Below are 59,086 nucleotides of genomic sequence, written 5' to 3'. Positions count from 1 at the left end.
TTAATGTAGAGATTTGTGTATGTGTGTTTAGGTTTATATAGATGCATTTTGGGGACAGTTTAGAAGTTGGCTAAATTTGACATATTGTGTCTGAGGACATCCAAGGATATGCTCAAACTGCAATAAAAATAAAAAAAAAGCAAAAAGTAATAGAATATAAATACATTATAATATTATATAATATATAAAAATAACCAATAAATGTTTTTTTTTTTATGTTTTATTTTATATTAATTACATTAAATAAATTTAATATCATGGATTTTTTTATATAAATTAATATAATAATTTTGTATATTACAAATATTTAAAACAATAGAATACCAAACTGTCACCAGAGTACTATAAACAAATACAAGCATATGAAAAAAAAATATATATATACTGTGTGTGTGTATATATATATATATATATATATATATATATATATATATGTGTGTGTGTGTGTGTGTGTGTGTGTGTGTGTGTGTGTGTGTGTGTGTGTGTGATGTAAAATGCCTTCCTTGTAACTGACGACTCAGCACAGAGCCTGCATGACATTTTCCCGTTGTTGAATGCTGAATGTTTACAAATCTATCTATCCCTCTGTGTCCAAAACCCTGTGAGCTCCTCTCTACTGACTAATACTATAATCACTTTTAATCAAACTGACAATGAAAGTATCCACACGTGTTCAAAAGGTTTTTTTTTTTTTTTAAACAACATCTGTAGCCCAGTGTCTTTATACTGTAATTTCAGACACCAGCAAATGATCTTGATTTATTTTAGCAAACTGTTGATTTTAAAACTGTTGATTTTAAACTTTACCACACTTTAACATCATTAGCTGTTCAGAAATATGCAGTATGATTATTATTAGATATTCCTATAGATATTTTATTACATTAATGTTTAGAAGAGGGTTCCACAACAAGTGTAAATAGATGAGATAGTTACATTTGGGCGACAGTTTATTTTTTTTTCGGTAAACATATTTCAATTTGATATGTTACTACTTTATTACAACTGATGCTGCCCGTATGCTTACTTTGCATGGTTTTCTAGTGTTAATTTGTCAATAATAAATAAATAAAGAAAGAAAGAAAGAAACACTGTATTTTATTTATCTTTATGTTATAAGCGTTGCCTAAGTCTGAGGACATGAGTGATTCTGGTGTCTCATCCTTAGCATACAGTTAAGGTTTCTTATGTTCATATTAGAAATTGAATGCTTAAAAATAAGTATTGAATCTTAAATTCTGAATCCAACAATGTAGGATGGATATTAATGGTGCACATGTCATGCAGGAACAACTTACTCTTAAGAGTCCATAAAAACTGCAAAAAAAACAAACAAACAAAAAAAAAACTAAATACTTAGTACACTCTCGGCTCCTGTTTTGAATGATTCATCCATGTAAGTCATTCCAAAGACAATACATGTTTGTCTTTATCAAAATTTAATAACTTCCTCTGCCTTTGAAACTGCTTTACATCACCTAGAGTATCCATGTGGGCTATTGTTTGATATTAACAATAGCAAAACAGTAGTTGATACAGTTTTAGGCTGCTGATGTAAATAATGCAAGCTTTCCATACTCTATTTTTTCAATTTCCACAAATGCATACTGGCTCATATGACGTATGCATTGCTTATTGATGGCTTATTTGGCTTAGAGTTGAAGATTTACTCCATTCAGTATGTAGAGACCTGACGGGTGTGGTGTTTTATGCCAGCGACTTGTGAGCGCAGGTCACGCAAGGCTGTAACAGAAACGCGAATGTGTCGGTGTAAGTGGAAACTAGGTTTCTGCACTGGAATATGATTATGTTACTCATAGCTGAGAACACTTCAGCTATGAGTTTTAATATTGGCTATTCCAAACAGCCTACAGACTTTACTTTCTTTCTCTTTTTTTCTCCACGTGCACAAATAAAACGTGATGGAGAAAACAGTCATGTGATCGCTCTACCTCTTCCTTCTTTTAGGAACTAACGCTTCCATTTTTAACACACAGGATCAAGCTGTTCCTTTCGTCCCGCCCGCAGGAGATTTCCTTTGACACCACACACGCACACAGACTTGATCTCCCACCGTAATATGCCTCTCTTAGATTTCTTCGGGATGTTCACCTCATGGTTTTCCTTAATAGTCTTCTGGAGGTTAATCTCACCACCCACCTGTGGTCTCTGACAGGAACTTGCACTGTGATTCTGTGGCCCGTCTTGAGAATCTTACACTTAATTACAGTCTGGAAACTTCTTACCGACTTACTGTCAGGAGAGACAATTAAAGCAGCTGGAAGTGAATGAGGTTTGGACCAGCAGAGCTACAGGAACCTGGGGAGGTCAAACTGTGAATCCAATCCTGGAAGCAAATTAATGTTAGGCCGCACTATCAATCAGCCATTCATTAGAGTTTATATCATCGACAAGGTTCCTGGAGCACAACAATGGCCGTTTTTATACAAGCATGATTATATCCTGAGGCACAACAGGGCTGATGCTTTTACAAAGGTCTTTTTTGATTTGTCCTCCCACATCCAGTCTGCGAGCAATCCTTAGCTACAGGTTGTTATGTTACATTAAATACAAGGGTGGTTCCAGAACAATTGGATCACCCACACCACTGGTCAGCGAAGAAAACTTTGAAATGGAGTGAAGTTACATTTGGGTGGGAATCATTTCAAAAGAATGTTATGAGTATTTAACCAGATTTTTGCTCTACGTTTTCATTATTATATTATTATAAATGTATGAATGAATGATTGATTGATTTGAGTTGAGTTAAACTGAATTGAATGAATGAATGAGTTGTATTTTAATTTGTTTATTATCAATTTTCTAATGTGTTCATTAAATTATTAAAAATATCAATTATTAATTAGTAATATATTAATTAAAATTAAACTATTAATTAAATGTTTTATTTAATACTTTATTTCTGTATTCATACATTTATTTATATATATATTAAGTTCTTTATTTTTTATTTTTGTATGTACTTATATATCACATCATTTTGGAAAAGGAAATATTCATTCATTCATTCTACATTTGCCATTTATTTTGTAAGGTGTACATACTTTTTATATATCATTTACACTTATTTGTTCAGCTCCTTATTTTTTTATTTATTTTTATTTTTTGCAGTTTACCTCCATGCTTCTCTAGTTTAGAATGATGTGAGGCTTCATTTGTGTGTAACACAAATATGTGGGATGTATTGCATTCTTAATAATTAAGATTAGATGTTTGTTCAAGTATCATATGACCAATGACAATAGTGAAATTTGCTTTACCCACGAACACTAATAAGCCTGAAAAGTAGCTTGATGCTGAAAACCATTTAAGAGATTTCCCAAGTCTAACAATGGACTTGTCCCAGTATTCTGTTTTATTTTTAACTTCATGCGGTCTGTAGGATTTCAAAAATAAACCATCTGTGGTTCTGGCCAAGAAAGCACACATTCAGCCGCCTATGTAATATATGACTCAAGGGTGCTTGACCAAAAATTCAAATTCAAAAATAAACTTACAGCCTGTCTCAAATCCTACCACTTTGCCATCTGGCTGCTTAGGATGATGGAAATCTCTGAGGAGAAACAAGGCGGCAAAGAGTATGGAAAAAGGACTGTCTGAGGAGAAATCACCATGCTCACTCAGTGGGCCTGAAGGACTGTTGTTGATTTCACTTGCTTCTTACCTCAATGCCACCAAAGTTTCCTCAAAAGCTCTTCTTGATAAAAGTGGGCCTGAAGGACTGTTGTTGATTTCACTTGCTTCTTACCTCAATGCCACCAAAGTTTCCTCTCAGATCATTAGGCCTAACACTCGAGTGAAAGAAATAGCATGTGACTGGTTTAAATAGCATGTGACGTTTAACATGTGGGTGGTCAGTTGTAATTTCGATCGCCGTAGTTGTGCCTCCAAATGGAATTATTAAATGGAGTTCATTTGATTCCAATTATTTTTAACTTGACATTTCAATAATAATTAGAGAAAGCACACAATGAACCGGGAGCTGTATGTAGACTCCGGGGAGAAAATATGCCACAGTGGGCATTAAATGTCACGCTTCATCCGGATTAGACTGCGAAATTCCATTAAAATAGTCACTGGCACTAATGATGACAGGTGCCCTAAGTGACATATTTCAAAGCGTTGAACAGTCACAAGGCCTCATTTATGCCATCTGACGTCACTGACGTTTCCAATTCTGTCTCGCACCCCTCTTGAGACAGGTCCTATTTGGCCCGCAGAGCATGAGCTTCATTTCCAGCTCTCATTCTACACTGGTGAATAATGGAGTGAACGGTGCTCATCAACATGCTAATGATCAAGTGCCGATCCCCCTTTTCTTCCACATGTATGAAATCCCATTAAACCGATCAATCAATGCCTGGCACCAGGGCTACTGCAGTGACTCACAACTGGTGGAATAGCTGTTAGGGTCCACATGATGGAGGCGAACATTGTGACTACTGTGTCTTCAAAAGGTTGGCTTCGTGCTGGATGAACCATCTGAACCGTGTCATTTCATCAACAAAGGTCCGGATCTCACTATTACCCTATTTAATTTTTTTTTTCCCCGTCTTGCCACCTTTCATAATAATGGTCTTCCGCAATGTGTGCTTAAATTATTGACTGTTACAAAACTAGATGAATGACTCCAAAACATAATGCATTATGCTGACAGCTATTGGAAGCATTATCTTATATGCAGTTGTATGTATTTTAGTTTTGTTATTTGAACCCTTTCAAGGCTTTGTGTAACTCACTCTGTAACCGTTTTGGAATCCATGCAGGCAGTTTAAAAAAAATAATTACAGACTATTTTATTCAAGAATATCTGTAATTATTACAATGACAAAAATACATTCACCATGGATCTCGTCACAATAACCAAATCAGGGCTGCTAAACCTGGCCAACTTCTGCCTTTTTTGGTCTACTAATCCAAGATTATCTAAAAATGCTGGGAGACTTGTCGATTATGAAGTGCTAACTCCACTGCCCAGGTCAGATGACAAGTCCTCTGTACTTATTTTTTCTCTTTTTAATGTTCAATCACTTAGTAACAAGTCGTCGCTTATTCATGAAATTAATGTAGACCGAAATATTGATTTTAGATGTCTCACTGAGTCTTGGCAAAAGCCTAATGACTTTCTCTATCTAAATCAAACAACACCATCTGGATATACCTACACATGCAAACCGTGTTGCTTTGGTAAAGGGGATGGCCTTGCACTTATTTATTCATGACAATTATATATTATATATGTTAATTATGTACACTATATTGATTGATACAGTGATATATTGATTCAATAATGAGGTAACAAGATGGGCGGGGTCAGACAATCAACAGGAGAAAGCACATGGCACCAAACAAACATGACATAACCCATGTGCTTACACAAACACACAGTGTCCTCTGGTGGCCATCCTGGGCACACCAGCTGAAGACTGTGACAGAACCCCCTCTCTAAGGAGCAGATTCTAGACGCTCCACAGTCCGAGGCACAAAACAAGTGTCCAGGAGGGTTTTAGAGAAGAGGCGGAACGGGGGAGGGATGGTTGGCCAGGCCCATGGAGTGAGAGAGGACCTGGAGACTGTGGCAGAGCAATTGACCAGGGCGGAGCAGGCAGAGCAGGAGGCCAGGCCGGGGCCGGCAGATCGGGAGGCCAAGGCAGGGCTGGCAAAGCTGCAGACCACCATGTCGGAGCAGAAACCCACCACAGTAGAGCAGATGGAGAAGAGAACCACCACTGTGAATCAGCCGGAACTGAAATAGAGAGCACAGAGAGGTAAACAACAGTCTTCCTGGACTCTAAAAGCTCCCAGTCTGGAGCGGTTTCTTGAGTGGACACTGAAAGCTCCTGGACCGGTGCGGGCTCTAGAGAGGACTCTGAGGGCTCCTAAACTGGAGCGGGCTCATGAGTGCACTCTGAATACTCCCAGACTGGAGTGAGTTCATGAGTGGGCTCTGAAGGCTCCTTGACTGGAGCGGGCTCTGGAGTGGACTCTGAGGGCTCCTGAACCAGATCGGGTTCATGAGTGGACTCTGGAGGGCCCCGGACTGGACCGAGTTCATGATTGGACTCTGAAGATTCCCAGACTGAAACAAGCTCTGGAGCAGGCTCTGAGGGCTCCCAGACTGGAGCGGGCTCTGGAGTGGACTCTGAGGGCTCCCGGACTGGAGCAGATTCTGGAGTGAACTCTGAATGCTCCTGGACTGGAGCAGGCTCTGGGGTGGACTCTGAATGCTCACATGCACACAGAACAGTCAAAGGAAAAGACAGCCTTTTTGACTATGGCAGCAGCAGTGAAATTGGGCGGCTGTGTGGTGACCTCTGAGACCACCAGAGTCAGGTCTTCCAGGACCTCCGGACTTGATACCACAGGAGTGCGGCCCTCCAGGACCACAAGACTCGGGACCACTGGAGTCGGGACCACCAGAGTCGGGTCTTCTAGGACCACTGGAGTTGGGTCCTCTAGGACCACCAGACTCAGGACCACCAGAGTCGGGTCTTACAGGACCACTGGACTTGGGACCACCAGCCGTGGTAATGGAGTAGGAGCTATCCTCCTCCTCCTCCTCTTCTGAGAACGAAGCAAACCAGCAGGAATGGGCACAGGCTGGGAGGTGGGAAGAACTGGGAGAGGAACCCACTCCTCCTGCAGCAGTTGCCTCTATATTTGCTGGCAACAGTAGTCTACCACCTCCCAATTAGTCTAGGCTTCTGAATCCTCCAGCTCCTCAAAAACAACAGGGTAATACAGTCCAGTGAGAAAGGCATGTATGTATTTGAGCATATACCCCAAAAGGGCAATAGTTCTGGTGGCATAGTAGCAGTCCTCTGGCCAAGGGTAGGTCCTTGTAGATGGACTACTGCTCAATGGGAGCCAGAAACAAAAATATGCTCATCTTCTGATGAATCCTCTAATGGCTGTTTCGTTCAGTCACAGTCCATGTGGAGAGATGAGGCAAGGACTCCAAGATGTAGTGAATTGGCTCTTTATTACATTCTTGCATATAGAACTCATACAGGGTCAACACCCGCCTACTTCCACTCACTATTACGAATCTACATTCCCTCCAGAAGTCTGAGATCCACTAGTGAGCGATGTCTTGTGGTACCATCACAGAGAGGCTCAAAATCACTTTCCAGAACATTCTCGTTCACCATTCCTGGCTGGTGGAATAATCTTCCTACCCCTATCCGGAATGCTAAATCCCTGACAATTTTCATGCGACAGCTGAAAACTCATCTCTTTCAAAGCTACTTGACTTCATCATAAAAAATAAATAAAACAAACAAACAAACAAACAAACAAACAAACAAAAAAGTCTTTCTCTTTATTTATTCCTTCTCTTTCTAGCTTGTACTTATTTGAACAATGTCTAAAACTTGGTATTACAAGCAATTCTTGTGTCTGTTTGTCTCTTTAATAAGAATTGCATTATGTGTCCCCCAATTGTAAGTCGCTTTTAAAAAAAGCATCTGCAAAATGACTAAATGTAATGTAAATGTATTAATAACAAAAATAAACAAAATTAACAAAAGCTACCCCGAGGGGAAAACAGGCAGGAAGGCCAGAACAAGGTGCACACAGACACATCCAACCACATATGAGAAATAACGAAATAAGTGGGGCAGGAAACGAGGGAGACACAGGTGGAATAACTGAAAAAACGAGGTAACAAGATGGCCGGGGTCAGACAATCGACAGGAGAAAGCACATGGCACCAAACAAACACGACACAAACCATGTTCTTACACAAACACACAGTGTGCTCTGGTGGCCATCCTGGGCACACCAGCTGAAGACTGTGACAATTAATAGCTGTTAAGACATTTAATAGCTGAGGTGTGTAGCAACTGAGGTAATTACAGTAAGGTGATAAAAAACACAGTCTTAAGGGCCCATTTCCACCAAGAACAATAATTATATTAGCCTCCACACTAATGAACAATAATGTTCTGTTTATAAGTGCACAATAGAGTTTCGTCGCCTGCCACTTTAAATGCTCAACTTATTTAAATTCAGGTGGATTCTGATTGGCAGTCAGTATTTTTATAGTTCATCAGCTTGAATATAGTGTAACAGTGCCCATTCTCTTTTTCAGCGGTGCTAGCTCCAGAAGTAATTTTTCCATTAATTTTTCTCATGGGGATTTAAAACAAATCTTTGTTAAAGTGTTGTAAGCCATGAATCATCCAGCTATGAGGAGAATTATAACATTACAAATGTTGATTTGAAGAAAAAAAGTTTTTGAAAATCAGCCAAAAAGATGAAGGTACAAGACTGTGCACTCAATGGCTTTAATGAGGAAAAGAACTAAAATCCCATAAATCATTACAAATTACATAATCAAATGAAATACGACCCATTTTAAATGGTTGATTGCATTTATAGCAACAATATATTTCAAGTTCATTGGAAAACATGCTTATACTGAATATGTATTTAAATATTAAACTGTTTTGAGTACATGGGGAGATTGTCTCGTTTATGTCTTTTGAGTCGCTTTATGGGAGTGGACGGAGCTCAGCACTCATTTGGCTTGATTTGCGACTCTCTGATTGGTGGAATTTTCTGCACAGCATCATAGGTAATATAGTTTTTCAAAAGGGATTCCATTGATTAACAAAATTGAAGCTCACAGTAGGGCTGTCTTTAATGGTTTATAAGATAAAAATCATTTGGACTATGTGCAAAATAAATGACTTTACTTCCAGAACCTGACTGTTAAGTGATTCCAACAATATTGTTCCTCAGCATCGCTATCATTATAGTTTTAGAATTAGAATATTAGTTATCATTATAAGTTATGGCCTGGACATTTCAGACATTACTCTTCCAAAGCATCAGAATCGAAGAATGGATTCTTTTTTGGCTCCTTACCCTACTTTTTTATGGTTTACCTGGCAACCCGCTATTGTCCACTTAAGAAACATATTCAAAGTTCTTCTTTCTCAGGTTCCTCTCTCTTTCGTCAGTGAAAGCTTGAGATGTCCAGTTTCTTAGACAGATATTCCAGCTCCCGCTCTCTAATGGGCAGTCTCAGGCCCTCAATCTTTCACAATCCATAAATACTTCTCTAGCACAATAAATCAACATGGATTTGACGTCTCTGTTTAAACAGTTACCCAGAGACTCCGGAGTCAAGTTCACGTGAGGCAGAGGCCACCTTAACCCATCCACACCACCTGCTCAACAACACATGGATCCACTAGGAGATGATGATCTGATTTAAATCAATCCTACATGTCTTCTCATATCCTAAAAGACCAACAAACATGTCATCGAGAAAACAAGACTCTTCCATCATTCCTTTTGTACCAAGATCTGTCCGGTTTGCACTATCAGTCTGTTCGCACAGTAGTTCATTTATATTTCCCAGCTCTGTGTTTTGAATTCAACTCAGTCAAACCCAAACAAAGCTTGGCATTGCCACTCAGGGTTATGTTTATCATATCCCACGAAACTGCCAGGCTGCCATTATGCAATAAGAAACACCAGGCCATTTACATGTCAGCTTAGCACGGCAAGAGCATGCCACATGCTAATTCTTAGCCGAAAATTGGCACTGCTATTGTTTTAGAACTTTGACAAGAACTATTTGTGGTGGGGTTTCAAAACAATCAGTCCATTCTTAGATTTGTAGAAGAATGAGCGTTCTGTCATTCTCCTGATGAAAGAACAGAGGGTTAGGGTTATGTTTTGCTAATATTTGAAGGGAGTACTCCAAACATACCACATCAGATAGCCGTTAAAAACGATCTAATCAGTGGCACTTCAGGTATTATTCTTCAAGGTTTGTTTTTGCCCCAATGACCTTTATTTCCTTTCCCCCATCTTTCTCACTTGTCTCACTTTCTGTTCTCTCTACAATTGATGTTGGTGCATTGCGAAATTACATTGCTGTATATAATTTTTACTGTAATTTTTATTTTAATTTTTTTTTTTAAGTCCAAGTTGTGAATTTTATGGCATAATCTTATGGATGGTTATTTATTTGAGAGAAATGGCAACTAAGATATACAATATAATCATAATTCTGAAAAATAAAGTCACAATTGTGAGATTTAATTATTATTATTATTATTATTTTTTTTTTCAGATATAAAGTCACAAGTCACAGTTAAAAGATTGTATTCACAGTTGTGAGATACAGTCCCAAATATGAGGAATTAGGTCATAAAGTAAGGTGATAAAACTGTATTTGTGATATATAAAGTTAAAATATTGAGAAATAAAGCTGTAATTGTGAGATATAACGTCAAAGTAATGAGAAATAAAGTTGCAGTTACTGGATAAAAAAAAACAACTGACAAGATATGGGGCCCTATCATACACCCGGCGCAAGGTTTTTGCTAGTTTCAGCCCAACGCAGTTCTCATTTTCCCGTTCTGTGCTGCATTGTTTCAATAGCAAATGCATTTGTGCCCATTTGTGTGCCCATGGGCATACTGGTTTAAAAAAAGAAGTGTGTTCAGGCGCATTGTTGGCGCATTACTATTTTGAGGAACTGAAAATAGACTGTGCCATAGACCAACTCAAACCTGGTCTAAAGTCTGGCGCAATATTTTTTCTTTGTTGTTTAAAGAGCACGTTAGTAATATGCGCCTATAGGTGGAGCACAACGCGTGTACACTTAGCTTATTACACACACAGAGATGCACAGCAGAACACAAACATTTTTAAATATGAAAAATTACATTCCCCCATGTAAATAGCAAACCCACCATGGCGCGAATGTTCGTTAGATCGTTAAAATAGAGCCCATGAAGTCACAGCTGTGATTTAGTCACAATTATGAGACATGATGATACAATGAACATTAATGAGAAATAAAGTTGTATTTGTAAGATTAGGGGTGTGACGAGACCTTGTGGCACGAGATCTCGCGAGATACATCGGATCTTGCGAGATCTCGTGCCACGAGGTCTCGTCACACCCCTAATATCTGACTGGTCTAGCGAGAAGGTGACAATATCCTCATGCAGACCTTTCAGATATATTTGCATTGCACTGGCCCTTTCACCAGTGTTATGTAATGTAAGGTATGTTAAGATATTATGTTCACATTATGCAACTGGCCGCATGATAAGCGGGAAAATTACGCAGTGAAGTCTTTATCCTGTCATAAAAGAATTTACAGTTTAACGCGGAATGTCACGGAATTTCTCAAATTTTGAATTAATTAACCAAAAGTAGGTCATTACACTTAAATCAAATCATGATATGGACTAGTATCTGTAAATATAAAGCCGCAAAAGTCGATTTAAATATGAATCCTGAATGTTCTGCCTGTCTCTGAATTGCGCAGATGCGCGGTTCACACACACACACTCACACACACGGAAGCATGCGTGATGCTTGCGGTGATTTCAGCAACGGCCGTCTCACTAAATGAGGACGTAAACACATGAACAACATCTCCAGAACTGCTCTGAGAGTCACTTCATGAGCATTTTACCGTTTGATTTCAGTAAAACTAGCGTCATTTCACATACACAGAACTGTAAAGGTATTTACGGCAACCCGTCAAAATAAAAATCCGGTTTGAAATAACGACAATAGAACGTACACAGCCTACTCCTCCTCCTCCTCCTCCTCCTCCTACTACCACTACTACTACTAAAATGAAAGAAACATTATTTTAAAGTAATAATCAAATCAAAACAATTATTCCATGATTTAATTTTAATAGTAAATCCCCTTTGTTTGCCAAAAAAATAAAGTTTGCTTAATTTTCAATAATTAAATGATAAAGTGAAAGTCGTGACATTTGCCAAGTAAGGTAACCCATACTCAGAATTGGTGCTCTGCATTTAACCCATCCAAGTGCACACACACACACACAGCAGTGAGAAGTGAACACACCGTGAACACACACCTGAAGCAGTGGCCAGCTATATCCAGCACCCGGGGAGCAACTGGGGGTTCAGTGCCTTGCTTAAGGGCACTTCAGCCATGGGTATTGAGGGTGGAAGAGAGCGCTGTTCATTCACTCCCTCCCACCCACCTACAACTCCTGCCAGCACCGAGACTCAAACCTGCAACCTTCAGGTTACAAGTCCAACTCTCTAACCATTAGACCACAGCTTTATTTGATAACCAGAAAAATATAAATACACAACACAGAATTTCTGAGGGAAAAAAAATAATAAGGCTACTTTAAGGAAAAAATAAATATGCATTCAAATAGTTAGACATGCTAAAACAGAATTTGTTAACAAAAAAAAAAAATATATATATAAATGATATGGTGAGAAAAAAATAAAACATTTCATAGGGCTCTAAACATGTATTTTTTTTTAAACTTTTAAATTGATGTGAAAATGTATATACTATTAAAAACGTGTTGAGAAAAATTAAATTGAATTTTTTTTTGTTTTTATTAAAGTGGAAATCAGTTTACTAAATAATAAACATGACTGACTCCTACTTTAAAGGGATATTATTTGTGTTGTTTATTATTTATTTTTATGTATACTTTATAATTTTGTTCAATTACTTGCCTGTCAGTTGAGTTTGTGGCAAAACCTTTTGCAGTGTTAACATGTTCTTTATACCTGCATAAAATTTTTGAAATTTTAATTTTATAAAGTACAATTTGATTTCAAAATGCACCTAATTTTTTTTTCTTTTTTTGCATTTTGTGTTTTTCAGTTGAATAAAATACAAAATTTTCCTTATATATTTCATCACTGAGGATTTCTTTAAAAAAGTAAAAAAAAATCTCGTCTCATCTCGTTCTCATGATCCCAGTCTTGTGTCTCGTCTCATCTCGTGCGATAAGTGTCTCTTCACAACCCTAGTAGAGATATAATGTAAAAATTGAGAAAATGAGAAACAAGTTGCAGTTACAGAAGATGTAAAGTTGCAGCTGTGATTTATAGTCACAATTATGAGAAATGAAGATATAAAATCATAATTATTATAAAGTCACAGTAGTGAGAAATTTCAAAAACTAAATATAAAGATGGTCAGAATTACAAGAAATAAAGTCACAGTTACTAGATATAGTCACAACTGAGAAGATACAAAGTCACAACCTTAATTTATAGACAAAATTATGAGAAATAAAGAAATATAGTCACATTGTGAGATTTCAAGTAAATTATTTGAGAAATAAAGTCATGCAAGATATAAAATCATAACTGTGTGAAATGAAGTCACGGTTATCAGATGTAGTCACAATTGAGAATGAAGTCACAATTATGTATTAAAGGTGCCATAGAATGCATTGATACAATATTTTAAATTGTTATCTGATGACCTCAGAGTGTGTATATGAAGTTTTATCTCAAAATACCTCACAGGTAAATTTTTTTATCGCTTGTTGAAATTGCCACTTTCAGGGTATGAACCAAAATGCGCTGTTAATGTGTATGTCCCCTTTAAATGAAAATGAGCTGGTGCTCCCACCTCCCTTCTCAGAAGAGTGCGGAGCTTGAAGAGCTCATGCTCGCGGGCAGACCACCGGTGTTACGGTTTAACTGGTGGTGACCGTGTTACTGATCCTCACACTGCTTCCAAACGCAGTTTTTAACCACCACATTCCTATTCACGATCATTCTGGAACACGTGAAGGCAGCATTAGTGAAAACAGGCAGAGACAGTGGTAGCTTTAGCAACATTAGCCTTACAGAGAGCCAAGAAGCTCTTTTGGAAAACAAAATATGATGTGTGAGGCTTACTTTGTCTGGAGTCTGGACGTTTATGCACAAAGCGTTGGTATCGATCCCTCTTTCAGAAGCAATCTTTGTACAACTCCGGCGCTGAACTGACCCTCGTTTGTGAGGCAGTCCAGCATAACATGTTAGCACAAACATATAGGACTTTTCTGTTTTTTTTTTTTGTTGGGGGGGGGGGGGCATTTCCTTTGAAAATGAAATGTAACTACTGTGTCTTCAGCGGTCTATGGAGACTCATATGTTCGCTAGTGCATCCCAACACACAACACTTTTAATGGCTCTTTGGAGCTGGCTCTTAATGGCTCTCTGGATCTGCTCATGTGGAGAGACTGTTTATGATTTTTTTGGGATTATAAAACAATGAGTGAGTGGATTTTTACCATTATAGGCTGGTTGTTTTCACACACTACGGCCACACAACTGTGTTCAGTCACCTTATAAACATGATTTTTGCATTCTATGGCACCTTTAATGGTCACAATGGCACACTTGTGACTTATTATGTAAAAATAGCCACAATTATGAGAAATAAAGTTTTATTTGTGAGATATAAAGTTATATTTCAAGAAATACACTTCAAGAGATACACTAATGTGTATCTGTGATTTATGGTCACAGTTATGAACATTAAACATATAAAGCCACAATTATAACAAAAAAAACTTAAAAAATAAGACAAACATATAAATAAAAATCAACACATTTAGCAGATGCTTTTATCCAAAGCAACTTACAAATGAGGACAATGGAAGCAATCAAAATCAACAAGAGGGCAATGATATGTAACTGCTAGAACAAGTCTCAGTTAGCTTAACTCAGTACAAGTAGCAAGGTTTATTATTATTATTATTATTATATAATAATATAATATAAAAAGAAAACAGATAGAATAGAAAAAGAATAGAGCAAGCTAGTGTTAGAGGCCTTTTTTTTGCTTTTGTCAATTGTATAATAAATACAAAGTAGAGATTTAAAGTTAAATTTTTGAGAAATAGTCACAGTTGTAAGATCTAAAGTCAAAATTCTGAAAAATAGTCATACTACCAGATGTTGTCACAACTGTCAGATATAAAGTCACAACTGTGATTTATAGTCACAATTATTAGAATTTAAGATATAATGCCACAATTATGAGAAATAAAGATGTATTGGTGATACTGTATATGTATATAAAGGTGAAATTTTGAGAAATACATTTGAAATTGTGAGATATAGTGAAAATTATGAGAAATAAAGTTGCTGTTAATAGATATAGTCACAACTGAGAATATAAAAACATGCAGATATGATTTATATTCACAATTATGAGAAATATAAGTGATTTTTCACAGTGTGAGAACATGATGTGTGGCGTGACGTAGCAACAGTAACTAAGGGAGCAGAAGTCTTTACGAAGGGTCAGTTGTGAGATTTAAAGTACATTTTTGAAAAATAATGTCACAGTTGTGAGATATGGTCAAAATGATGAGAAAAAAACAGTTACCAGATGTAGTCACAATTTAGCAGATTTAATGAAAAATTAGATGAAAAGTCACAATTATGAGAAATAAAGTTGTTTTTTGTGAGATATAAAGTTGAAATTTATGAGAAATACTGTACATTAACAATTGTGAGATATAAAGTCATATTCTGAGAGGTAAAGTTGCAATTATCTTTTCTTTTTTTTTTTTTTACTCTGGGGCAGAAACAGGTTTTTCTTCTGGTTTAGTGCAGGTCTAGATGATACACTTGATAAAGTGAAGGACTTTGGCTTCAACTAGAATGTACTGACATCACAACACAACTTGGTTTCAGTAAAAAATGAATTATTTTGCGTTCCACTGAACAATAATCAAGATGAAAAATATACTTTCTAAGACACTTTGCAGCCAAATAAAAGATGAGAATTCTTCTCCCAGACATTCCTTTCTTTTCTGTTGGCTTCAGGCATCGCTACAGTTCACATCGTTTATGGCAGGGATTATGATATGCACCCCAGACACTGAAGTGATGCCCTATCTGATATATCCCTATGGGTAATGAAAGGGTTCACTTTAAATTGTGTAACTTATAAGGGTCCTAATCTTGTTTTGATTGTTTTTTTTTTTTTTTCACTATAAATGGAAATGTAAAATCTGTTGACAGGTTTTGGCCTGCAGGATGCCATTGTTCCCATGCCTGTGAAGTTAGTGCAGACATGCTTGACAACTCATCACAGATTGCTAAAATCAAGCGATATTTTCCCAAAGCACATTTAGTAATAACACATGTCTAATTTTTCACATCTGATCAAGATGGAAAATAATAAATAAATACCCCTGACCAAATGACTGAATCAAAAACAAATTCCAAGACACATAGTAGAAGCCACAGCCACATACCCCACAATAAATATGAACCACAGTGAAGTCAGATATCAGACATTAATCATGGAGGGAAAATTATTTGACATATTTATTGCATTGACTGGTTCATGGTTGTTTTTGTAAGAAGTTTAGCTAAAATAAGTATACATGATGTATGCAAACTGGAAGTATCTTTATTTATTTTTTTCCCATATTGCAAGTGTGGATTTCCCTTAAGTGTGGATTTCCCTTACAAACTCCAGAGTTCCCGGTAACACTTTAGTATGGGGACCAATTCTCACTATTAAGTAGTTGCTTATTAGCGTACCTATTATTAACAGATAGAAGATGGCAGTTGACAGTTTCAACAGTTTATTGCAATAAGGAGTTCACAGATGAAAAGTGGTAATAAAGGCAAATGAACAATGTTTAGTGATGAGACTGAATGTAAATGTCAATACCGTCCTTGCAGGTTGATGGAAGATTGTGGACGCTGGGTAGAGGATGAAGATGGGAGCAATGGAAGCGCACAACTCATGTTGATCAGGTATGTATCCAGGTATGGGATTGCACACAGGATCGATGAGTTGAGGAGAGGATAACTCTGGGGATCTGGAGACTATGTTGGTGCACAGGCTTGGAGAAAGCACAGGAGATCAGGTAAGCAGTCTGTAGCTCAGTTTGAGACCAGTGTGCTTATATGTGGTGACTTAACTGCTGATTAATCCAGAAGAAGTGCAGGTGATTAGAACTCTGGTGAAGGTGCACATTGTGACTGAGTAGTGTGTGAGGTAGCCTGGCACGTCTGTGACACCAGTACATGCATCAGTACACTTTAACTATTTCAAAAAAAGTAGAAGTAATTATAAAATTATATATAGAGATTTACTTAAGTCCTGCTTAAGTAGATCAAAAACCCCTCCAATTTTCAGCTAAATGCATTAAATATACATTTTCATTTCATTGCAAACATGCATTTTAGTCTTTGAAAACATACATTCAGTTTGCACAGTATATTCTTTTAAAGTATATTATTTTTGTAATAAGTATGGTTTTTAAGAGTATGCTGAGCTATGTCATGCTCTTGTGCCTTAAGTCTGTTCTTATATTCTGTGTGATATTTAAATGATATAAAAATGCTTCTGTTTAGTTGTCCTTGGATCCCAATACCAGAGATGCATGCACAAATTCAGGAATTCAGATTTAAAGATTTTCATAAGACACTTTCTGATGTATAAATGTCTTTCTCAGCCTTGAGAACGACACATCATGTTAGGGGAGGAATCCAGCGCTTTGTGCCACCAAAAACGATCTGCTTTCCCAGTGATTCAAAATCATTGGCTTAGGAAAAACGTTTTAGACATTATCAGATGAGACATGGATTAGTAGATATTTTCCCAGTGTTTTGGCAAGAATTTAACAACTATACTGACCTCTCTCTTATTTCTCATGATGCTTGTCTATAGAGAAGTATTACTGGGCCAGGGTCAGGTGCTGACGTGCTTCTGTTGTTGAGTCTTTTTCCCATAACGGGGCCAGTGCCAGCTACCTGATAACAGTGCACCGAGGGTGTGTGCCTGTGGAATGTGTGAAAATGACCCAGCTGTCCTGTGTTTGTAAGACAGAAATGGATGGAAGGAAAAATGAAAGCACATGCTGTATTACAGGGAGAGCTTAAACATTATTTATTATTCTGAATTATAAGCTTTTTTATGGAATCTAGCTTTCAGCATTGAACTATTTCATTATGAGCCGATTAAAGGCCACATTCTGAAGGCAAGCTACAAAAACAGCTATATTTGTATAATTTTTTTGAGAAAAATGCAAGTAGTGAAAATTCTAAAATCTTATACTCACTGTTAAGTTATTTCACACCTCTATGACTTTCTCTCTTTAGTGGAACACAAAAGATATATACTTATTAATAGTTTATATTAGCTTTTCGTTTCTATATTTTCCATCATTTTACTGTCGGTTTTCAGCAATTTTGTTATGTGACAGGCAGACAGACAGACAGACAGACAGACAGACAGAAAGATAGATAGATAGATAGATAGATAGATAGATAGATAGATAGATAGATAGATAGATAGATAGATAGATAGATAGATGATAGGGATTTGTGTGTCCTGTAGAGAATATCTTCAACTGTAGCATGTGACATTTTGCTGCATTGCACATATGTTGAGGATCATTTTCTAAATTAACAAAAGATGGGATATGAGATGAGGAACAGTCTGCAGTTGTGCAGCCACGTGTCTTGACTGAACTGACTTTATATGCAAACCGACCGTGCCTCGTTATATGTACAGTGGAGCTGAGGGAAAGGTTCTCAACAGATACACACTCTAAAAATATACAGTGACATTTTACTTTATTTGATGTTTAGTTCTCTATCTCTTGAAACAGGCATACAGAACTGAAGAAAAAAAAAATTAGGAAGTGTGCTAATAGAAGGTCGTATTGTGAGCGCAGGCTCAACTTGGCTCACAACTTATATATTTATATATATGTATGGAAAAATATTATTTGCTGCGGGCTCCCATTCACTACTCTAGAATGTGAAAAGGGTCCATGATGCCATACTAATATTGTAATATTGTCCATCCTTCGTAGCAGACTTTCTTCCTAAGGAAGAAGACACAGGCTTGCTTTTGTGATTTAGAGCAGAAAACTTTTTAAAATCCCACAAATCAAACTTTTTTGATTTGTGGGTAAAATTATGATGGAATTTATAATTATGATGGCTAAATTTAACTTGCTTAAATAAATAGATAAATACATTTTGATGTTTGACCAATATGTGTAATACATAAGGGAATGTAAAATCCATTCAATTATTTATTAATATGCCATAATAATGCAATGGTTGAGTGATCTTCATGTGGACAGTTTTTCCAGCAAAGAATGATGAATTTGATTAAAGGCAGGAGATTTGGTTAAAAAAAATATATATATGCTGGTTGGAAGTCACATCCTTCACATCCTGACAGAAGTTAAATGGTCTTAATGTATTTATATGTATTTTTATCGTCAGTGGAAGGCATAGGACCATAAAATGTTCGTCCAATCACATCCCTCGGTCTGAGGGCTACAATAGGATGTTCCACCTTCCTGTCAAAGTATGTATTTGCAAACCTCTGTTTGCGCAGACATGATTCGTCGTCAGCACGTTCCATTACACTATTGTGTTATTATTGTAATATTATGGGCTTTGTGCTGAAATGTTTTCTCACCGGTGAATGAGACGTGGTTATCTGACAGCGTTGCATTCAACCCTCCACCAACAGCGTCTCACATCGTGTCGCTGGTTAGCCTCTGGTCTGCCTGTGCATGTTAATGCATTTTGGAAAGTGATTATGCAGAGAGGATGAAATCTTATGCTTTCAAAGCTAGCCTCTCCGAAATCGTCTAACCTACATTTAACTGATTGCTGTAACAATTTGATAATTATCATATTATGTAATTAATTTTATTACACTTCTCTAGCAAAGTCACCATTGCTAATTTGCATGGTTGAATTATGCTAATCTCTGCTGCTCCCAAATTGTCATATTTAGTACAGTAGCACAGCACTTGGGTTCATTCATTGTTTTATCACACTGCATTCACAGGTTTCCAGTCCAGAGCGTGCAGGTGGTGCAGAGTGGAAGTGGAGCACAAAGTGTGAAATAGAAAAACTGAAGTGGAGCTGGAAAACCTAGAGTTGTTACATTCTTTTGGAATTGTTCTCAGAAACCTTTTTGCCACATTCTGTTGAAATGCTAAGTGAAGGTCTGATATTTTATGCTTTCCAAGTAAAATGCTGAGATAAAGTTAACAGATTCCGCACACCAACAAAACATACAATTGCAGGGTGTATCACACAAAATCAAAGTTTTCTGTGAAAGCATCACTTCCGAGCAATGAATATAAAGTGTTCTTTTTTTGAAGGCTGAGGCCGGTTTCCAAACTGATAAGGCAATATTGTCTAAAGACAGAGCTGAACAGAAGCCGATACTTTGTTGATAATGATGTCAAAGGAAGTTTTATATCTTTCACATTACAAAACTTACAAAATATAACAACAATTAAAACACCTTACACCACATATAACACATGACAACAAAAACAACAAAAACCAGCCTTAATATACTTTTGAACAATATCAGCAATAGCAAAAAAAAAAAAAAAAAAAAAAAACACATTGTATGGGTCAAAATTAAAAAATTTTCTTTTATGCCAAAAATCATTAGGATATTAAGTAAAGATCATGTTCCATGAAGATATTTTGTAAATTTCCTACTGTAAATATATATAAACTTAATTTTTGATTAGTGTTATACATTGTTAAGAATTCATTTGGACAAGTTCAAAGGCGATTTTCTCTGTATTTAGATTTTTTTGCACCCTCAGATTCGAGATTTTCAAATAGTTGTATCTCTGCCAAATATTGTCCTATCCTAACAAACCATACATCAACGAAAAAGCTTATTTATTCAGCTTTCAGATGATGTACAGTATAAATCTCAATTTTGAAAAATTGACACTTAAGACTGGTTTTGTGGTCCAGGGTCACATATGATGTATTAATATTATAAGTGTGAAATGTTACATTAAATCTGACCAGTGTTATTTAGCTGACAACGTTAGACCAGTATCTATTTCCATGTTGGTCTAGGCTAGATTATATATATTCGCCTTTTTCAATCTGTCTTATGATAAACTGCTCTAAATTAGTTCCTCTTCAGGAATTTGAGCTGCGTCGAACACTATGGGGAACGCCTTCAGCGCGAGCGACTCTAAATATCGTGTGCAGTCTGTCCAAGGGCGTGACGTCATGGGCGGGGGGGAAGCTATAAAAGCACGTGCTGCGCAGCGGGCATCAGCTTTCTTGTTTTCAGCAAGTGCTCTGTGTGTGCATGTGTAATCAGTCTGTCTTGTGAGTCTTATTTGGTGTTGTTTGTCTTTATAAGCTCCAATATGTCAAAGAGCAAAGCTAAGACGAAATATGTGGAAAGCGATAGCAGATCACGTTTCAGATCGCACAGTCTGTGCGTGGTCTGCTTGTGGGCGAAGCACGCCGAGGGAGTCGACTGTCTCTTTGAGGAGGGAGCCTTCTCCATCGTTCCCCGCAGGTCTGGCTCCGCTTCGGCTGAGGCAAAGCGGCAGGTGCACTCGTGGGGTTCGCAGGTAGATTTGTCAGAGGGAATGGAGATGGGTGAGTCCATATCTCCTTCCTCATCTGCCAGATCTGGCACCCAATCCTTTGGATCGGAAGCCCGCTCCACGGTTTCTTCACCCCGGGTAGAGGGATCGACACTTCGCCTGTCTGACATGAAAGACAGGGACAGGGTCTGCCTCATGGACGCCCCACTTCAGCCTTTTGGCCTGTTCGGCGATACCGTCAAGTCGGTCGTCAACAGATACCAGGAGGCACGTAAGCAAACGGCTGCGTTCCAGAAGTTCCTCCCTTGTCGCTCTCGTGGGGCATCTGGGCGGGAGATGCCCCGTCCGCATACCAGCTCCTTGTACCGTGAGCCTCAAAAACAGAGCATCGCCTCTCGAGCTCCCCCGCGCCGGGACCAAGAGCCTCAGTGAGGTGCTGGGCCAGGGACTTCTAAGCCCAAAACAGATCTTAGGGCAGTCATCGAAGCTGAGAAGTCCTCGGCCAAGAAGTCCTGACATGAGGGGTTCAGGACTTCAGAGGGCGGCCCCTACTTGGGTAGAGCGGGATACGCCACATCATAGAAACTACTGCCAACTGTATCTCAATGGGTCCTGCACACGGTAGAAAAAGGCTATCGAACTCTGGTTGGACCCAAGCGGGCTCTGGTTATGGAACAAGAATTAAATACTCTATTAAGGAAGGAGGCCATTGAGGTGGTCCCGCCTCAAGAGAGGGAATCTGGGTTTTACAGACGGTATTTCATAGTTCCAAAGAAGGACGGGGGGTTGCGTCCGATCATAGTTCTGTGTCAGTTAAACTGTTCAGTCATGCGACTGAACTTCAAGATGCTCACCATCAAGCATGTAGTATCTCAAATCAGGTCAGAGGACTGGTTTGTCATGATAGATCTCAAAGATGCATACTTCCATGTCTCCATCCTTCCCCAACACTTCCCCAGGAAGTTTCTGAGGTTTGCTTTCAAGGGGGAAGCATACCAATATTGAGTACTTCCGTTTATGTTTACGTGGTGGCCATTGTGGCCTACCATGTCCCCCTCGGTGGCCAGTCATTGGGTAGACACCCCCTAGTGACACGTTTCCTCTGCAGTGCGCTGAGGCTGAGACCTCCATTACGGTCCCATGTTCCCCCCTGGGACTTGGATGTGGTGTTAGAGGCTCTCTGTAAAGCTCCATTCGAGCTATTCCTTCTTTCCACCTCACTTCCAGAAACCCGATCAGAAGAAGCTTAATTGTATGTGTCAAGTTTGAGCGCTGGACACATACATCCACAGAGCTGCCCTGTGGAGAAAGACGGACCAACTGCTTGTATGCTATGGTCGCCCCAAGAGGGGTCTTCCTGCTACTAAGCAGACCCTTTAGTCGTTGGATAGTTGAGGCTATCAACCTGACCTATGAGTCCTCTGACCTCCCCTCGCTATCAGGTTGATAGCCTCAACTATCCAACGACTAAAGGGTCTGCTTGGTAGCAGGAAGACCCCTCTTGGGGGGACCATCCAAGGCCTTCTTAGCAGGTGTATCCATGCAGGACATCGACAACGCTGCAGGGTGGTCCACGCCCTCCACCTTTGTGAGGTTCTATGATCTTGATATGCAAGCCACTCCGGGTTCTTCTGTTCTCTCGCCTTAGCTGTGCTCTTTCAATACACACTAGGCAGGGATTTGGAAGTGTGGCAGCGTGGGCACCTCTTTCCCCATAAAGTTTGATGCAGCTCAAGTTCCTGAAGAGGAACGTCTCAAGGTTACGCATGTACAGATTGCACACAATATTCAGAGTTGCTCATGCTAAAGGCATTCAGGGGATTGAGAAGAGGCATTTGGTCCAGCACAAGGTGAGAGCAGCCGTGGAGGAGGAGAGGACAAGCAGAGCAGTGGGAATGAGACAGCAAGGTGCCTGGATGAGATGGGAGCAAGTTGTGGGGAGGAAGATCACGTGGAACGACCTCTGGCGGGCAGATCCACACCGTATTAAGTTCCTAGTCCCAGGCAGTCTACGACATCCTTCCCAGTCCATCCAATATGCACTGCTGGGGCTTGGCCGATACACCCGCATGCCCACTCTGCCAGAGAAAAAGGGACCCTTGAGCATATTCTGAGTTGCTGCCCAAAAGCTCTGGGGGAAGGCCGATACCGATGGAATCACGACCAGGTGCTCAAGATGATTGCAGAGAGCATATGCAGTGCCATCATGAGCTTTCGAAGGTCCAAACCCCAGAAGCAGACCACCTACTTCATCAGAGCTGGGGAGAAACCGAAAACCAACATCTAGAGCAACATCAGGGTTTCTCAACAGTGTACAGAACTGGCAGCTGTCACCGGATGTGGGAAGTCAACTCAAGTTGCTGTTGCTGAAACCACCCTCAGGCCTGACATTGTCTTGGTGTCAGAGACAATGAAGAGTCTCGTCTTGCTGGAGCTTACAATTCCATGGGAAGAGCGCATGGAGGAGGCCCTTGAGTGGAAGAAGGAGAAGTACAACAGTTTAGTCAGCGACTGCCACAGGAAAGGCTGGAAGGCTAGGTGCTTGCCAGTGGAAGTTGGATGCAGAGGCTTTGCAGGACAGTCTCTCTGCAGAGCTTATACTGCACTCGGCATTACTGGAGAGAGGAGGAGAAGGGCCATCTATAATAGCACAGAGGCGGCAGAAAAAGCCTCTAGATGGCTCTGGTTAAAGAGGGCAGATCCGTGGTCGAGCGCTGCTAGGGCACAAGCTGAGGCCTGATAAACCCCAGCTGGGTTGCCTGTGCAAGGGTGTCTGATGTTCGAAAGACCCGAAACACCCGATGACAACTGGTAATATCACTGATGATGTGCTCTAGCTTTGCATCAGAAGATGTATCTTTACAATAATTGGTGACAGTTATTTTATATTATAATAAAAAGACATATATTATAGACTTTCAAAACCTTAAAAACATCTCACTAACCCTCTTGTACAGATAGATAAAATAATATTTAATATATTATAAATATTGAATAAAATGATGTGTATATCAACTGCATAGGCAAGTATGCCATGCATTGTTTGTGATGGCTTTCAGCCCCAGTCTGTTTCTGAACCCTAGTCCATCAGTGTAGACACATTGCATCATCACAGCGATGCTGTCAGAAGTGAGCTGAACTGGAATCAGTGGAATGTGTTCTTCACATCTGTCTCTTCTTCTGCAGGAGTAACGTAAGAAGACATGAAAAGCTCTGCGGTGCTGTTGAATTTGACTCTGGTCCAGTTCAGACTGTGGGGAGGCAGATATCAGAGATGCTTTGGATTGAAGATCTGTTAAGTGCTTTGACAAATGTATTGCCGGCTGTTTATTTTTTGGCTGAGAAAATATCTTGGATGTCAAGTGAGGGGACCACTAGTGATCCTGTTGTTTTGATAATGAATGCTTTTCTTATGATTTCCACTTAAATCAGAGGACTGGAAAGGTGAGTTTTAGCTTATGTGAATTACACATCAATTTCAGGCTTATTTTGTACACTGTGTCAAGCACAATTGGTAAATATTTTAAATTTTGCTGTTTTATTTGTTGTTGTTGTTATTTATTTATTTATTTACCAATTTAAATAAAATAACCCAGAATTCAGTGCGCTCAGACTTTTGGCTTCCTCCGAATTTACATTCATGAGCTCTTCCTCTTCAAAATGAAGTCATATGTAACATAAATGATCTTTCAAGCTCTCATATCAGTGATATGCTTTCACTTAGATAAAAACACTGGTATTTGAGCCAGACATTAACTTCACTTTAACATTTTGGCCTTGGCTTGTTTTCTTCTCTGAAATAAAAGAACAGTATGTTCTCAGTCATGTTTGATCAAGGTCATGGCCAGTCCTGACTTATGATATTTTGTTCCATATCAAAATGTCCTTCATATCTTCTGTTAACCTTTGACTTTTCTTTGAAGTTACAGGACAGTGATGATCAATAGTATTTCACTGTGTTCTCATTTTACCAGAATTTGAATAAGAACAGATTTATCATGAATTGTAAATTGATATTTACAGTTTTGTATGCTGATTAGTCAATAAAGTTATGATGAGTAAAAAATAGTCATTTTTTGAATTGTAATTATAGCATACAGTAAGTATGGAAGCTCTTTTCTGCCACAGAATAAAAAAAAAAAAAAAATAATAATAAAAAAGATTGTGACTTTTTATCTCACAATTCAGACTTTGTTTCTTACATTTCTCAGAAAAAAAGTCAGAAGTGCGAGATATAAACAGAATTGTGTGATATAAACTCACAATTCTGAGAAAATATTGTGAGCTATAAACTCAGAAAACTGACTTTAATTGCTGAGTAAAGTTGCAATTCTGACTTTTTCCCCCTCTAAATTACAAGAAAAAAGGTCAGAATTGTAAGATAAAGTCACAGTCACTTTTTATACAGTATATATATATATATATATATATGTGTGTGTGTGTGTGTGTGTGTGTGTGTGAAGGTAGGACTTTATTTTTCTTTCCTGAAAAATACATTTACATACTGGGTAACAAATGTAATAACTGGGTAATAACTAGGTACTAACCCTGAACCTACCTCTAAACCTAACCTTAAGTAGTTGCCTTATATTACCCAGTACTTTCTTAGACAAGTACACTGTAAGTACATGTAAGTGCACTGTAAACTGAAACTAAAAGGTATCTTTAAATATTATTTTAAAAAAAATTTCCTGTCTCTTGTGCACACACATGCATTATATATGTGTGCATTGAAGTATTTCATTGTTTTGTCCTTTAAAAGGGTGGCAATGTTTACAGATGTTTGTCAATGGCTCATTCTCCCATTAAAGTCAATTAGCACCCTTGTCCATGTGTGTAGGAATCAGTGTTTCTGTTTGCAGAGCTCAGATGATATCCTAATCTAGTCTTGGGTTTGACAACACCATGCGCAACTAGTTTCTCCCTCCCTCTCAAGCCCTGCGTATACTACACTTATCTCTTTGATATAACACAAAGTCAAATGCTTATTTAAAGATCTGTTAGATATTTTGTTTTGTCTTCAGCTAATCAAAATGCACCAGTCATTTATGTACAACACAACTCAACAAGCATGTTTGTGTGGATCATCCTCTCTTTAGAAATGCCAGTTGCATGTGTACTGACAAATGCAAGTCCTCACGATTCCTGCATTTCTTTATTCTATATGCTTATTTTACACAGTTTAATGTATTGCTGAACAAAAAACAAACAAACAAACAAACAAACAAACAACAACAACAAAAAAAAACACACCATTGAGTACATTTACCTTTATAGATAATAGTATAGCTTGTGGAGCAGGAAGTAAGACTATGGTTCCCAACATGCATTGCACGTGACTTACTGCTGATTGTATTGAACCTAGTCTCCCTATTTCTTTAATTAACTTTACTTTTATCTTTAAATGTGTTAATAAGGTGTGTTGTGGTAAAAAAAAAAAAAAAAAAAAAAAAAAAAAATCTATTTTTTTCTCTGCTAGAAATAAACACACAACAAAAAGGTAATTACAACATTTTTTATCTCACAATTCTGACTTTTCTTCTCGGAATTGTGATTTTATAGCTCACAATTGTGCATTAATGTCATAATTCAGAGAAAAAGTCAAGAATTGTGATCAGATGTATCCTTTAACTTGAAATTTTTAGTTTACTCAGCAATACTGAATTTATATCTCGCAACTTTATCTCTTGGCAAAAACAAACTTCCATACATATTTTTGCCACAAGAATGAATAAATATGAAAAAAAAAAAAAAATAATAATAATAACTTTAAAAATGCATTCAAAATTGCATTTACTGTAAATTGTAAACTGAAACTAAAATTTACTTTCAATTTCACTTGTGCATGTTGAAAACCCAACACCTTTTGTGCTCCTGGTCAAAAATGACTGGCCTTTTATAAATTGCTTGTAAACTACTTGTTATGCTGTATTATCAGCAAATCTTGGAATTTATATTTTTGTCAAGCTTAAAAACTTTGTAATGCAATATTATCAATTAATATAACTTGTTTTCTTTCAATAAGGACAGGGTTTGTATTTCTTTTTGAAACTGATTGATCGCAGGCCTCATTCATATGATGATAAACATCACCACCAAAAAAAAAAAATACTCACAACATTATTTTTTTTTTTTTTTTCATCATTCTTTTTTTTTTTGTGTGGTCTGTGTGGTCGCACGGGTATGCATGTATCCATGCATGCACAAGACTGTGCTTTAAGGTTTGCAAGCACACATGTACAAATGTGAACATGAACATGATGAGCATACTCCTGAATAATACATTTTTCTGTTATTGTTGATCTCTTCTGTTCATTTTCAATGGATTGTCATTTTTGACCAATCTAAGCCCAGATCGGTCAGTTTCAAAAGTAAATATAAAACATTTCTAAATTTAAAGAAAACAAATTCACAAAAAGATTGAATCCAATGTTTGGTAATTATGTAGCATAACAAGAGATTTATGAGCTACTTAAAAAAACAAACAAATAAAAAAAGAAACAACAACATACACATAACAAAGAAAGAAAGAAAGAAAGAAAGAAAGAAAGAAACAAATAAAGAAAGAAAGAAAGAAAGAAAGAAATTGTGAAGTGGAAAACCTGTGTGAGCAAAGTCAGTACGTTTAAGCCCAATGTGATTAACTAACATTTTCGGGAAAAAGAAAATCCTCTCTGGGTCAAAATGACCAGAACACAACATAAAGGTTAAAACAACAACAGAAACAAAATGTTTGTCTAGAACACTGTGAAATAAATCACATTCACATATAAATCTAAACGTGTTCAGTCGAATGATGTTTCACATCCATAAATCATTTGCTTTAAACTTGAAATTCTGTCATCATCCATATACCCACGTGGCATTTAAAACTACTGTGACTTTTTTCGTGGAACAAAATGTCAAAGCTGCTACATAGTAATCACTGTCAAGTTCAGCTTTTGCACTTGCTTATTTTTTAGGAATTGAACCCAGGTTCCCTTTCATGCTATTTATAAGCCGTACCTTGAACCTTAAAAGTACAAAAGTATCTAACCATTATTATTTTTTTTTTCTGTCATCTCTTGCCTTGGGCACCAAGTGTGCCAGGACTGCTACTGATGCCCTAATGCTTACCTTAGCAAGCAGCACTTTTTTAAAAATGTGCATTTTAAATGAATGACCATCCTTTGTTTTGCTGGCCACAGACTCTAAGCTCCTGCATGCCATCGGTGAAGCTCTTTGATCGCTTGCTACTGAATTATTATCACAGCCAGCCGTTTGCTCCTCTCTGTCATTAGCCTGAGACAGCTCTGCTTTAACCAGGAACTACTTTATGTCATCTAAACTAGTGCCTTTTTCATTTTAGTAGAGTGAAATGCATTTGAAGTGTCTGGAGTTTGCGAGGCTGTTGATGTTTTCTTGCACGTGTGTGTGCACGCGACTTGGGGGGACACTGTGGTTATGCGTCATACACCAGTAATGGTTCATGATGGCTGGTCCACCTCCTCCAAAACCGCCATGATTTAACTCAAACCTCAGCATGCAACATGCTTTTTATAGACGCCATCTGGTTCTCTGTCCCAATAATCATAATTTACCATGCATACGGTCATCCTTTTTCCTCTAGTCTTCTCTTAGGTAGTTTTGGGATGTCTCTGAGGATGTTTCTGTTGGGATTATTTTCTAAATGGACAAGGTATAGGCCCTTTTTTATTGCTGTGTACATATTTGGTCCTGTAAATTGTTCCCTGATTGCCAAGGCCTGTTGTAGGGCTTGTGCTTTATCAGTACTGTTTTACTTTGCACATTTCTAATATCTTTTTTTCTTCAGTAATTCATGTGTCTTGCAATTAAATGTGTTTATATGTATGTGTGTTTTGTGGAAGAAATCACAACCAACAATTTTCTCATGTTGTAGTGTACAACATTTTAACTTTAATGGTGAAGCAAAGGACAAAATACTGTATAATAAATTAGATTAAAAAAACAATTGCCACAAGCACATTTTTGATTTGTACAACAAAACAATGCAACATATTGGTATCTTGATTTCCATATATACAGAATAAAAATATATTTTTTTTATTCTTAGTCCACTTATTTCAGTGTCAATTATTTTTAATAACAATGAACAAACAAAAAACAAACAAAAACATCTTTCTTTTTATAGATTTTTTTTCTGAATTTGTATTTTTCTTTTCCATTTTAATAGTGTTTTTATGACATTTTGAATGCATTTCCATCAGGAAAGTACTGAAAATAGTAAACGTTTCTTAGTCCAAAATGTGACAAAAGTTCTTTAAGTTCAATTTTCTTTTCTTTTCTTTTCTTTTCTTTTCTTTTCTTTTCTTTTCTTTTCTTTTCTTTTCTTTTCTTTTCTTTTCTTTTCTTTTCTTTTCTTTTCTTTTCTTTTCCCAAAATGCTTCATTTTTTATTTTATTTTTTAACATTGCACAGTGGTAAAACATTTCATGTTGGGAAGCAGAAATATTAACATTTGCAAAACAAAAGCATTTTTTGTTTGTTTGTTTGTTTGTTTTTTAGTTTTTTGTTTGTTTGTTTGGATCACTGTAGATCCTTTTTTATATTTGGTGAGAAAAGTTGCAAATATCTAAATAGTTATTCATCTCCCAATTAAGTCATTAAATATCAATGATGCACATTCACTTTTGTAACAATTCATAATTAAAAACAAACTTTAAAAGGTTGGTTTAAGTGCTGTTTTAACCATTAAGTTGGCCAGTCGTGCATGGACTGTGCAGCAGTGCAAAAGCACACACAGGAGTGAGCCGCTCTGGGACATTGAGAAAAGGTTTTAAAGGTCTTTCGGTTTGCTAACCTGGACATATTTGTTGGGAGAACAAAGACATATTGGTATCTTCTGAACAACTGTTCAGAGACAGCCTAATATGGTAGGCAAAGCTAACCTAAATTCTTTGGTGTTGAGTAAAAAACCAAAAGACTATTTTGTAAAATGCATGTGAATACATGGTCCTCTGATGTAGTATTAGTCATCTCTGCCTTCCCATCAAACATCCCTGTTTATTTTTAACAATCTCATTTGTTAGACTCATGCTATGTAGGTACTTCTGTTCTGAAGTGCTGCTAGTCTTTCTCTATAAACATATTTATATATGTGGCTATGCTGATCGAAATGTTGATATAGTGCAAAACTGTAAACGTTTTAACGTCTCATTTTTAAGATAAAAAATGTACAGAAATAAAAAAAAATAATAACATTATTAACAATAGTCAGAATAATTAGAATAATAATATAGAGAAATGTTTGGTTCCAGCAGCCCGTCAAACTTCTTTCAAGTATCTCTCAACAACACACACGAACAGACATGCACACAAACGTATACGGATACTCCCGTAGGCACACTGTATATACACACGCTTTTTGTACATGGACACGCACAACAAACATATAACATACATAAAACATACGTACAAGGTATAAAAAGTCAACAAACGTTAACTTTTTCTTAGTTTGTAGAAGTAAATAATTAAGAAACAAAACAACACCTTGATGAAAAAAAAATATATCATAATACTTGACAAGTTGCATAGTTTAGAGATCTTCTTTTTCAGGCACCTCATCATCTCTCTTCCTGCAGTGCATGTCTGCACTGCAAAGTAGGCCGCATAAATACTCTCTGACCTTGCTCCCTTTGCTTTGTAACAAAAATATATTATATTTCTTTTCTCTTTTGAAAGTGCCACAGAGATTACTCTGAGTTACAGATACCCATTGGATTCTAAGATGACCACGCACAAGTGGTCGAGAGAAAGAGAGGCCTGTCTACGTGAGAGTTTGTCTTGAGGCAGTGAGATAAAGATAGAGGAGCTCTCCTCTCCTTTCTCTGCATCTCTTCTTTTTCATTCATTTTGGGACTGCAGTTCTTGCCCCTACCATCCAACCTTGTCTCTCCCTTCCTACCCTTCCTCTTCCCATAGTGGCCTTACGAGCAGCCGCATTCTTCTACAATCATGTTCTGGATGTCCTTTTTGACGATTTTCTGCTCCTCATTGTAGTAGAGCATAGACATGGCTCGCAGACGAGTCGGCACGCAACAAGACTTGATGTTGGTGAAGGGACTGTACCCTCGCATGCGGTAGTGGTTGATGACTGTGGAGTGGAAGGACAGTGAGTTGCCGGTGATGCTGGCCACGTGGCTGGGACAGTCGCCCTCGCAGTAGTTGGCATGATACCCAGAGGGAGCGATGATCCAGTCATTCCAGCCAATGTCCTTGAAGTTTACGTAAAATTGGCGTTTGCAGCAGACTCGTACCTTGCCGTCGCATTCCAGGCCTCTTTTGCGACGTCTCCTTTGGGACAGATCGTCCATCTGTCGCACCACAGCCATGAGGAACGGCCGGTGGGATTGCTCACGTTCGCCGCCGCCAGGAGTCACAAGCACCGGTGTGGCCCGGGCATCGGCACACAGCGGGCAGGAGACGCGCAGACGCAGTGTGCTGCCCCCATGCTGCAACAATTCCTGCACACTTGCTGAAATGGGAAATGTATGCCAGCCACTGCGCCGCGTGTCCACGGATTTCTCTGCCAGAACCTTCTCCTCTGTACTTTGCTGCAGGAGCAGCCGGATGGTGACATTAGAACGGGTGCGGTTGCCCTTTGGCAGTCGAAGAAAGAGCCAGACGTTGGCTTGCTCCACGTGGGACATCTCACCGCCTTCCTTGGAGATGAGAAAGTTCACTAAGCCTGGAGCTTCACCTGTGGAATAGGAAGAGAAAGAAACATCAGAGATTAGTTAATTGAGCTGATCTTTTTTATCGTACTTGTATTTCACTTTAGCCTGACGCTCTGGTTGACTTTGGACAAAGTGTGCCAGCCACATCAGAGCTGATACTGGGAGTGGTGTCATCGGTGGAACACTTTAGCTTTGTGCCAATGGTGACCTTTTTCAAGGTTTCCGCAAAACAATCTTCTGTTTCGTGTGACTATTAATAAATGGCATAGATGTATGCAGTCATGCATCCTTTTCCTGCACGTCAAATAAGTGAATCAGCTGTCCCTACATGCACACTCACACGCAAACAATGCCTCCCACTTGGTTCTTCCTGCACCACCTTGGTATTGAAATAATTGAGGGTTTTAACAAGACTTTAAACCAACTTCATCACCTCTCCTGGTAGTTAACTGAGCAATTAAGAGTCTTATGGCCTGGAACAAAGTTTTGCTGAAGATAGGGTAACACAAAATGGCCATGACAGCATGCAGCTGGAAGCAGTGATGTGGCATGCGGCTTGCTGTCTCACTGGACTGTAAAAGACCGTTCCCTTTGGCTTTGATTCCCACTGTGTTATAGACAGAGACAAGGCCTCTGGAAAATCTCAGTTCACGGATCATTTGGGTAGTTCTAAACAAATCCTCTCCATTTACTGACTCAACTCGTTTTTAAGCTACTAAACCTTTGTTGGGACATCATTTCTGGCTGGTCTCGGTGACTGTTGCTTACTTATACTGCAGCTGAGTTCTTGTAACACCGACCACCTTGTCGAAGGTTTGACATACACAAAGAATCCTGTATGTAATGGCTAATAGTAAGCAGCCTCTTGCAACAAGTATTAAACAATATATATATATATATATATATAAATATATATATATATATATATATAAAAATATAGAAATATTTATATTGCACAAATGCTAATCTATCACGTGCCACAATATATTTACAGGGCTATGACATAATTACAATGGCATCAAGCTGCAAGTATATATGTGTGTGAGAGAGTATTTAAGGATCCCTAGTCCAAACCCATCTGTCCAAACACAGGCGAGCTTCACAAATGCAGTCTAAAATAATGGGCTTTTTTTCCAGTAGTGGCTAACACATTGTTTCCCTTTTAATCTGCACCCAGTGAAAGAATCAAGTATCGTTAGCATTTGCTAAGCTGGGTAAATCCTTCAACTGCCCCTCCAGAGCAGAGGGCCAGGCCCAAAGAAAAAAGATCACCACTGGAGCTTTGCAACTCTGCATGCATCTGAATATATTTGCCGGAGAGCAAAGAGAAATTTTGAAATTTGAAGAGAAAGACTAAAGGGCCACGCGGTAATCCCTCAACAATAAACACCAATTTAACCGCAAGAGCAGAGTTTGCACAGCTGTCCTGCACACAAAGATGGAGAATAACATTTACACATTCCTCCCCTCCCCCTTTCCATGTCTTCAAAAGGGGCGGGTGGCTGAAGTATAGAATCACCTGGGAACTTAAGTGTGTCTGTGGGGTGGACGGGGGGATGTCCACTCCTCTTTAAACATGGCTTTAGTTAATGTGTTCTATAATCCCCTTTTCTATCTGGTTTACCTTAGGGGGAATCAGCTTCTTTCATCTCCTTGTTGGCCTCCTGTCATATTGTATGGCTTGCAATGTCCCAGTACTTGAAGCTCAAAGAATGCTTTTGCAGTAAAGAAGTCCACTACCTGAAAGGTTGCTGAAACACGCCTCTCTGGATGGAGTTTGTTTGTACTCTTACCGGTTAACTGGTTATAGAATGCACTATTTATCTTTGGCTAATTTGTTGACAATGCTGATTAAAGGCAACCGTTTTTCCACACAGATCACACATGCTAGTTCAAAGAGCATAGCGTGAACAGGTGCTTAATGGATCAAGTGGAGCGAAGCATTCATTCATACACCCAAAAAACACAAGAAAGCTTGATGTATATTCTCTAGGTCTTGCTGACAACTTGGCAATGGTTAGTACTCACCAGAAGGGAAGAATGCTAGGTGCTGACATGAGAACACTTTCTGGATCTCTTCAGGAATTAAAGAGTCTTGACCAATTTTCTTTTTTGACCCAACAAGATATTAAATTAGAAATAAAAGTCTGAGGGTGGAAATATGACTCTTTTAATGGTGTGTGGGAGTGAATGATTTGAGTTCCTCGCCTGTTATGCAACATATTTCAAACACAGTCCCGTCAGCAGCGAGGATGAATTTCACAGACTTAACTCTTGTGCTAGAGCATACTGTGAGCAGTAATATCAAGTGATATTCCTATTCATATATTTCAACCAATAATCAGTTATCATCTAGATAACTATCGCTTGCTACCACAATGCATTTAAAGCAGTTCCAAATCAGATACTACACCAAATAAAAATGCAGCTGAGGTATTCCAAGAGAAAATATAGACCTACACTGCAATCATAAAACTTCCTTTTGACATTACTGAATAGACCAGAAAACCACTAGAATTCCTTTCAGTGTACAGCATGTTGCTGCAACATTTTCATTGGCCTTTCCTACATCCCAGCATGAGAAGCAAACAAGCAAAAGGTGCAATTAAAGCTTATTTCCCAACCATAACACTGTGGAGTCTTGTATACATTCTCTGGTGAGTGCACTAACACCGGCGAGCCATTTCACGATACCACACCTTGTGCCGTAAAGGCCAAGCATGTTTGTTATGTTCCTTTCCAAACTGCCTTGTTCCCTCTTTATCTGGTCCTCATCACTCACAGGCATTTCAGGCACCAACAGTGGGCCTGATTTACTGCCTCCATCTAAGTCAGGCACCCCATCCAGCCGCAAAGAATCACCAGCTTCAGCCAGCCCCTGCAGGTCAGCGTAGCTCCCAGGGAACCAGGAGGGTAATGAGGACAGTTACTGCAGACTCCCCCTAATAACCTTTGGTAAGAATCCGCAGAACATGGCTCAAGGCCATGCTGAATAACTGTAGGATGGCCACTTTCAAGACTGCAGCTTAACAACACATGGTGTACAGTCTATATAGGTAGTTGCGATTCATATTTTACTTGTTTATCTGATTGATTTTTTTCAGGATTCAAGGTTGGATATTGGTTTGAAATGCTTGCTACTCTTCTACCAAGTCCACATCTGCAAGAAATAACCCACTCTCACGAACAGGTTTGGATGATGCATCAGCTGTCAAAGTAATAAATGAGCATAGTTGGCATGATGCGGCAGCATCCTTTCTTCGGTACAGTACTGTACCTTGAAGCAAAGAAAGCTTTAAGTAGCATATTACAAAATGTCATGAGCAGTGAAGTATTCTGCAACCTGAAAAACCTATTTGACCACACTAATGCTAAAGGATCCTTGGCTAACAAGGAGGCTTTCTAATGTGGTCCTTGAATCTGGATTGTGTTTAAAGGAGATACTTTGTGGCTTTGTAATATGTAAGGTTTGGCAAAATAAGACAAAGATACCTCAGGAATTAGCCTATTTTATTTCCATTGCTTTCAAAAAAGCAGTTATTTATATTATTTAACAAAAGGAAATTTTTCTTTAAGAAAGTTAGCTTCTGTTTTCTGCAAATAAATCAGTATTTGATCTAGCAAAAATAACTGCTTGCACATGAACAATTGGGACATCTTCTTTCCTTTGCTGTAACCATTACTGGAGGGAGTGATTATAGGGCTTTCCCTGTGATAAATTACTTTGCAAGTGGGAGGGGATCAAAACGAGGAAAAGAAGTAAATATTGAGTCATTGTTTCAGAACATGTCAAGCTTTGCATATGCAACCTGCACGCCTGAATGACATCAGAAAGGCCAAACACTGAACGCCCACACGCATTCATTGCATCCACAGTGATATCATCAACATGCCTTCTGGTTGAAGATTCTGCACATGGCTTCAATGAAATTCAGTGACAAAGAAATAGAATATGTTTCTGCATTTGTTAAATCGTTTTCTTTGCTTTGGAAGCAAACAACATCCATATTAAAAATAAACATTAAAAAAAAAACTTTCCAAGAAAGTTAATCAACACTTTTGTCAATCACCTCATTTACAATCAATTGAGTGACCAGTAATACTGAGAACTATAAACTACCAAGAAATTACAACTTTTGACCTTCTGAAGAAGCAGCTTATTATAACTATTTCAGCCTATGATCATTTAGCAGTTTAATGAATAGTACTTAATTCTGTTACTTCAAATATATCATAGCTTTATAAGATATGTGTATGTCTACCTGTATGTGTGACAATTATGAGAGCAGATTCTTGGACAAGATTCCAGACAGATAGTGTATGCAGAAGTCTGAGACATCATACACATAATAACAGTTGTCTAAACAACCTACTTAACGTAACATTACAGTGATGCAGTGCAGCAACATGTGTCTTAAAAATCAAACCAGTATGAAATAAACACCATGCACAACTTTGCATTACAGTATTTCGAAAATCAGTGTAGTTACAGCTATGTCTCTGCTTGTGAAAAAAAGTGAAAAGTGACATGACATACAGCCAAGTATGGTGACCAATACTCAGAATTCATGCTCTGCATTTAATCCATCCAAATCCATTTATGCTGCAGCACCCGGGGAGCAGTTGGGGGTTTCAGTGCCTTGCTCAAGGGCACGTCAGTCGTGGTATTGCCGGCCCAAGAATCGAACCCACAACCTTAGGGTTAGAAGTCAAACTATCTAACCATTAGGCCACGACTTCCCCTTGAAACAAGTATCGCAAGGTTTCTGTGAGACAACAGTGCGAAGGTTTGGCGGGAGGAGATGATGCTTTTTTATGCTTGCGATTCCCATTCATTTGTAACACAAGCCTATAAATCAAAATAAGGGGAGAGGACGTGTGCATTTTGATTTGGTCAGATTTGATTATGAATCGTGTTTTAAGAGCTCAAACGCTGAATTATCGCCTGACAGAATGTATTTTGCACTCTTAACTTTAATAATGCAAACACTACACCCACTGCTTATTATAACAAAAAGACCATCAGATGACTTATTTTGTCCTATTTACAACCTTGTATTTAGTTTAATTAGCTTTTATAGCGAGAACTATGATGTAAATATTATATTTACTAATGTGGGTTTCTTTAGTTCCTCTGGTGTGTTTGAGATGTCAAAATGAATGATGGAGCCAGACATATCATTGAAAAGTCTGATTGCTGAGTTGAGCTATGATGTGTGCATGTGTTTGGTTTGTGACAGTAATTTGACATGTTGCAATGTGAGTAGTTGAATATGAGCTTGTAATCCTGATTTATTCATTCAGCCTGAGGGACAGTCCATATCCCCCCAGTCAATATAGCAAATACCCACTGAAACCAATAGATGTGTCTAACATTAAGGGAATAAATACTAACAGTCCAGGTGATAAAAGTTTGATATAGATTTGATTATTCACATATTTCTTTCTGTCTCACAACTAGGTTTTTGTCATCACATAAGCATGAGCTGAATTTGTTTTTGTAATGTGACAAGCTGTAGTCTGGCACCAAAAGGTTATCAGGGAATTGTTCTCATAAACAGGGTTCTCACGGTCATGAAAAACCTGGAAATATCAGTGCATTTGAAATTTCCAGATGTGGTAAGAAAGGTCTTAAAACATATCGAAACTTTCCGTGATAAATGTACATTTTCGAGTTGTGTTTCACTCTGAAATATCTAATTGCTCTTTGTGAATGCAGTCTTTATAAAATGATTTAGAAAAATACTTTTGCAGTAGTCACGAATGACTCAGGCAAGAAAAAAAAAAGTTTGGGGGGAAAAACGTGAGGGGAATCCTGCATATTGTTGTATATTTTAAGAGTTCCAGCAAGTGGATTATTTCATGTGACATCATGTCTTAAAGGATTTATTTCTTACTCTAGTTTACGTCACATCTCTTGTATACTTATTATTCCATTTTAAAAATGTAAAACACATTTTTATACCTATAAAGTCATTTTAAATAATCATTCTCTCCACAAAGCATGAAACATTCATCTTTCAGACAAGCAATCCAATTGCTCTGTTTGCTGCTTTTTAGGTCTGACACATCTGTTGAGAACTCCTGCAGCATGCCGCGGCTCTGTCACTCATGACCCATTTGAGCTGCATGACTCAGAGAAGAAGCCAATCTCTCCTCACATCATGGGCTTGACAGCACCTTTGAACAGCTCTCACTGCAGCCAACAATGCTCTTTCAACTGCCTTTGAAACCCGACACAAAGGCAGTAACTGAACAGCCTGCTTTTCCCTCCTATAATATGGAGAAGTCCTTTTTTATTCCAATGCGTTATGTTTTTTTTCTCTCGCTCTCAACCCTCTTCAGTCACATAGGGAAGCTACACAGGAGTCTGTCAGTCCCCAAGGAGATGCTCCTGTGCAGAGTTTACGGCTAGAAGCCTGGGGGGCCCTCGCAGATAATTATTGATTCTCTAACCCAGCAGGAGGTTTGCAGGAACCTCGAGAGGGGGGAGTGAATAGCCGCAACGTATTTCTCACTGCTCTGACTTTGAGCGGTGGCAACAGGTTTCTCTGAACTCTTTAGACTGGTGATAATAAGTTGAACAGCTTTATAAACCCACCTCTTCAGTTTTATCCCACAAGGGAAAACTGATCGATTTACTTATTTTCAAGTATTTAAGGACTAAGATCACCCTCTAGACATTTGTTAGAAATTTGGACTCACCAGCTTCAGCAAACGTGATGATCTCCGTCTGTTCTGCCTGTTCGGTGTCCTGGCGGCTGCTGGCCTCGTCCTCAATCAGGACACTGCCGTCCTTGGCCACCCGTCCCACGTGTACCTTGCGAATGGCATTGAGGAGAGCAGCTCGAGGCACCGGGTGCGTAATGTTGGGGCGCTCTTGCAGGTGCAGCATGTTAAGTATGTGTGTCTTCACCGCCTCGACCACGTCTTGCTGTGCTCCCTTATCCTCATCCTCACCTTTTCGAAGCCGTGCCAGAGCACATGAGGGACAGTCCGTGGCTGCCTGTTCGGACGTTGCCAGGCTCCCTTTGGTGACCATGGCACTGAGGGAGCAGGTCTGGATGAGCAGCAGGAAGATCCCGCTCAGAATAGGGAGAGGGGACATCCTTAAATGAAAAGCGTCAGTTGCTGAAGAGAGCTGGAGGGTGTTGGAAAATGAAAAAAAAAAAACTTACTTTAAAAGTTCCTTTCAAAGAAAGACAAGAATCAGTCCCGTCGCCGACAGCTGGCAGTAAAGTCTGTTTGCCTGTGGATGACCTCAATCTGACAAAAATTTGAGAGGAACAAAAAAGTAAGAACTAAACTACTAGAGGGAAAAAAGTGAAGGAAAGTGTAATCCTTGCTGGTAAGTTGTGAGAAGAGATGCTGTTCGGAAAGCAGGGATAGTTCTGTCAGTGGATTTCTCCCTCTCCAGGTCCTTGGGAAGTTTGTATGGGATGGGCAGTCGGCTTCTGGATGTGCCCCAGGGAAACAGTGCACTCGTAAGAGGTCTGGGACTGCTCACTGTGCAGGAGTTGAATGGTTTTGCTGAAGTGAGCTGGACTCTCTCTCTGGCTCTTGCTCCCTGTCTCTCTTCTTATCCTCTCTCTAACACAGTAATTACACTTCCCTTCCTCCCTCCCTCCCTCCCGTCTTCCTTGCTCACTCCCTCTCTTTAAGTTTCCTTTTTATTTAGTTTTCTAATTGTTCTATTTGTAGGGGCAGAGTAACACATAGTGGAATATGCTTGACAGACATGACAAGTGTTATTAAGTGCAGAGTGACTAAGTTCATTCATTTGTAAATTTTTACAGTCTTGCTGTTTTTAAATGTAAGACACTTCTGTATTAAGAACTCTCTAAAATATGATTATATTTCAATAGCTGCTTGACAAATTCAAGTCTGGCAAATAGTCATACTGAATTGTTATAGTAGTACTTGAGAATTGTGCGGCGGCATAGCAGTTCCTCATAAAAGTGTTAGCCAATTCTGGTCAGCTGGAGATTGCTAGTGGTAATTTTCAGAGAACTTCATTCTTTTTCCCATTTAAACAGTTCCCTTATTCGTAAAGAATGAACATCTTGACATCACTTTGAAGCAGTGCGTGTTAAGTATTCCACGCTTCCCTTTACTGCTGCAACACGTTGTGTGCAGATTCACCAGGAAATGCCCGGAAGGCTAACTTCCTGTTTAATTGGCAGAGGACAGATGCATGGGATTCAGGCAGCTGGGGCTGTGACATCATCAAAGGCTGAGTCTAGGGCATGTGTGGGTCGTTCGTCTGCATATCAGCCGAAACACGTATGAAGGATCCCGCAGTCATATAAGTCAAGGTGTGCCATAGGTTCCGTAGACGCTTTTATTCCATATAAGACATAGTGATTTACTAATTCTGGATTACTCAACATTCTGATTCAGGAGAGACCCCCCTTCCTAGGTGATGCTGAGTGAAGTCAGTGTCTAAAGTCTGCTTTGAGAGAGTCAGCCTTTGGTTTTGTAGTATAAGAGCGTCTGGGACAAAACATTGTTATGTAGTGAAGCGTAGTGAATCAAGGGGTCTTTTTTTTCCCTTTATCCTGGTTATGTGATACGGTTTTATTCATCAGCAATATTTTAATAAATATTATTTACATAGTTGTTATTTGATTTGTATACCATGTGCCATGTATGTATTTTTGAATGAATGTATGTTTAATAACTTGATTTGAATAAAATGTTATGGTAGTCTTTCCTCTGTATCGCATTTGTATCACTTTAACATTTAACAAATCACTGTAAGGAGTCCCTCTTGTGGTTCATTCTTCTCATCGCACAGAGTCAAGAAATATTGTGTGTGTGTGTGTGTGTGTGTGTGCGTGTGTGTGTGTGTGTGTGTGGAATACAGGGCTGAGTATTGATTCACATTATTTAATATAGCATATTATGGATGTTATGAATCTATTTTTTTTTTTGGGAGGGGGGGGCAACTTCTCAGTTAATAAATAAATAATTGACATTAGGCCCAAAGGGACCTTGAAATCCTCATACTGAGGATACCATCCAGAGAATGTCTATCTATCTATCTATCTATCTATCTATCTATCTATCTATCTATCTATCTGTCTATCTATCTGTCTGTCTATCTGTCTATCTAACTATATATCATATGCTTTTTTTCTATATGGGGTTTGCAAAAGCTGATTCCAGAATAGATTTTCATGGGTTTATCGCATGCCTTGATTTGAAGTTGAGAAGATATTCTACTCTTTATTTCCAGAAAAGTCAGAACCTTGCTATAACATCTAACTGCTGGAAACCTCTCTAGACTGGATTATTTTAAATATGATTAAAACGACTGCATGATTGTAGACTGTTGATTCTAAATATGGTTGTTGTTGATACTGTTTCCCCTTTACATGGTTTCGACTGAGACCTGTAGACAAACTGGAGAAGAGAATTAAACACATCATAATAATCATGGCTTGTGTTGAGACCACAGAGAGGAGGAAATCTCAAAGTCACATTTTTATAACACCATTAAATCATGACCTCACTGAATTCTCACACGACACTTGCGAAATCCGACGTAATGTTTTTGTGGTCTGAGGAGGCCGAAATTATCAGTTGTTGTAATGACTATGGTGGTTCCTTTTTTTTTTTTTTTTTTTCTTAGTTTTTGGTTTTCTGAAATGGTTTCAGTTTGATTTTCAGCTAGTTATTCACACAGAGAATGGAAAGCAGAAACAGCAAGACAACTTTTTATTCCTCAGGCACTGAATGTTTATGTGGACACTAGCTTTTTATTAGGGTTGTTAAAATGAGCCTTTGCAGTCTCTGCCTCATACCTAAGACAGGAGAACTGTTACTACTATAGGACAGCACTTCAGCCAGCAACAGACTTGCAGTGACATGGGGTTATACTCTGTATCACATGGCAATAAACACCCAGAACTTGCTGACTTGTTGAATATGCAAAGTAGGGGATAACGATATCAATGCCAGTTCTCCAAAGATAACAAGTCAACAATCCCCCATATTCCTAAAATAAGCTATTGTTGTAATTACATTTTGTAAGACTTATCTGAGGAAACTTTCTTAACTTAATTGGGCCATGGCTAAATGTCTCAAGGCGGGACAATCTGGATGATTTGGGCCACCAGTAGGTGATGGATGGGCTTCCTCCACCTCTGTCTTCTCATCGGGGGACACATAATGGAGAGAGGGAGGAGAGTCTGGTGACACGGGGGTTACGTGATTCCTCACCATCACGGCAGGGGGACAACGTCCCATTAAAACGTGAATGGAGAACAGGGAGAGGAAGGAGCAGGGAAAATGCTTTTTCAACCCTAGAGAAAGAGATGGACTGAATGAGTAACTCTTTCTCCAGATGTGAGCGTCTCCAGGATTCAAAACTTTCTATCGCACACTATGTTTCTTTTGCTGTCTATCCCTTCCAGGATTTGGGGTTGGAGAGGGGCTGTAGGTCAGGCTGTCTGGGCAGTGCGCTATCTGAAACCAGAATCGACTCTGCGTCCCTGTGTGAGTTTCATTGGAGACCAAAGGGAAAATCTCCAAGTCATGAGGTCAGAGAGGCTAACGTTGATTGCCCTAGCATCCCTGCTGTTGGAGAAGTGCAAAGATGGGATATGAGAGCCAGAACGCTCTCGCACAATCTGCGTAACCATTCCATTCATCATGGTTATTATGCTGCATTCTCCCATGTGGCCTATACTTAGTATATCAGCCTGTATTGTACTTGGCCCAAACTTTTGACTTCATTTATTAATCTAGAGTAAATCAAATGCCATCATTAAAGGTCAAGTGTGTAATTTATATGCTACTAGCATGACCAGAGAGAATTTTAAAAGAATTATGGTTTACAGACAGTTTCCCAAATTCTATTGGTTGATCAGACGGATCCAAACACACACCATTGGTTGAGCTGTTGCTGTATTAAACTTGTTGGGGTGCTCCAACAAAAAAGCAATGTTTTGAAAACACCACAGAGCTACAGCGTTTCATTGTTTTCCTCACATCTGCAATTGGTTGGGCAGATATATAGCCCTATTCTATTGGTTAAACAAATCACTTTAAGACCATGTTATTACCAGTAAAATTGTCAATGGTTAAATTTTTAAACTCAACATAAAAATGAAAACGGACCCTGTTTATTTTCTGAATAGATATTTCTTCTGCATGTTATTCCAAAAATAAAAATAAATAAATAAATAAAATAAAGTGTTGTTTTCCTAATCCTCATTAAAAATATAATAATTTTTCTGATATCATCAATCTCTTATGTATTTCAACACCTCCAAGCACCTGCCATATCATTTTTGTTTCTTACTTAGTGTCTTGTTTTTATGACAGCCCGTTTCCACGGGACAGAATAAACCATTCTGCACCCTAACCACCCTTGACCCTTTCATTCCGGATGAAGGCCGCAGCCTTGGCGAGATCCACAGCTCTGCTGTTTAAGCAACATCTGTCGTAGACTTTAGCTGAAACTTTGAAGTAAACATGGAAAACAATAAGCATTCTGGTATGTAATATTTACTCTGACTGTGGGAAGAGGTGTTTGGAGGTGTCTTTTTTTTCAAGATTAGAGCTATACATGGTACAGCTACCAAGCCAACATCTCCAAAATGTAATTACATTAGATGCATCAGATTGATTCTGTATGCTACAAGCATCTGAGAGCCATCACTGATAATATAATATAATATAATATAATATCCGATTGCTTTGTAAAGCATTGCATAATAGCTAACTTCAGCTAAGTGGGAATGTAACTTGCACAGTGCATGTATTATGTACATCAAGCTCTTTATATTCAGCCATGGCAGAATCTCCCACCATTCTTTATTGCAACAGTATATTTAAGCCTCTTGGGTGTTCTGGTTGTTTTATATGCAAACAAGATTTTATTAATGTATGTTCGCTATGCAGTCATTCGTCAAGCACTCCACAACCCACCTGACCTGAAAAGACATTTGTATTCTCAACAGCCCAGTGTGTTTTGATATGCAGAGCTTTGTCTAAAGTGAATCTGGTCTTTTTCACCAGCAGCTTTTCCCCCACCTATCCAAAAAAACACATATTTTTTAATAATGCAATTTATATCTGCTGGACCGATTGTCTTTGGCAGGTTTGTAATTGATTCTCTGTAATATTTTAGTTGATGCGCTGGATGACACACAGCGCCAAAGAAAAAAAAAAAAAAGTCTGCTGTTGAAATAATTATGGTTTTATATTTATTAGCAGGAAATGTTGTCCATTAAATGAAGCATATTCAGCTCTGGATTAAATGCCTCGTGGGACCTGTGTATTGGCGCATTGAATGAGAGGTGAAATTGTAATTCATGGCGTGTGCAGTTAATTGTTCGGCAAATAAAAAAGAAAAAAATTCATTCTTTACTTTTTCTTTTTCTTTTCTTTTTTTTTGTGATGTGATGTGTTGTGTGTATTTTCTTGTGCCGTTATAGGTGCCTTTAGCACCTAACCTGTGCCTTGCATCAGTGTGTGCCTTTTTTGGCATATCATTGACAAAATATCCATATCTGTATATGACTGTACACAGTCATAACTTGTGTGTTTCATCCTCATGCACTGAATGTTTATTTTTGCGCTGTTTTCTGTAACGTGTTGTTACATGTGTAAACCCCGGTATATGTTAATGTAAAGTATATGTATAGTTAGATTAATTCTTTCAATAGGTAAGGTATATCTATGTAAATCTACATTTATATATGTAGCACCGTTGTCCTATAAGTGACAATATTTTTTTTTATTCCTTTGTATGTGTGCATGTATGTCTCTACATATATCCACATGACACAAGGCATGTTCTCTAGTCAGATTACATAGATGCATTGTAAAGTCTAGATTTTTAAGCATTTAATTAATACCTATGTTGTATTACGTGAGTGTTTCAGCTAGTCTCTTTTTTTAAACAGAGTAATGGAATGTAAAAATAAAGTTACATCATCAGGTATAATTTCGGTGCCCATGCAATCACTACCGTTGAATGAAGAACCAAGCTGGAAAGGAACATATTAGGGACACTGACATCAGTAAGTACAATGATATCAGTTACAGTTGTGCAGTCTGGATATTCAGGGATCAGAAACAGCTGGTTCTCAGCCGGCTCAGGGAGTGTAATCTTCCTTCATACACGCAATAATATGTGGGGAATAGGATGAAGTAAGTCTAGAGTGGGAAACTTCCCTAGCAGTTCTGGCACTCTCAAAGTGGTTTCTAAGGCATAGTCTCAGAACAATTGGAGGGGTAATAGGAGGGAGAGGGTGTGGACGTGTAGACAAGACGGTGATCGGAAAAGGGTGGTGGATCTGCTCGACAGCATGTATATGGGTGTGGCACTCATAATTCTTCTTAATACACAGACAACACATTTTTTACTAGAATATTAGCTTTTTACTTAAAAATTTCAAACCCAAACTTGAAACAACTTTTAACTAATTACCCATAAACAACCATATTACTATAACATTACAATCCCACTTAAAAAGGGCTTGACTGTCCCATAACTAGTTAGCTTTTTAAACATGCAAAATATTACAGATTTGTCCAATCTGGGAATGATTATTAGCAAAGAAAACTTTTTACTTAAAATAGCACCGTATATAAATGCCTGCGGATGACACCAAGAAGAGCATACACAGCATACACAGTGATGTGGAGAGACACAGAGGAGACTGTTGACAAAGGAAATATTTAATAAATTCATTAACAAAAATTTCTCCCTACAAAAATCATACAACACACATCATATAACACAGAATGCACGTCTGATGGCAGATGGGCCTCCTAGTTTTCATCCAAAATATCTTAAATTGTACTCCGATGATGAACGGAGCTTTTATGGTTTTGGAACGACATGGGGGTAAGTGATTAATGACAAAGTTTTCATTTTGGGGTTAAGTATCCCTTTAAAAGTGAGAATTGGTCCCCAAACTAAAGTGTGAACCAAAAAAAAAAAATAAATCTTACTCTTAGGTTGTTTGGAATCTGATTTGAGTCAGATGTTTGGAAATGTCTTGCTCAATGGTCAGATCAGAATTCAAGTAGTTCTTTGTTATTTAGGATCCGTCTTGCCTATATCTGTGTCTTAAATTAATTTAATCATGTAGATTGTGAATGAACGAGCAATGTTTCTTCAGCTTTTATGTCCAAGTTGCTATAAAATTAGCCTTGGCAAGACAAAGGAGTTAGCGATTTTATTCCAATAATGATTCAATTCCACCACACTAGGTTATCAAACACAATATATCATTTGAAATGTGATGAAAATTGTAACAATTTTTCGAAATAAATAAAAATATAAAAATGATCCTGTGACATATGCATATACAGTGATAGACATTGTTCGTTTAAATCTAACAGACGTAACACTTTATTTTGATCCATTTTAGACATTTTGCTCATTGTAAGTAACTCTGCAACTCCCTGTCAACTACTAGTCATTAGAGTCATTATTGCTTAAAGTGTCCCTATTACTGTACAGCAGCAGTACAACCCCAATCATTTTTTGTGTTCCCGTCATTTTACTGATGACTGCTTCTCTGATCAATGTGGAATTCACAAAACACTTGCTCTTGAAAGATGATTCAGTGCTCTCTGTCTCCACTGAATCATAACCTAAGTATGATAAATAATAGATGTTTATATTTTCTATCAAGCATTCAAAATACAGAACTATTGCAATGGACGTATCATTTCTGACACTTGCTTTACACGGTAGACCAGTCACAATAGACTGGGCCATCTGACCAATCAGAGCAGAGTAGGCTCACGGAAAGGAGGCGTTTAGAGAGACTGAATCTCAGAATTGCTTCAAACTAATCATTTGAGAATCGCTGGAAAATGAGGTGATATTAAATGCATATTTTGAGAAAAGGAAAGCATTTTTTGACCTTGCATGCATATTGTAGGAGACTCCCAAAATAAGTTAATAACACTTTATTTTGATGGTTTCATTCCACTGACTTTTCAAGTACGTGTCAACTTATTCTACTAACCCTAATCGAACAGTCTCCTAATACGACAATGAGTTACTTATAGTTACTGTAGTAGAATGTATAAAGTTGACTATTGAAATAAAGTGTAACCAAACAGACTAGTAAGAGTGAGAAAAGTGTGTTTTAAGAGAGTTTTGTTAACAAAACACATACTTACTCTATGCATGAAAGACTTGATATTGTTTCATTTATTATGTAATTATGGACAGCCGATATAAAAGACTGACAATTTGAGCAGTGTGAATAAACCCTAAACTATCTTCAGCCTGATACAGTCATTATTCTACTACCAAAACGTGACGTCAGCTTTCCATATCACTGAACCACACAGTAGTTTTGGTGGTGACACCCGACTCGATTCACTTTCTGTGAGAAACCACAGCTGGGCCATCAGCTCATTCTCACTTCCCGCAGTCCAGACGCACTCCGAGGCGAGACGTATGACTGCACTACTGGTTGAACTGATTCACTGATCAGCTGAATCACTGACCCACGGCCCACCGGTTGGAAATGATCACGGGCTGATGGAGTCATGACAGGGTTAAACATAGAAATATAGCTCCTGTATGAGTCTGGAAGTGCTGGCTGTGCCTCCACACTCTGTTTTAATGGTTATAAAATGAAGAATGTGTTCGGAGGCCCTTTTGTGGTGTTCTTTCATTTTTAATTGAACCAGTGTGTGAGTGTGAGGACTGATATGTTGAGTGCTTGCAGAAATTCCCCTCGCTTCATTTTGGCAGGCAGATACGTGTGATGTGAAACAATATTTGGCCGCATGGAGAACATGGAGTCCTTTCTCCTTTTCTCAAGCTTTTCTTTACTCTCGCATTTCATTAAGTACCAATTTATCATTCTCTCATAACTTGGCTGTTTATGAGTGATACTTCCTGCGGTGTTCCATATTCTGTTGATAGAAAACATCCTCTTGATCAATGTATGGAAACCTAAGCTTATTGTCTAATTTTGCACAAATAAGGAATTATTTTTATTTTAAGTTGGATTAAATTGACAGTAAATGGACTCTTGTGGGTAAAGACATGGTTCACTCAATTTGCTCATGTTGCTCCAAACCTGTATGACTTTCTTCTGTGGAATGAAAAAAAGGGGATTTTCTCTTTATTTAAAGGGGTCATATGATGCTGCTAAAAAGAACATTATTTTGTGTATTTGGTGTAATGAAATGTGTTTATGCGGTTTAAGGTTAAAAAACACATTATTTTCCACATAATGTACATTATTGTTTCTCCTCTATGCCCTGCCTTTCTGAAACGCGTCAATTTTTACAAAGCTCATCTCTCTGAAAAGCGAGCTGTGCTGTGATTGGCCAGCTATCCTGCGTGTTGTGATTGGCCGAATGCCTCAAGTGTGTGACGGAAATGTTACGCCTCTTAAGACATTGTGATGCTTGAGGCGGATTCTACGAGTGTACCTTGGTCTAGCAGCAACCACATGTGACGACCCCAGGCTGGACACCGCTTCGTTCACGGTGAAAGCTGATTTGGCGATCCACAGTGCAAAGTTGATGTATTTCCTCAGCGACCAGCATGGGTCAGCTCCAGACATGACAGGGCAGATATTGTCCTCTTTAAAAGGCCAAACAAAGTAGTTTCGCTTTCACAGTGAAACACACGGCATCTATACGACATGGCGGCGGCAGCAACAATACTACAACAGGAATAAAAGGTACGCCTTCTTTCTTTGTGTGAACATCTGGGCGGCGTTATGCAAATCCTCCCACATACTGACGTAGAGATGTGGGGGCGTGTTAGAACGAGCCGTTTCAGGGGGGCGTGGACGAGTGTTAACTTATAAAGAATATCTCTTTGGATTTGAGACTTTAGTCTTTGCAACTTCACAGATCTTCTTTATTCACCAAGAGCTTGTAACACTTCAAAGAGAAAGAAAAATTTGAAATCTCATCATATGATCCCTTTAATCCGGGACAATAAATATTAATAATAAATGCAAATAAATGTAAAATCCCAGAGTTAGCCAGGGTGGCTAATTTTCATCTACAGTCTAGTCTTAGGAAAGGTTGATGGGGGGAGAAAATCAATACATAAATACATTTCTAAACACTAAAATCCCAATAAATGTGCACAATTTTCATTTGACCAAAGTTGATTTTTTTCAGAGACACCACAATGACTTTTTTGTATTTTTTAATTCTGTTGGGAGTCCATTCCAGTCACTTTATCTCAGAGTTTTGAATAATTTATTTTATTATTTATCTATCCACAGTTTAAAGGTTTGGTGCAACATGAGAGTGAGTAAGTAAGTGATCCCAGACATTTTGGGTTTAATTTGCCTTTTATAAGTCTCTCGACAATAAAATGTGAGGAATCCCACATATATCTCTTTCAGGATTTCATTAGCAATCTCAACAATATTTCAAATTATGCTCAGATTTGGCGAAAAGTCTACAATCGAGGTATGAAGAGATTTCAATATTATTAAGCAATATCAAATGTTCTGAGCTAAACTCTCCAAATGTATTTTATAGCTCTGTACTCTCTCATTTGTGTTTATTTGTATTTCTCCCAAGTGATATCTGGAGAATTGTTTTTTTTTTTTTTTTTTTGTAATCGATACAATACCAGAGAGATAGGAAATCAGTGGTGATAGCAACACCATGGGGACCTGAATGCCTGTGTGTTCACAATGACCACCGATCAGACTGAAATTGAATTGATCGCTAAAATGTTCCCATGGGGAAATAAGGTCTACAGTAAGTCTTAATAAGTTGTCTTGCATATTCTGGTCTATTCCCACATTTAGGCTGAGTAGTGAGTCGGCCTTCCATTGCAGATGACTCATGTGAGGAAACAAAACATCAAGCCTTTATTGGTTCTTTTGTGGTTAGTTGTATTCACAGAAAATATAAACAGTGATGTGATTCGTACAGTTCAGCTTCCTGGGGAAATTTGTCAGCATGGATGTCAAATCATGAGTCTGTGTGTTTAATGACAATACAGGATTCTAGGTAACACTGACCACCGTTTTGAGGTTATATGCTTTTTTAATGAGTACTTCAGAAATTACTTTAAATATGTTTGCTTGATTGTGAAACACTGCTTTACTCTGGTAGAATGACTTTGCTTTTCTTGTGACTTTACTTAACACTCATATTACTGAGAACTCCATTATTTAGATGACTATAGATGAGTCTCAAACTTTACATGCAGTGTCATTCCATGAAAAACAAAAGTCCAGGTTTGAACAATATTAAGCTTTAACATGTTAAGTTACCCAACATTCCCTGAAGAACACCATATGCAGCGTTTGTCGATTCCCACCCACTGACACGTGGACTTGCATATCCAAACATATGCATCCATAGACTCAAGGAATGTAAAAGTATAAAATTTCCTTGTTCCTTTGAAAGCTGTCCATGTGTATGGCCAACGTAAATGCATACCAGAATAATCTTTCATATTTCAAAGGGCTTTCAGCCACTCCCTAAAGAATATGTTCCATATGGACATAATCAAAAAATAACAAGGACAAATTTATATATTTTGTCTTTCACGCTTTTTAATTTGTCCTGTCCTTAAGGAAAATTTAATTGCTCGGATCATAGCTCATGAGATTTTGAAACAGAGATTATGAGAGAGTTCTCAGTTTCATTTAATTATCATATTTGTTATCAACTTTTATCAACTTTATATCAACTTTTTTTTCTTAAATCAAAAACCTCAAGATTTGTCCTAAAAACATCAAATTGTCTGAAACTTTAAGCGATATATCTAGAATACATACATTTATAATATTTTTAGTGTAGACATATATCAAATTACTTAAGTTTTTCAAATTAATATATTCTTATGTAATAATAACCTTGATATGAACTGCTGAGGTAAAGGTATTTTAAAGTAATATGCATTGCAATTTGAACACCTTTTGGATAAATTCAAATTATCACATCTTTGAACCTGTGAGATATTAAATTCTCCTTCTGAGATATTGGCGTGCCTTCCTGATTTTATTTGTCTTATGAGAAAGAAAACCATTCCTAAGGATTTTTTGGTGTGTCTCTTGCAGTTAAATAGGGTATTTTTGTCAGGTTGCACTTTTCATCGTACATTTGGAAGGTTTGGGGCAGGGAGATGACTTCTCTGCAATCATTCTTCCCCATTCAGTTCATCCTCAGAGAGAGTGTCTTGATTCATGCCGAGAGCTGGTACAGAGTTAGCAGAAGCTGTGGCTTTACAGCTGTGTGAACATGACTGAATAAGATGCTTGTGATTTCTTCAGGAGAGATGGATGAGGAAGAATGACTCAGTGATGGAATCCCAGTGCGTTTGTTTTGATCTTCACTCCCACGTTTCTCCTCCTCACTGCCAGATGCTTTCCTTCTCTCATTTTATAACCTCCTGGCTGATTGTGATTCACCTTTATGTGGCGACAGTGAAGGTATGTCACACCTGAAGATGGTACTTTTGATCTAATGCAGATCTGTCTGTCAGCATGGCACTACTGTCCTCTGCTTGCCAAATTCACAGTTCAAGAGACAGCAGAAAATATTATTAGCCTCACATGCGCACTATATTTTATGGCACTAACCAGCATTATCAGTGTGCAACAGCATGAAAATTCACATTTCTTTATCAGTAGGGTTATCATATTAGTATTTATGGCTCAGACGATTGCATTGACGATTGAATAATTTGCAATTAACTTCAAATCAAGGTTATTATATTAAATCAAAACCATGAAAAATAACAGTTTTGTTAAAGTCAAATGAATGTTAAATGTTAATGGAAATAAAGTTAAATATACAATATATAGTTTCAGCTAGATTCATTGATTTCAACTTACTGTACTAAAATAACTAAAACTAAAACTGAATAAAAATTAATGAAAAAAAAATAGATAAATAAAAAACCATTAAAAATAAACTAAAAGTATAATAAAACTGGAAAATATTTAAAACTAAATTAAAAAAATTACTAAAACTCATAATAGTATATCATTGATTCTAAAATAATGCTGCTTCTAATATATTTCACGCCATAATTATTAATGGCTGGAGATGTCTAGTAGCTAGTCTTCTGTTCTGATTTTCAAATACTTTTTTTGGTTTCAATAAAATATTGTTTTGTATTAATTCATCTTGTTGGCTGGTTTGCTACATACCTTTTTTTCTTTATGGAGGGAAAAAAAGAATGGAAAAAAAAATGCTTTGGAACAAAGAGTTAGGTGGATACAGTACAGTTGCTCTCTATTTCATCACATGCTGAAGATGCCAACAATAGAATATATCCAAAAACACAAGACAGGAGATAACATTGTTGAGATAACAATGTCAGTTTATACCATCTTGATTCAAAAATATTATGTCAACTACTTGGACACAGTACAGCCTAAACAATTATATACAATTGTATATAATTATATACAAATATTTAATATATATATATATATATATATATATAATATATATATATATATATATATATATATATATAATATATATATTTTTTTTTTATTTTATTTTTTTTTAAGTGTGTCACATCAGATAATTCTCTTTACAGGTTTACCAGTTGGAGTATACAGTTACATACAGTATATGCGCTAAATAGTGACATATTGTACAAATATACTTTACTTATTTACTTTCATCTCATTCATCTCATTGAAACTAATTACCACACATTAGCCAATTGCTCATAGTTTGAAGCAGATTCATGTCATTATTTTAGTTTGTCATTAGTGATAATATAATAGATTACTGTAATTATTCTAATTTCAAATGTAAGCATTCTCTTTCCTTTCATTATGAGGATAAACCCAGAACAGATGGATTGTCATTGAGGAATCTCAGAAATAACATAAATGGTTTCCAAGTTACTCTCATGAACATCTTGTTGTATCTGTCAATATGAAATTCTTTGCTATTAATTTGTTTGCAGTATTGAAATGCTTTGTGTCACATATGAATTGGCCTGCTGATAGACCATATCTGATATAGCCGTTATACCTGGGTCCTTTTTCACACCTTTGTTATAACTTGACTTTTTTTTTTTTCCATCCTCATCTGCAATTTGGATTTATTTCTTGTTTACATATGTTTAATTAAAGATTGGTGTGATTTATTTTTTCCCCTTTTATTAAAGAAATAATGAATTTTGTGGCATGAATGTTTTTTTTTTTAAACTGTCCACATAAGCATGTATAAACAGAAACTTAAAAACGTTATTTCCTTTAATGCAAACAACTTCTGCTGGCAAATGCCTTAAATCTATTTTGTGTTATTAGCTTGATTTTTAAGATTGCTGGAAACTGCATGAAACAATTAATCAGTGCTTGTAATTAAAAAATTCTCAGTTTTTTTTTGTTGACTTTTACATCCCAGACTTGTTTCTTGGGCCCATCCTGGGAATCATTCTTACTGTTAGTTGTTAATGTCTGTTTGCTTTCAAAAATATCTGTCTTGCCAATATTTTTTTCTGACTATGCTGCAAAATGTAATAATACAAATAATAATAATAATAATAAATTGAGAATGAGAATATTCAATATTACAATAATGAGATTGAGAGTGCTTATTTATGAAAATATTGTAAATAATATTTAAAGCAAAATAATGCTTCATATTTTATTATTATTATTATTATTATTTTTATTATTTTGAGCAAAATTATTGAATTTCTCTTTGAAATTTCTTTGTTGTCAACTACCAAAAGCTTTAAAGTCTCTAGAAGTCTCACATGCCAAGGCTTTAATTTGTCCCCTCAAAGCGATTTCCGAAATGCCTCTCTTAACTCCTCCAGGTGTTTAGTCTCCAGGCCGTCCAGATGCTTTTCCAAATGCACATAAACAGTTTGTCTTATTCTGCATCTGTGGATTCTCTGACCTGAGCTTTTTTACAACATTTTTCTGACCTGTGATAATGTCATCCATGACTGAGTTTAAATAGTCCATGAGCATATTTATGTTAGACGTTGTCTGCCAGTAAACGCATCTTCTGATAAATCTGTCACAAAGGCGGCGAGATTGACATCCTCTCCTGCTTATAATCCAGACACAAGCCCTTCCAACAGAGCACCAAAGCACTTAAAGTGACACTCACAAGTCATGTTTTATTGCCCTTTATAAAATGGTAATCTTTCTCTCACCAGCAGCCTTCTCTTCTGGAGCTTTTGGCCTGTCTGGAACGAATGGAGTACGGATCTACATAGACACCCGCTTAGGTAACACTTCATTTTGATAGTTCACTTTAGACATTCTGCTAACTGTATGTAACTTTACATGTCAAGTTCAGACGTCTTTTCACAGCTAAGCCCGCTCTATGCCCGCTCAAAACTTAGTGTAAAGATGCAATGCTGTATCAAAGCCAGACCAAATTATGCCTTCTGAAATCTACCTCAGCTGCTAGTATCAAAGTATACAGTTGTAATTGCTGTGTAAATGCATATATGCCACCTCTGAGCAGCATTAAATAGTCTATGTAAAGACACCTAAATGTCACTTCAAAAGCACTTTTGTGCCACCTTTGCAGTTTAAATTTGGCATTATTCTACTAACCCTAAATGAACAGTCTACTGAAGGCATCTTTACACAGCCAAGTTAAGGCTGCTCTGTTCCAGCTCATAATTCTGCATAAAAACTTAGTGCTGCAAAAAAGCCAGAATAAAACAAACCTGCTCTGACAGTCTGCATAAAGACATCCAAATGCCACTTCTGAAGCACTTCTGTGCCACCTTCGGATGAAAATCACACAGTGTATGCCCAGCCTAAAGGCTTGTTCACACCAGGACAAATATTGCACGTGATTATCACCGCCCTTTAACACCTCGTGACTAAACAAAGGGCGCCAGTGTGAGTGTGCACACCAACACGCAAAACACAAGATGTTAAAGCACCATTTTTAAAAAAAAAACACCTCGGGCTAATTTTTTTGGTTTGGCGCACCACGTTAAAAAATGGCCAATGAATGAAATTGGTGTTTTTGTTTACGTGCCTGGAGCTGCTGAAGTTACAGTAAAACACTACTTGGTTGCACTCAAGCACAAAATGGTCTTGCTGAGCACACATGATACCTAACAATGAAGAGGAAGTAAGTAGACAAGAAGATGCATCGAGGCAAGATGAATGAAGAGCTGCTGGTCTCACTGGTGTCTGAACACAAAGGGCTTTATGATAAACGCGACAGCGACTACAAAAATCTCGATAAGAGCGAGTTGTTATGGAGAGATCCGATGTGTACCGGGTTATTTCTGTTTTACATTAAGCGCCATCTAATGTCAGGGAGTGAATTTGCATGTTCACTCGGCTCATCGCCAGCGAAAACTGCTTGGGTATGAGCACAATAGACGCATCGAAAAACGTTGGCGATAAGTGGCGCGATAATCGTCCTGGTGTGTACGAGGCTTAAGACCTTAAGCAGGCACAGAGCAGCCTTAAAGCCTTTGCAGCACTAAGTTTTTACGCAGAATTATGAGCTGGAACAGAGCAGCCTTAATTTAGCTGTGTAAAGACACCTATAAAGTGTAACCCTCATGTACACATTTATTGCTGTTCACTTTAGAGATACAGTAGGTCAGCACAAACTTAATGTGAAAAAGCATATGGGACCCGAAAGTTACTCTTAGAGATGGACATTTTTAATCCAGAGCTGATTAATTAATAGCAAAAAAATCACATGTAATTAAATATTGTATTTAATGTAATTACATTACATATTTTATATATTATTAAAAATCTAATATGCAAAATAAATATTTATATATGGTCAAACTTTGTTTACTCTGTCTGGGTCCACCGTAAATGAGGTGACAGGACTGGATCGCAGGCCAACATTTCCATATCTGTGCTGTACATAGGTTCGGTGAGACATGAAACAGTGTCAATCTTAGCTGTAGAAATAGGTCGGTTTTTCCTCTGGGTCAGCATTAGGAGGACCTCCATGAGCCTGGGAAGCAGCCATGATTCAAAGATCCAGCAGAAAGAACAATCCAACAAGACCAAACTCACTGCCAAGCCTTTATTTTTACTTCTTAAAAATACAGTATGATGAGAGCGAATCCAGGGGAAGACTGCTGTTACCTAGTCCAAGGTCATCTGATGGTCTTATCTGATGACATGAACATGAAAGTTAAACTCAGCATTATCCAGTGATGCAGAGACAGTGATCCATCGGCTAACAAAACAAAGACATTGCGACCTCCAATGATTTAATCAGCATCAGGGTAAATGCTTTTTTAATGGCGTATTTTAAATACGACTAATACTTCTTCCATTTAACTTTATGTTGATAAAATGAATGGATAAAAGTCACTTAGGATAAAAGTGTCTGCCAAAATGCATAAAAGTAAATTGTGTTGGGTTGTCAGCCTATAAAGATGCAAAGCTTGGAGCTCCAGAAATATACTTCTCAGGGTATGTGCCAAGTTGGATGTAGTGGAGCCAACAAAGACAAATTTGCAGACTTTATTCTGCTAAGTTTAAAGCGTTATTGCCCGAAGCAGCAGAGCATGCTGACTGAAAGAAGGTCAGTGTCACAGAATGACTTTCCCTCATTCTTTAAACATACAGAAATAAACACGAGAGAATATTTCTGGAATCAACTTTGTAGGCAGTGTAAAGCCATTCTGTCACAAAATCCAGTTTAGTTCACTTTTAATGTACAATTTCCTCTTTATTTGTTCCTAAATTTGGTACTATTTACAATAGGACATGTTTCTAGTCTCATGTTCACCAAAGAAAAAAATGTCTTCACAATCTTTTATCAAAATGTAACGACTTGCGGCGTCCCTTTCCTTTATTTGTTGATGACATCTTCACAGTGCAATCCGTCTTCCTGATTAAATGTCCTTAGACATAAACAAATGAGCAGTACTTATAAAAATATGTTGAGATCAGATAACTGTGAAAGCTAAATTTCCACCACTGGATAAAACCATAAAAAAGGGTAATTGTGTCTTTTTAATGTTTTATATATATATATATATATATATATATATATATATATATATATTATATATATATATATATATATATATATATATATACTATATATAATATATTTATTTATTTATTTATTTTTTTTTTACTTTTTTTCTGTGGCAGAAAGAAAAACAAAACTAAATTGAGAGTTTATATCTTGCAACTGCAAGGGAAAAAAGTCTAAATTGTGAGATATATACTCAGAATTGCAAGAATTAAAGTCAGAATTGTGAGATAATAAATCACATCTAAATCACATTTTATTTCTGTAGCCTATTCCATGGCAGAAATAAACTTTCATACATGACAAAATCTGCATGGGAAAATCTTAATTCATGTTAATTCCTGTCAACAAAAACATTTACTGAAATCAGTAAATGTGACTGAAACTTTACTCAGAATGAATTAATCATGGCAAATCTTCTCAGGTATACAGCATGATCAATGCATTTACTCGATGAAAGTGCATCTAATTAATCTACGATTGGTTTGTGAGCAAGAATCTGTTGACAGGCAGAAATTCATCTAATTTTCATGAGTGTAATTTGCGGGTGGGACATGCCCCACCACTTTTTGCCAAAGCTGATTCTCTCTCCAGCACTTTTTGAAAACTGTTGAAAAAATATAGCATGCGGAAGGCTTATAACACAACGTAAAAGTATCTCCAATCCGTCTCCATATTGTCCTAACAAACCATACATCAATGGAAAGCTTATTTATTCAGCTTTCAGATTATGCATAAATCTCAATTTTGAAAAATGGGGCCTTATAATTGGTTTTGTGGTCCAGGGTCACATATCAGCATTTATAAACAGTAAAAATTGTTTTAATGTGCAGACTTCCTGAGTAGAATTAGGATTTTTAATGGAGACAGTGTTTTGTTTATGAGATTGGCGTTTCATTCGCGGACGTGCCGTGACAGATCTGGGGTTAAATTAATATAATGAAATTTGAATGATCAGCAACTCCAGCACACTGATTACCCATAACAATATGAATTAAATTAGGTTTAAGTTTCATAATTGTGAGTTTGTAGCAGAAAGAGTGCTGTATTGAAAGTTAATATTTAAAAGTATATCTTTATGTTGATCTTGGCCTATTATATTGTTCATAAATCTAATCTTCAAATGTCACTTTATACACTGTTGATAGGCGTATAATGATATTCATTCTGATTGAGCGTGTTTGCTGTATCCATTAACTTAGTTTACATGTTTAAATTCTATAACTAATGGTTCGCTCAACAGTTTTCAGTGGCTATTAGGAACCGTAACAGAGACTGTAAAATATTGTGATGTCTGTTTATGGGGAAATGTATTGAGTTATCTGAGAAAGATACTATTTGAGTATAAGAAGAAGAACTTTTAGAAGAGTTATGCCACACATGTTTATTGGTGTGTAAGTTAGGTGTATTTTATTTTATCCTTAACTTGTGAAGCACTTTGGGTTTGAGTTATTCACATAGAAGTGATATAAGACACTGATTTAATTATTGTAATAATCATTGCAAGAGTGACTCCGTTACTGAAAGCAGCACAACTGTGTCTGTCTCATTTTCTTCAAGCAGACATTACTGCAGTACCGCCAGCTGGACAGCTGGTGTGCTACATGAACATAAAGGGATTGCACTCTTTTAACTCTTTCAAGACAACACATCTGAAATTTATATTTACCCAAAGACATCTCTGTTCAGAAGAACATCAAAGCTTTGTGTGTTAACATTGTAGTGGAGTGATGTTAACCTGGTTCTGATGCCAAGTCGAATTACAGCACTCTCTATCGTAGGGCAGGCATTATGCTTTCTTTATGACAGCATCCTCAGGAAGCCTGTTTCAAACACGTTTTCCCACGTTTTCTGTCCTAAAGCCACAGTACCTCTTTCAAACAAACCCTTTGATGAGAGCATAGAGAAGTGACGCACCTGAGAGACTCTCTCAACATGTAAAAATCTCTCACTTATCAAACACACACAGCTATAACAGACGGCTGACTTCATAAAGGAATGACATCATAGATAGACGAGGTGTTTCCTGCTTCGACGGCAGGATTTGTCAGATGGGTAGCTCAGTGTTTCTGTCATACAGACACCTGCATTGGTTATGCTGTACATCACCAGCCGGCTGAATCAGGAACAGCTTCTTTGGACAAAGCTGGAGCTCTGTGGGGTTTCTAAAGGAAAATGGAAACCTGTAAAAAGAGTTGATTCACGCGGTGAATCATGAGCAGCTAATGGAGGTCTGTGAAAGCTGGCTTTGTGCAGTAGTGCTTTTGAATGA

The 59,086-nt window shown here is 37.7% G+C and overlaps 1 protein-coding gene across 1 annotated transcript; it reads right to left on the bottom strand.

Annotated features, from left to right (window-relative positions):
• Window positions 1-29,050: 29,050 nt before the first annotated feature.
• Window positions 29,051-39,501, bottom strand: LOC109048899 (inhibin beta A chain-like). Its single transcript, XM_042714057.1, has 2 exons — window positions 38,569-39,501; window positions 29,051-31,886 (listed from the first exon to the last, which is right to left on the bottom strand). Exons 1-2 carry the CDS (start codon window positions 38,969-38,971, stop codon window positions 31,114-31,116), a joined length of 1,176 nt encoding a protein of 391 aa, XP_042569991.1. The 5' UTR covers window positions 38,972-39,501; the 3' UTR covers window positions 29,051-31,113.
• Between the last annotated feature and the right edge of the window lie 19,585 nt (window positions 39,502-59,086).

The sequence above is a fragment of the Cyprinus carpio genome, chromosome A24 (assembly GCF_018340385.1).
Source record: "Cyprinus carpio isolate SPL01 chromosome A24, ASM1834038v1, whole genome shotgun sequence".
In the NCBI taxonomy this organism is placed as follows: domain Eukaryota; kingdom Metazoa; phylum Chordata; class Actinopteri; order Cypriniformes; family Cyprinidae; genus Cyprinus; species Cyprinus carpio.
This window is presented reverse-complemented; position numbering and strand designations above follow the sequence as displayed.

Bases quoted from the DNA above. Each gene is read 5' to 3' on its own strand.
- LOC109048899 (XM_042714057.1), bottom strand. From the start codon at position 38,971: ATGTCCCCTCTCCCTATTCTGAGCGGGATCTTCCTGCTGCTCATCCAG. The intron at 31,887-38,568 runs GTGAGTCCAAAT...CCTATTCCACAG, and splicing joins CATCACGTTTGCTGAAGCTG to GTGAAGCTCCAGGCTTAGTG.